The sequence below is a fragment of the Homo sapiens genome, chromosome 15 (assembly GCF_000001405.40).
Source record: "Homo sapiens chromosome 15, GRCh38.p14 Primary Assembly".
Taxonomy (NCBI): Eukaryota; Metazoa; Chordata; class Mammalia; order Primates; family Hominidae; genus Homo; species Homo sapiens.
Window position 1 is genome coordinate 79,641,049 of NC_000015.10, and position 72,089 is coordinate 79,713,137.

A 72,089-nucleotide genomic window follows, 5' to 3' on the forward strand; every position below is an offset into this window, starting at 1 on the left:
AAAAAGAAAAGCTAGCAAGAGCTTGAACTGTGAAGGAGGGAGCAAGGTTGATGGTCAAAGACAGTGCTCAACATCAAATGCAAAAAGCAAATTTGCAATATGAATGACCCAAAAAGCTTAATGTCAGAAACTGGGAGAATCCTAAGAAGTGAAGAGTAGCTTAAAGTAAGTCTCTTATATAGATCCCATGGCAAAGGCTCATTCTCTGATGAGACCAGCTGGAAGAAACCTGCTGATCTAGTCATACGTGGCTTTAAAAGCTCTTTCGTGAGGAACTGAAGGCTGAATGGCCTACCGACTGGGCAATACCATCTTTGGTTTGGAGCTTATTTTTGGTCTGTGCAATCCCTTCTTAGGTGGTTTAATCAAATCAGCAAAAGTGGAAGGCTGCCCTTCTCCCATGGGTCCTAGTGACTATTTTCTGAAACTCCTTTGGGTGTACCTGTATTGAGTTTAGTGGAACAAGGGGAAACATATTCAGACTTCACAGCTCATAGTAGGATGACCTATTTTCAGCTACAAAGTAAGGAAGAATGCCTCTCACCCTACACATGTGTACACACCCATTTGCAGAAGTTACCCAAACAACCACTGTAAAGTCAGTGGCAAGAGTAAGAACTGGTTTAGAACAAGACCAGTAAAAGAGCAGAGAGTAAATATTTTAAGCCTTGTGGGTCACTCAGTCCCTGTCACTCCTACTCAGTTCCTCCACTAGCAAAAATGCAGTCCTAAATAATACATAAATAAATGAGTGTGCTGTGTTCTAATATAATCTTATGTACAGACAATAAAATTTAAATTTCATGTAATTTTAATACATCATGAAGTATCATTATTCTTTTGCTTTTTTAAAAACAATTTCAAAATGTAAAATATATTTCCTAGCTCACAGGCCAACAAATCAGGCAAGCAGGCTAAATTTGCTCTGTGAGCTGGAGTTTAGCAACCTCTAGGTTAAGAGATCTCTGTATAAAACATAATCCTAGAATTAAAATTAATCCATTTTCCAGAATATTAGTCACCCTCATAGCTGTGGTTCTCAATCCTGTAGGCAAATCAGAATCATCTGTGGATTTAAAAAAAAAAAAAAAAAAAGTATTTAAAAAAACCTTTCCAAACCTACCCAGTTAGAGTCTCTGGGATTGGTAGGGTTATTCTATTGAACTGCTATACCATAAGTTATTAACATAAATTATTAAATCCCTTGTGATCTAATTGTGTTCTTCAGATAAGGTCTTAAATTTTTAATTGCTGAGCTACCAAGTCAAAGGGCAAAATATTTCTAAGTTTTCAGCTATGTTCATGATGGTGCTGAGTTTAGATTTTTAGAAAAAAAAAAACACATCCTCTTGCTCTAAATCAAAGCAGTAATTAATCTTAAACATAACCATACTTTTAAAAAAAGGTTAACAGGCCAATGCATGGGCATCTGCCCTGCCATCACTACCGCAGCACTCTTCACAATAACAAAGACATGGAATCAACCTAAATGCCCATCAGCAGTAGACTAGATACAGAAAATGTGGTACATATATACCATGGAATACTACACAGCCATAAAAAAGAATAAGATCATTTCTTTTGCAGGAATGTGGATAGAACTGGAGGCCATTATCCCAAGTGAACTAATGCAGGAACAGAAATCCAAATACTGCATGTTCTCACTTGTAAGTGAAAGCTAAACATTGAGTACACATGGACACAATGAAGGGAGCAATAGACACCAGGGCCTACTTGAGGGTGGAGGATGGGAGGAGAGTGAAGAGTGAAGAGTGAAATACTACATATCGGGTGCTATGCTCATTACCAGAGCATAATAATCTGTATACCAAATACAGAAATAATCTGTACACCAAACCCCCATGACATGCAATCTATCTATGTTAGAAACTTGCAAATGTACCCCTAAAATTAAAGTTAAAAATGAATTTTAAAATAAATGACAACATAGGGGACTGGCAATAAAAAACAAAGTAAACATCTCAATGAATCGGAAATAGGAGAGCAACACTTAGTCTTGGGCAGGGGTAAGACTGTGGACCTACTGGGACCCAGAGCCTTTAATAGACCTGCTATGGTTTCACTGTGTCCTCTCCAAAATTCAGGTGTTACCAATGTGATTGTATTAAGAGGAGATTAGGCCATGAAGGTGCCTCCTTCATGTTGGAATTAGGTACCTTTACAAAGGGGCTTGATGGGGGAAACTGATCCTAGCTTGCTCTTATGTTATGCTCTTCCACCTTCCACCATGTGGAGATATGACAAGAAGTTCCTCCCCAGATTCTAGTGCCTTGGTCTTGAATTCCCCAGCCTCTAGGACTGTGAGAATATAAGTTTCTGTTCTTTATAAAGTATCTAGTCTTAGGTGTTCTGTTACAGCAGCACAACATAGACTAAGACAAGATGGAAGCAGCCCATGTTCATCTTCTGCAAGACAACACAAACAAGCTCCTAACACCTGGCAGGGGATGTGTGTCAGGCCTTCCACATGAAACCAGGGACAGTGATAGGGCTGAGGTGGGGATCCCTGACTCACAAACAGCAGTTTAAAGAAGCTAGGGCCACCTCCTGGCTATTTACATTAAACTGTTGTCCAAGGTCACAGGAGGGATTACAGACACCTACACATCTAGTATGTTGGCCAGGCTACCCACTGGCTCAGTAATCTTATCTGAAATGTCCCTGTGGGATAGGAGCCTCAAGCCTCTAACCTAAGATCTAATTCTGAACTGAATGAGCCAGGGGGAGATGACTTAAAACTTCTAAACACAGAGAAATAAGAGTTGGAGAAGAAGAAGAAGAAGAAAAAAAAAAAAAAGCCAGGAATGGCTTCTCTGCACACTAGAATTACATGGCATTTGAGGACAGTGAATGCTGCAGGAGACAGACAATGAGCATAGCTTACAGAATAATTGAGTCCAGAAAGTTGTAAGACAAGAAAGTAATCATCTTCTTTAAAAAAAAAAAAAGGGACTCTAAGGAAAGGATGATCAATACTATCAAAATGCTGTAAAAGGTATAAATTTATATATTTTAAACACTGAGAAACAATCTATGTATTTGTCCAAATCACCAGGAAGAGACTTCCAACTAACATTAAACATGATAGATTGAACATACTGTTAACTTCAATTTCTTCAATCTCAAAAATAACAATGAAGTGACAAAAAGGCATAAATCAGTCTCTTAAGGCTTGAGCCTGGAAACCAGCCCAGCATCACGTTCACTGCATCCTGTTGGTGAATCAGCGACAGCACTCAGATTCAAATGGAGAACACAGACTCCACCTCTCAGTGGAAAATGTGTCACAGAATTTGGGGGTTATCTTTTAAAACTACCTCAGATATGAATGATAGAAAAAAAATGTCAACAACCATATAATAGGAGCCTGAAAAGAAAAAAAAAAAGGACAAATGAAAAGACAGAAACATTTGAAGATCTAATGACTAAAAATTTCCCCAAACTGTAAAACTATGTAAATTCTCAAATATAAATGGCTGTTAGAGTGTCAAACAGAACAGATGAGGGGCAAAAACAGACATATTGTGGTGGTGAAATTAAATAAAATACACACAAACAAAGAGGCTATCCTAGACATTTCCAGAGAGAAAAGGCATATCTCCTAAAGGAATAAGCCTCAGAATAACAAAAACCAATAATAGGTAATATTTTCATGTAAAAATAAAGAGTTTAAACCTAGAATTTTAAATGTAGAAAATAAAAAGCATCCTCAGATTTACAAAACCTCATAATGTTTATCATCCTACGACTGAAATCATCCTTAGAAAGATGTCTTAGCAGTAACAAAAATATCCGGACAATTCAACAATATCTACAAAATAAATGACTTAGTAAAATTTAATGTTGACTAAATAAACAAAAACAAAAAAAGGATACCCGTTACATTTCAGAACTAAAATTCTAGATGATACCAAAATACAGGGGTGGAGGGCAGGGAGGAAAGAAGTAAAGAAGGGGAAACCAGAGGAAGTCAATGGCACACTAAAGCATTTGTCTAGTCTGGAGCATGACATAATTATAGATAAGGGTAAGAAAGTGACAGAGAAAATGGACATAGCTGTGGGGATGAATAATCAAGGGTAATCTGGAAAAGACTGAAAAGAGAATATATAACTTTGAAGTCAGCAGAAGAAAATATTAAGTAGAAAATAGAATAAATAAATAAAAATAAATAGAACAAAATAAGATGGCAGAAAATGCCCCATCATTACATTAATTACAATAAATGCAAATGAAGTGAACTTACCCAAGGAAGCTCTTCTATTAAATTTAAGAGGGAATAAAAGAAAGAGGAGCAATAAAAATCTAACCACATTCAGCAATGCATTGCCTACAAGAAACTTTTTTTTAAATGATACCAATAAAGTGGGAAGAACATATACCAGACAAATATGAACCACACCAAAAAAGCAAGTTTAATATCAGACAAAAGATAATCTTTTGGGTAAAATATAAAAGACAAAGCTATATATTATACACCAATAAAAGGAAAAATAAAGATGATGTATATCTAATAAGATATCAAAAATGTATAAAGCAACATAACAGATATAAATACAAAGAGAAAGAGAAATAAGTTAACCATTCTAATAGGAGATACAACATTTCTTTCTTAGAAACTGATCATATGATTAAAAATATGCAGATATAAAATATTGCATAGCATAATTAATATGTTTGACATTTTAAAACATGTGGGGACTTTATATGTTCAATATAAATGTAGCATTCTTTTGAACATACATAGAACTTTGTAGGTGGTATTTATTAGGCTGCACAGAAAGCCTCAATTAATTCCAAAAAAATTGAGGTCACATTAAGAATGTTCTCTGGTAATGAAAGTAGGAATAAAAAATAAAAGCTATCTGTTAATTTTTAAAAGGCTGAATTGCTGAAAGTTTAGAAGCATACCATTAAAATAAAGGAAATCACAGGACAAATTGTGGAATACTTATTGCTGAATGACAAAACGTTACAAGTCAAAATATGTGAGATATAACTAAAGCAAAAGGATATTTTTAGTTCTAAGTATTGCATTCATAAGCAAACAAGAAATGTTGACATAATAGACAAACTATTTAATCCAAGAAGCAAGAAAAAAGAACAAATAAAAGAAGCAGGAAGTAAATATCAAAGATAAGTACAATTAGGGAACTAGAAAATAATAGTTCCCTATCAATCAAGCTACTGAAAATGAAAGACTTCTGGTGAGACTGACTATAGACAGAGGGAAAGAGAAAGGATGAAGTAAACAGGACAAGAATAAGAAGGGAGAAATAATTACATACACACAAGTATTTAAAATATGATGAGTAAAATAAACTTGAAAACCAAGATGAAATTAAAAATTTCTGAAAAAATACAAAAACACCAAAATTGACACAAGAAGAAATAGAATGCTAGTTAGACCAATACATACAAAAGGATTTTAAATGCAATTGAAGACCTCATCTGCTGGCAAAATGTGGCTTAAACATAGGGTCCTCCCAATCCTTTCACAAAAACAAAAAAGAAAAACCATACGCAATGTCTTAAATCAAACTAGCCAATAAAATATTCCCAAGAACCTCAGAACATGGACTGCAAACAACGGCAGCAAGAGTCTCACAACTGTATGGGCACAACCAGGGGGCATACAATTGGACTCCTGGACTCTAAGAGCTAAGAAATCTGGAAATCACCTGCAAGCACTCACCCCCTCAAAGGAATGGATCCCTCAGACCAGAGGACCCAACTGTCCAATATGATAACAACAGTCAAAAAGAAAGTGGGTTTTTCAAGTTCTAATTTGTAGGTAAGTTACCCAAAGATTATGATGGAAGGTTTGAAGGGGTGGGACTGGTCAGAAATCTCAGGGAAAGGACAGAGCCCTGTACTAAGGAGAAACTACTAGGAGTAGTTTTACTAGGAGTAAAACACAAATTGGTCAGGATGGAAATGCTTGGAGTGAAAGGAGAAAAAGGGTCAGATATTACCAGGGAAGACAGATCTCAGTTTGATATTAGAAAAGCCATTAATATAATTCATCACAGGGCTAATAATAAAAATCATATCATCTCCATAGATACTGAAAAGAAAAATCAAAACAGTCATAAAAAATTGAAGAATATTTCCCAAGCATGATAGAATACACATACTATAGCTCCAACCCGGCATCTTACTTAATGGGAAATCACTAGCAAATATTTTTTTTTAAGTTTTTTTTTTCCTTTATTATTATACTTTAAGTTTTAGGGTACATGTGCACATTGTGCAGGTTAGTTACATATGTATACATGTGCCATGCTGGTGCGCTGCACCCACTAACTCGTCATCTAGCATTAGGTATATCTCCCAATGCTATCCCTCCCCCCTGCCCCCACCCTACAACAGTCCCCAGAGTGTGATGTTCCCCTTCCTGTGTCCATGTGTTCTCATTGTTCAGTTCCCACCTATGAGTGAGAATATGCAGTGTTTGGTTTTTTGTTCTTGTGACAGTTTACTGAGAATGATGATTTCCAATTTCATCCATGTCCCACAAAGGACATGAACTCATCATTTTTTATGGCTGCATAGTATTCCATGGTGTATATGTGCCACATTTTCTTAATCCAGTCTATCATTGTTGGACATTTGGGTTGGTTCCAAGTCTTTGCTATTGTGAATAATGCCGCAATAAACATACGTGTGCATGTGTCTTTATAGCTGCATGATTTATAGTCCTTTGGGCATATACCCAGTAATGGGATGGCTGGGTCAAATGGTATTTCTAGTTCTAGATCCCTGAGGAATCGCCACACTGTCTTCCACAATGGTTGAACTAGTTTACAGTCCCACCAACAGTGTAAAAGTGTTCCTATTTCTCCACATCCTCTCCAGCACCTGTTGTTTCCTGCCTTTTTAATGATTGCCATTCTAACTGGTGTGAGATGGTATCTCCTTGTGGTTTTGATTTGCATTTCTCTGATGGCCAGTGATGGTGAGCCTTTTTTCATGTGTTTTTTGGCTGCATAAGTGTCTTCTTTTGAGAAGTGTCTGTTCATGTCCTTCACCCACTTTTTGATGGGGTTGTTTGTTTTTTTCTTGTAAATTTGTTTGAGTTCATTGTAGATTCTGGATATTAGCCCTTTGTCAGATGAGTAGGTTGCGAAAATTTTCTCCCATTTTGTAGGCTGCCTGTTCACTCTGATGGTAGTTTCTTTTGCTGTGCAGAAGCTCTTTAGTTTAATTAGATCCCATTTGTCAATTTTGTCTTTTGTTGCTATTGCTTTTGGTGTTTTAGACATGAAGTCCTTGCCCATGCCTATGTCCTGAATGGTAATGCCTAGGTTTTCTTCTAGGGTTTTTATGGTTTTAGGTCTAACGTTTAAGTCTTTAATCCATCTTGAATTGATTGGCTTCATCCCTGGGATGCAAGGCTGCTTCAATATACCCAAATCAATAAATGTAATCCAGCATATAAACAGAACCAAAGACAAAAACCACATCATTATCTCAATAGATGCAGAAAAGGCCTTTGACAAAATTCAACAACGCTTCATGCTAAAATCTCTCAATAAATTAGGTATTGATGGGACGTATTTCAAAATAATAAGAGCTATCTATGACAAACCCACAGCCAATATCATACTGAATGGGCAAAAACTGGAAGCATTCCCTTTGAAAACTGGCACAAGACAGGGATGCCCTCTCTCACCACTCCTATTCAACATAGTGTTGGAAGTTCTGGCCAGGGCAATTAGGCAGGAGAAGGAAATAAAGGGTGTTCAATTAGGAAAAGAGGAAGTCAAATTGTCCCTGTTTGCAGATGACATGATTGTATATCTAGAAAACCCCATTGTCTCAGCCCAAAATCTCCTTAAGCTGATAAGCAACTTCAGCAAAGTCTCAGGATACAAAATCAATGTGCAAAAATCACAAGCATTCTTATACACCAACAACAGACAAACAGAGAGCCAAATCATGAGTGAACTCCCATTCACAATTGCTTCAAAGAGAATAAAATACCTAGGAATCCAACTTACAAGGGATGTGAAGGACCTCTTCAAGGAGAACTACAAACCACTGCTCAAGGAAATAAAAGAGGATACAAACAAATGGAAGAACATTCCATGCTCATGGGTAGGAAGAATCAATATCATGAAAATGGCCATACTGCCCAAGGTAATTTACAGATTCAATGCCATCCCCATCAAGCTACCAATGACTTTCTTCACAGAATTGGAAAAACTACTTTAAAGTTCATAGGGAACCAAAAAAGAGCCCGCATTGCCAAGTCAATCCTAAGCCAAAAGAACAAAGCTGGAGGCATCACACTACCTGACTTCAAACTATACTACAAGGCTACAGTAACCAAAACAGCATGGTACTGGTACCAAAACAGAGATATAGATCAATGGAACAGAACAGAGCCCTCAGAAATAATGTCGCATATCTACAACTATCTGATCTTTGACAAACCTGAGAAAAACAAGCAATGGGGAAAGGATTCCCTATTTAATAAATGGTGCTGGGAAAACTGGCTAGCCATATGTAGAAAGCTGAAACTGGATCCCTTCCTTACACCTTATGCAAATATTCTTAATCATGTTTATTAATCTATATATTAAATAGGTAAAAAATACAACTTTGTTTTCACTAACCTTTTAGCTTTTCCTTCAATTATGAATAAACCACAGTGGTAGTAGAATTACCTACGGCTTTGCCACTAATAAAAGCCATAGACATTTTCATAACACATTATAGTTGTTTCAAGTACTTAAGAATATTGTTTAGGCCTCTCATTGCTTTGAAGTTCCTAGTATTTATTAGACCTGCCACTATACCTTGTTATTTAATGCAATAGTTTTATTCAATAACTATTTTGGTACTTGATTTCTTTCTTTTATAATTCTATATACTTTTATTTAAAATCTCAATTTATAAAAGGGGTCCATGAACTTCAACTGATTGTCAGAAGGGTCCAGGGCACACACACAAAAAAGGTTAAAACTCCTGCATTCATTACTTTCTCAATAAAATCAGGATAAACAAGAATGTCTGCTATCTCCACTGGTGAAAAGGATTCTCAGGCCAGAAGTCTAGCAAGTCCATAAGTAATAACTGAGCACATTGCTACCCTGCCACACCTGATTATCCTCCACTTTTCACACACACACACACACACACACACACACACACACACACACACACACACACTGAATTGTGGTTTCTTCCCAGGTGAGAGGCAAGGGAAAGAAAATAAAGAACAGGAAAGAAAAAAATTAATCTATAGCACAGTGCAATCCTTCTGTCCCCAACATTCTGCAAACCTCTAGGCCTCTCAACTAAAAGTACAGCTTCAACATTGCTGAGTTCCTACACTAATCCAGGCCAGGCCTAGCAAGAGGCAGCAGGTTGGCTCTAGGAGCAGGTGGGCCTTGGAAGAATGGTCCTGCCCTGGTCCAGTGCCCAGTGTGTCTTGAGGGCTAGCTGTGGGCCCACCAAAAAGACACTCACACTCACCTCTCATCTTGTGGCTCTTCCCACCTATTTGTGATCCTCGACTTCCTGAACACACTCTGGTTCCACTGCAGATATTACAGCCCTGCCAGAATCCCGACTCATTTATTTAGAGTCCTGAATCCTTATCTTCCTTTTAACAAACTTTCCTTCAAAGAATGGGAAGAGAAGGGGCTGAGTTACCTGCCCTGTGCTTGCAGCAGCTCACTGGAACTGAAGTGGCCATGACGTTGTATTCAACTTGACAACAAAGACCACTCTCGCTTAATGAAGTGTTGCAAACCCACATTATTCAGGAGGTCAAGCAGCTATATACACGTATTAGAGGGTTATTAGGACAGAAGCGGAGCTGGAACAAGCTCCTTTACCTGAAGACCTTCAAAGAATATATAAAAATATACACACCCCATAAAGTAAGCCAAACAAAGCAAATCTACAGCCTTTATTTGGCCCCAGGGCTACCAGTTTGCAACCTCCAACAGTTCCTCTAGAAATCACTCAGTCTTGTGGGGAGAAGATGTACCCTAAATTAAGCCTATATACATGACATTTCTTTGTACCCCACAATCTGGACTATTTGTTCCACTCAACTCCTGGGGAAACATGGAGGCTGCCCGTTGCCATCTGAGATTTTCTGTTTTTTTTTTTTTTTTCATACTTTAAGTTTTAGGGTACATGTGCACAACGTGCAGGTTTGTTACATATGTATACATGTGCCATGTTGGTGTGCTGCACCCATCAAGTCGTCATTTAACGTTAGGTATATCTCCTAATGCTATCCCTCCCCCCTTCCCCCACCCCACAACAGTCCCCAGAGTGTGATGTACCCCTTCCTGTGTCCATGTGTTCTCATTGTTCAATTCCCATCTATGAGTGAGACCATGCGGTGTTTGGTTTTTTGTCCTTGCGATAGTTTGCTGAGAATGATGGTTTCCAGCTTCATCCATGTCCCTACAAAGGACATGAACTCATCATTTTTTATGGCTGCATAGTATTCCATGGTGTATATGTGCCACATTTTCTTAATCCAGTCTATCATTGTTGGACATTTGGGTTGGTTCCAAGTCTTTGTTATTGTGAATAGTGCCACAATAAACATACGTGTGCATGTGTCTTTATAGCAGCATGATTTATAATCCTTTGGGTATATACCCAGTAATGGGATGGCTGAGTCAAATGGTATTTCTAGTTCTAGATCCCTGAGGAATCGCCACACTGTCTTCCACAATGGTTGAACTAGTTTACAGTCCCACCAACAGTGTAAAAGTGTTCCTATTTCTCCACATCCTCTCCAGCACCTGTTGTTTCCTGACTTGTTAATGATCGCCATTCTAACTGGTGTGAGATGGCATCTCATTGTGGTTTTGATTTGCATTACTCTGATGGCCAGTGATGATAAGCATTTTTTCATGTGTCTGTTAGCTACATAAATGTCTTTTTTTGAGAAGTGTCTGTTCATGTCCTTCGCCCACTTTTTGATGGGGTTGTTTTTTTCTTGTAAATTTGTTTGAGTTCATTGTAGATTCTGGATATTAGCCCTTTGTCAGATGAGTAGGTTGCGAAAATTTTCTCCCATTTTGTAGGTTGCCTGTTCACTCTGATGGTAATTTCTTTTGCTGTGCAGAAGCTCTTTAGTTTAATTAGATCCCATTGGTCAATTTTGTCTTTTGTTGCCATTGCTTTTGGTGTTTTAGACATGAAGTCCTTGCCCATGCCTATGTCCTGAATGGTAATGTCTAGGTTTTCTTCTAGGGTTTTTATGGTTTTAGGTCTAACATTTAAGTCTTTAATCCATCTTGAATTAATTTTTGTATAAGGTGTAAGGAAGGGATCCAGTTTCAGCTTTCTACATATGGCTAGCCAGTTTTCCCAGCACCATTTATTAAATAGGGAATCCTTTCCCCATTGCTTGTTTTTCTCAGGTTTGTCAAAGATCAGATAGTTGTAGATATGCGGCATTATTTCTGAGGGCTCTGTTCTGTTCCATTGGTCTGTATCTCTGTTTTGGTACCGGTACCACACTGTTTTGGTTACTGTAGCCTTGTAGTATAGTTTGAAGTCAGCTAGCATGATGCCTCCAGCTTTGTTCTTTTGGCTTAGGATTGACTTGGCAATGCAGGCTGTTTTTTGGTTCCCTATGAACTTTAAAGTAGTTTTTTTCAATTCTGTGAAGAAAGTCATTGGTAGCTTGATGGGGATGGCATTGAATCTGTAAATTACTTTGGGCAGTATGGCCATTTTCACAATATTGATTCTTCCTACCCATGAGCATGGAATGTTCTTCCATTTGTTTGTATCCTCTTTTATTTCATTGAGAAGTGGTTTGTAGTTCTCCTTGAAGAGGTCCTTCACGTCCCTTGTAAGTTGGATTCCTAGGTATTTTATTCTCTTTGAAGCAATTGTGAATGGGAGTTCACTCATGATTTGGCTGTTTGTCTGTTATTGGTGTATAAGAATGCTTGTGATTTTTGCACATTGATTTTGTATCATGAGACTTTGCTGAAGTTGCCTATCAGCTTAAGGAGACTTTGGGCTGAGATGATGGGGTGAGATTTTCTGTTTCTTATCCTCACCAGCTCAGCTACTGAGCAGCCAGCATGCCTAGTGTCTGAGTAATAACCCAGGTCAACATACCCTCCTGTGAAACCTCAGAGCCTCTCTTCCTAAATGCATGCACAAAATTACTGCTATAATGAAATGGAATATTTGACCCAAGAAAGTGGCATGGAGAATCTAAATATAGTTACTAGTCAGTTGCAATTTCTTCATTGAACAGAGAATATATAAACTGAAATTTTTCTAACTCTTGGAGTAAAATATATGATTGTGGGCTTCATTCATGAACCGATTCTTTTACATAATACATGCTTATTTTAAAATATCCTTGTCGTTTGACAGACTACAGGAAGGTAGGTTGACTAGAAAATTAGCATTAACTCTGCTTACAAATTGCAGGTTTTAATAGCTCTAGTCACAGTCACAGAAATAACCAAAGAGAATCAAATTAAGGAGCTGGAGCAATCCAAAAGGCTCAAAGGAAAGGAAGAAATGGTAATTTCTAACATTTATGCAGCAGTCTGCACTTTATAAAGGGCTTTCATATTTATTATCCACTGCAATCTCCGTAAGCCATGTGCAGGGGGGTTATTATCCCTGCTCCATAGGTGAAGAAACTAAAGTCCAGAGTGCCAGAGACAGGATTTGAAGCCAAATGTGCTGGCTCCAACTCCACATTCCTCTACTACATAAATAAGCAAACTTTGTCTGTAAAAGGTGATACAGATAGTAAATATTTTAGGTTTTACCAGGCATAGGGTCTTGGTTAGAACTATTCAACTGTGCCATTGTAGGAAGAAAGCAGCCACAGACAAGATGTAAAGAAAAAGGCATAGCTGTGTTTCAATAAAACTTTATTTACAAAAACAGACCGAGGGACAGATTTGGCCCACACACTATAGTTTGCTGGCTCCTGCTCCATCACCTTTTACTGCCACTCTGCCACTGTTGTCTTATGAACTACCTCATAATTGAGCTGGCATAGAAGAAGGAAGGATGCTGAAAGAACAGAAAGTAAAGAGGCTAAGGGAAGAGCCATGATAAGAGAGTCCCGAGAAAGGATATTATTGAAAAGGGGAGTTTGGTCAAAGAGCCCTGGGTCTTTGGACGATAGGGAAGAGGTAAGACAGACTCCTCCCTACCTTCCTCATGAGCTAAAGGGCACTACCAGCCACAAAAATTCTTGTGTTTCCCAAAAAATAAATGAGAAGGAATTTCAAGAGTACAAAGCTGATAATCAGTTGAGTAACAGGAATTTCATGATAAAATAAAATTAGAAACAAAATCCTGGACTACTTGGTCCATATCATTCCCCATTCACACCCATAGAAGACCTGTAGGCTCAGCCATGTCCTAGGTTGCATGATCCAGCCTGCTCTAAGATTAAAGGAGCCCTAGGTGTGCTCTCCAATTACTGAGCACCATGCCCCCTTGCTCCAGATCTGCCTAGGGGGCCCTGTTCAGGCAGCTGAGCTTCTGCTTTATTCCTTGGTCAACATGCTCATCTGGTGCACCATATGGAAGCTGGATCCCTCTCTTGGTTCTGTAGATGCCTCTTACTCCAGTCCCTGTATGACTTTCATTGGTCATGGTGTTGCCAGTCTCCCCACCTTTGTGATTGTGTTGAATGAAGGTCAGGCTGTGCCCTCTTCCAGGCTCACATGTCCAAATGCAGTAAACTCTTCCATGCCTGGACATTTCATATACATTTGCAACCCCTCCTCCTTGTGGCCATGCATTCCTCCTTCCCATAGGAAGACAAGCCACACACAGAATAAGCTTCGTCTTTCATGTAATATGGGCTACCTGCTTCTATTCAAGGACCCAAGAACCATTTACAGACATCATTAACTTTGTATAAGCAGATCTCCCTTTGGCAGACTTAGATTCCTTAATGGTCAGTGGCAGGCCCAAAAATAAAGGGTGCCCCTCATCATCCCCCATAAGAGAGAAACCTGAGGGTCAAGCCACAAGGAATTGGGGGCTGGGATAATATGGAGGAGCCGCCACACCCAAGAGACAAAGAAGCAGTCCTGAGAAGGTGTAAACCCTCGATCACATATAGATTGGGGAACTGGGAGGTCTTGGGTGTGACAGTCTGTGTGACAAAAGGGTTGCGTTCGGTCTCCATGGAAAGTTCAGCCAGAGGCTTTAAGCCCTAAGCTCAGGGTGTGGGATGGGGAGGAGACAGCCCTCAGGTACCTGCAATCCAGCTCTCCTCTCACTGCCATGATGGGGAGAGCAGCCCTCTTCCCAGCTTGCCATTAGGAGCCTGGAGAACACTCAGGCTGATGTGGGAAACAGTGCACAGGCACTCAGTCAATTCTGTCTATCCTAATGAGTGGGACCAAGGACAGATCTCAGATTCAGTGACAGCCATAGAACAGATCATTACAATGGAGTGTGATTAAGGTGGGCAGAAAGGAGATGCCTAACCCAGGCAGGGTCAGGGACTTTCCCCGGGGATGGTGACCAGGTTGTGAGCCAGTGGAGGGCAGGACTCCTGAATGACTTGCTTCTTCATGCCAGAGTCACAGACTGGCAGCATCTGACCCAGAGACCTTTTTTTTTTCCTGCTAACATTTTGAAGTCTGGAAATTTCACATAAAAAGCTGGACTCTTGATTTCTCTCTAAATAAAAAGTGCTACAAATGTAAGCCACATTTTTTACATGTTACCAATCAGATAGATCTGAATGGCTAATGGACGCTTTCAAAAGGGTGTGTACTCCCCAGTTTGCCCCAGTCTCCACTCTTCCCTACAGTCTTTGCAACCCTGAAGCTATGGGTCACATAAAGTTTAGGGTCTTATGTCCCGTCCACTCATTTATTTTACTGGCTGTCCCCGAGAAGTGTATTTATTTCTGACTTCTGTATTAACCCTTTCATTTCTTGTGTCCTCCTTCTCCCTCCCATCAAGGTGCCTGATCTATAATATACACTCAATAAGTGAATTGAATTGAAAATACCCTATTCTGCTATAGAAGCAGAGGAGCAGGAATGTGGAAGAAAAAGCACAGGCCTAAAAATGAGGAGAACTTCCCTCTTCTAATTTACTTTGTGCCAATACATGTCTAAAACTAAATCTCCTTTTTCTCTAAAAGCAGTGGTTGGATTTGATGAACTATCAGGTCCCTTCCAGCTAGAAAACGTGCCCTTTCACATTCCCCAATCAACAGTATTGAGAGATTACCCAACAATTACTACACTAAAGTTCAAATTCCAAGTTCTGGGACCTCATAGCCCAGTCACAGGCCACTTTCTAAACCTGCTTCCCATTGGTGCCACTCAGTCATCCATTTTTCTCTCCAGTTAAATTAGTCTCCCATGCTTTCTGCAGAAACCTCGTGTTCTCCCTCATGCAGGATCCCTGTTCTGCATACAACAGAAATCACTCTTAGTTACCTGCACAACAGGTATTTCTCCCTTTCCTGGCCCTCAAACCAAGAATCCCAATTTTGTTTGCAGTGGCAGTGTCCCAGCCCTGTGGATGGTGATTTGGCCCAATCCCATTATTTCACTCCTATCCTATTTTGCCCAACTCATGACTTCCCAGCATGCTTATCGTTTGGAGTTGCTATGTCTCCCAGCTCTAGGCAATGACACTTAAAGGGCAACTGCTAGAAGTACATGGGGAAGCTTTGGTTTTTCTGATTAACTGGGCAGATGCAGCTGGCACTATTCCTTTGTGTGTCTTCCCGCCTTGAACATAGCCATGATGCCTGGAGCTACAGGAGCCATCTGGTACCCATAAGCAGACGAGCCACCATCCTAAAGACAGCAGGGTAACCAGACAGCAAGAACAGAAAGGGAGATCAAGTCCTAGTAGATTACTGAGTACCTACACTATCCTTCAACAGCCTCTCTTTGAACTCCTTATAATGTGGAAGAATTAAAAATCTTTATGGCTTAATGTATAATTAGCGGTTTTTCTGGGTTTCTCCACTAAGATAATTCCACCTTCCTCCTACCTTTTCTCTGGCTTTCCAAGTCTTTCTTGTTATATAAAAGAGAATTCACATATTACACCCAGAGTAACATCTGGCCCATAGTAGGCTCTCTATAAGCCATTTCTATTGGTGCTTCTGCAGCTTAGTATCCTTAAGATTCAGACCAAAGCTCTCTTCCACCTCCACAATTCCAGCCACATAATCCAGACCAATGACTTAGTAACGGACCATATAAAGTTGCCTAAAATGCATATTGAAATATCACTTTTTTTTCTGGATGTCTTCTCTCCCTCACTATAGTATAAAATCTTCAGAAGTGGAAATGTAGTTATTTCCCTACAATATTGTATTTCATCAAATCTAAGATGCCATTAAACTTTAAGTGCACCATTATTTTTTGAACTACAAAGGAAAAAAAATTGTCAACTAAATGATGACCTGTGGAAGAAGATAAAATCATCAATTTGAGGTTAAATTGTTAAAATGTTGGAGGTGGGAAACATGCCTTTTAGAATTGAGAGACTGTATATACAAACAGACAATGGCCAGACTATTTACTAAAATAACTCTGATCTGCAACTTACAGCTACCAGACTGGGAAGCCAGACCTCCACCTCTGTAATGAGCAGCTCCAAATCATCAGGACTCATCAATAACTGACAGCTTCCCTATTTTTGCCCTCCATTTGCAACTTAGAGCCAATCAGGGAAGGCCAAATGTGCTCCCCTAACCCATAACATAAGATGCCCCACTTCTGGTTAGCCTGCTTGTAACAGCCTCCAATCAGGGCAGACCTGCAGTCTTCCTTTTGTCCTCTATAAAGTTTTCCACTTTGAGTCTCTGCCAATTGCAGGTGACGCTGGTTGACTCCTTTGCTTACTCAGAACAAATAGCCTTCACTTGTTCTCGTTTGGGTCATCTTTGTTTATTTTTGCAGAACCAATGATTTCACATGGTAGTCTTTCACACAGTAGCATTCAGCAGTTACCTTCTGGGTAGTAGAAATCATATATGATATCAGCTTGGGGGATATTTAAAGGGAGGGGCTTGGTAAGGAAATCACTGATTGCAATAGCCTAGCAGCAAGACCCCTTGGACATGCACTGAGGGGATAGCCGTGGAGAGCTAAAGGAAGGATGGATTTGGGCACAGTCTAAAAAAGAAATGGCAAATGTGAGGTTGAATCAAAAGCAGATGGAAAAGCCAATCAGGCTGAGGATAGAAAAGAACTCCCAGGGAGCCCAAAGTGTCAATCCTGTTTAGGTCAGGGACTCTGAGGAGACCAAACTATAACCATGAGAAGTCAGAACAAGAAGCAGGTTCTGGAGAGAAAGTCTGAGGCACAGATGCTAAAAGAACATCCTCCTTACCATGATGGGAGAGCTCAAGGTGAACAGAAGGGCACAGTCAGTGACACTCTGTGTCAATGTGTCACCTTTAAAGGGACAAAGGAGAGATACAGAGGGCCACTGATTGATACAGATGAATACAACCCTCCCTGGAAGGCTTCATCCACTTCTGGGCTGCATTTTGTTAACTATATCCCATGGGCATCACTAATGAGATATAACTGAATTAAGTTTAATTCAGAGGAGTTCGGAATATAACACCCCAAATATGCCATTCTAGAGTATTGACTATTTTGATTTAAAAGCACTTAGAAAACAGCAAGTACAAAAAGAACACTCTAACCCTCCTTCTTCTTTAAAGCAAGAGATGAAATTCCGATGTGAAAGATGTCCTCCCTATAACAGAAGGAAATCGTAAGGAGAGTTGAGGCTGAGGGATGTCTGTACAAACAAACCTTGTTGTCTTAGTCCTTTTGTGATGCTATAAAGGAGCACCTGAGGCTGGGTAATTTATAAAGAAAAGGGATTTATTTGGCTCACAGTTCTGCAAGCTGCATAAGAAGTATGGCATCAGTATCTGCTTCTGGTGAGGGCCTCAGGCTGCTTCCTCTCATGGAGGAAGGGTAAGGGGAACTGGTGTGTGCAGATCACATGGCAAAAGAGAAAGCAAGAGAGAGAGGAGGCGATGCCAGGCTCTTTTCAACAACCAGCTCTCATGGGAACTAAGAGAATAAGAACTCACTCATTAGCATGAAGACAGCACCAATAAATTCATAAGGGATCTGCCGCTATGACCCAAACACCTCCCATTAGGCTCTATTCCCAACATCGGAAATCAAATTTCAAGGTGAAATATGCAGGAGTCAAACAAACCAAACTATAGCACCTGTGAAACTAACCCTTATCTGTTTGGTCACTTGTCCACTCAGTTAACTACCCTAGCTAGCCCCTTTGCCTCACCACATTTTCACAACTTACTGATCTTTGTCCAATTCAATACACAAGTGTTCAACTCTAACTGCATCTTTGGGTCTTCATTTCCCTATGAAGCCTCCCTTGCTACATAAAACTTGCATTAAATAAATTTGTATGTTTTTATCTTGCTCGTTTGTTTTATGTCAATTTAATTCTCAGACCCAGCCAAAAAAAAATATAAGAGGGTATAGGTAAAATGCTGCTTCTCCTATAATACCAATCATATAATGACCTCATCCTATAGGCTGGGACCATGGAATAAAAAGTAGTCATTTGTCAGGCCTCTTTTCTTCCTAAACATCCCATTGTCCCTCCCTTTGGCATTATTGATGTGTTGGAAATAATTGGGTGTGCCCCTGGGTGAGAAGCTCTTGATAACAAGTGTGCAAAAGACTGGAGAATTTATTCATTCAGTCTTTCCCATTGAATTCACCCCTCAAAAATCCTCAGGGGGCCAAGTATAATTAAACAACATTAATTAAAATACTAAAGAACAGAAAAGGGCAACCGCAGGAGGGACAATGGAGCAGCATCAGAGAGATGGAAAATAACAAAAATAGCAGCAATCACTATGCATTAAAGCCCAGGAAGTTGACAGCTCAGCTGGAGTGCCTTTAGAGGAAAACTTCATGGACATCACCCTGAAGGGAAATGAGGAAACATGGCGGCAGGAAGGAAGAGTCCCAGTGGGTGCACAAAGAGTCTCCTTTCAGTCTCCACAGACATCCGAGAGGTTCATGGCCTTTGTAGATCATAATTGAACATTTTCATATGATTGCCTTCAGAAATTTCCATTAATGCGGAACAATACCTCTGCTCTTGTGATTAACGTGCTGCTGCATGGTCTCGGTGTTTTGGTTTTTAATTAAAAAGAAAGAATTCTAGCATCTTGCTAAATTACAGAAGGATTCTTTTACACTTATTTTTCTAGCTCAGCCTCCACTGGATTTAAAAATTAAGCACTTAAAGCCACCATTAGTGGTAATGTGGTTCCAGTTTAAGTGGCTGAGATACACTGGGGATGGATGACCCCAAGATAGGAGTGTAGGGTCCTGTCAGATCACCAGGGTGATGACCAAGGTAACCTGACTCAGTAACTCTCCCCAGAGATAACAAGTGTTGTCTACTTGTTATAGTGTATATCCTTCCAAAGATAATCTATGCACAGATTTGCAAATACATGCACAAATATTTTATATAAATAGGAATATATTATACATACCATCTGTACAACTTGGTTGCTTTTTTTCACTTAAAAATGTGTCTTGGAGACCTTTCCAGACCAATCACATTTTATTTCATAGATTCACTATAGTTTGTTTAGCCAATCCTCTAGTTAAGTTTCCACTCATTGTTATAATCAGTGCTGAACTGACCAACCTTGTATACCCTTTTACATGGGCCAGTTTCGTATGTGCAAATATATTTATAGGATAAATTCTTATAAATAGAATTGCTAGGTCAAAGAACATGGAAAATGGAGATAAAAATAGCGTCTATTTTCTTGAGTTGTTTTGAAGATTACATGAGTGTTTGCATCTAAAATCATACCAAAATCCTCAATAAAATGGCTGCTGCTTCTGAAGGCACTGTGTTGGGCCTTGGAGGGAGAGGGGCTGGGGGAGGGCAGAAATTCATAAATATAGGTCAACCCACAGTCCCTCCTTCAAACACTTAAAGTCCAGTAAGGGTAATTCTTGATCACAGGGCAAATTAGCAAATGCTCTCTTGAGCATATACACAAAGTTCTAACAAACACAAAGAATAAATCAATAAATTTCTAGTGGAAAAGTTTTCACAAAAATATGGAGTTTATGAGCTTGGTTTGAGCATGGAAAGGATCTAAATAAGCAGTGAGAGGGCAAAGGCAACATATCAAATGAAGGAAATCAAGGGAGCAAAGACCAGAGGCAGCCAGGACTGACCATCTAAAGCACATGGGGTCCTTGGAAATCAAGTGAGTCAGGAAGACCAATATCTATCTATTATAAACCTCAAGCATGTGCTTCATTGATAGGCATTTTGACATTTTGCTAAAAACAGATAAGGACTGAGAAGATGAGACTTAAGCATGGTAAATTTTGGTGCAGAGCCTTGGTTGATTTCTCATCTTGGAAGGATGCTCTGAAGACTTAGGGACTCCAGGAGCTGAGAAGTCCTTAAAGTTTCAACATGGAACACACACTCCCCCATGCCATGTTCCCTAAGAAATTACAGCAGAGCTGAATCACCGCAATCATTGGTTCCAGAATCAAAAGGAATAGTGATTACCAGCTGGCCTTTTAGAAGTCATCAATATTTCATCTAAATGTTGCAACCACCACATCTGTTTTTACTGATAACTGTTTCTTCCTGGGGAATAGAGACTGACAACTCACATTTCACAATTTGGCTTAAAAAACCTTATGAGTACCTAGTGGCTTAGCTGAATCTCAATGGTGTCACTAGAAAAGTTTGCCAAGGAAACCTGTACATTGCAAGTTTCTTTGAAATGTTCAGAAAGATTGTCATACCTGCCCTGATGTTCTGTGGATGTTTCCTAAAGCATCTTTCCTCATTGGGGCTGTGGAGTGGCACCTGGTACAAGACCATATTATCCAGCTAGGGCATGATCCCAGGCCTGGCATCACATCTGCATGTTAGAAATAGTAAGTCACCAAATGGTGAAACTTTTCATGAACAAGAACACATACAGATTTTATAAACCAGAAACTCATTCTCAATATGGTAACTTGGTTCATTTTATAAAATTCTTAGGTCAGCCCCAGTGACCTGCTATTCAAGTAAATCTGAGAGCCATCTTTTGATTCCTTCGTCTCCAATCTCCTCCCAGTTCCTGCCATATCAAATCAGTCATCAAACCCAATCATTTCTACTTTACAATCTTGCATCGGTATGCCTCCTATGTCTTTCTCTCTGGTCCTCATTCTCTCTTCCCTCCATCCTCACGACAGCCTCTGAACAAGTTTGCCTTGCATCTGGTCTCACCCTGGCCTTATCCCTCCTCCATGCAGTCACCAGAGTCATCTTTCAAAAATACAGATCAGAAACACAGCTCTTACATCTGTGTTTGGGATCTTATGTCTATGTGCTCTTACTTCTCTCTCTGGGGTGTGCTCCTGGCCTCCAGAATCAAACCTAAACTCTTTGGTTTGGCATTCAGGGCCCCTCCTAGCTTGGCCCCTCTACCTTTCCAGCTTCCTCTCCTTCTGCTTTCTCCCATTCCCCACATTGTCCAGCCACACAGAGATTGTGTGGCATTCCTGGGATAGACCATTAGCTTGCATAACTCATTCCTTCATCCCCAGTTACTTCTGGGATTCTCTTCCTTTCCTTCTCCTCTTCCCATTTTTCAATACCCAGCTCCTGCTGAAGCTTCCCAAGCGACCACCAAGCAGAGACAGTCACTTTCCTTTCCTTTCCGTTAACAAGTTTCCTTTCCTTTCCATTAACGTGTGTCCTTCAGATGATCTCTCTCCAAGGAGACTATGTTTGAGAGAAAGCCAAATCTGGTCCATCTCTGGGAGCAAAATTCTAAAAGGCAGATTTAAAATGTCTTTGGAAATACATGAGATTTGAATTCACAGAGTTCTAGGATACTTTTTTCTACTTCTTAATGTTATAGTCCTATGCACCGAATTGCCAAACTATCTCAGTTTGCTTAGCTGTGAAATATCAGTCTGAATGAATAAAAAGTAATTTCTGATTCTCCTACATCCTTTGAAATTAAGGCATAACTCAAGTTTTCTCTTAAGACATCAGCTTGTGTCAAACATAAACCTTGGTTTTTTTATATTTTAATTTTGCTATATTCTGTCATTAAAACCTTATTTGAGAGGTTTTTAAAAAGAATAATGGGAGTATATTTTATATGAAAGACATACACTAGCTATAAACATTCAACTGATACCTAAGAGTACAAAAAAGAAAACAAACAAAAATCTCCTCCAAATCCAACCCCCTCCCTACTGGGGGACTATCATTGCAGACATTGCTCTTTGCATTTATACAGCAACTGGGACTATGTTTCTCATGTTATTTAAATAAAAGATTTTTAATATTAATTGTATTTAACAGAAGAAAGAAGAATTGCCAAGAAACTGAAGAAATTGCTAAACTTCAGATAAATGTTTCTTCACCACAGAGATATTCATTTGTAAAAGTTCTGTCAAAACCAGGAAAACTTTAATTAAAAATGAAAGAGGTGGAAGTCATTTTTTTAACTTTATATTTGAATTTTGGACAAATGCTGGAATTCATTCATTCATTTGCTATCTACCACATGCATGACTCTGCAAAGGCACTGGCAATTTAATAGTGCAATCAATAAATATGAAAATTTCAGATGGGGACGTGTGCTAGGAAGAGAAATAAAGCAGAGAAAAGTGTTAGAAGGGCCGATTAAGATCAGGTAGGCATAGAGAGCTTCTCTGGGGATAAGAGAAGGAGCCTTAATGAGAAGGAGAACTAAGGCATGAATACATGTGGGGAAAGAGCATCCTAGACAGAGAGAATTGCAAATGCAGATGCCCTAAGGCTGGTGTCAGTCCATTTTTGTGTTGTTATAAAGGAATACTTGAGGCAGTGTTATTTACAAAGAAAAGAGGTTTGTTTGGTTCAGGGTTCTGCAACCTGTACAAGAAGTATGACGCCAGCATCTGCTTCTGGTGAGGGCCTCAGGAAGTTTCCACTCAAGGCAGAAGGCGAAGGGGAACTGGTGTGTGCAGATCACATGATGAGAGTGGAAGCAAGAGAGAGGAGGTGCCAGGTTCTTTTCAACAATCAGTTCTGGAGGAACTAACTGCATGAGAACTCACTTATTACCGTGGGGACTGCAACAAACCATTCATGAGGGATCCACCCCCATGACCCAAACACCTCCCACCAGGCCCCACCTCCAAGATTGAGGATCAAGTTTCAACATGAGATTTTAGGAGGACAAATATCTAAACCATATCAGCTGGACCAGCTCAGCATGTCACAGCAACAGCAAGAAGGTCAATGTGCTGAGACTTGAGTGAGCAAGGGATAGGAGATGAGAGGAGGCTGGAGGCCAGGATATGCAGAGACCGATAAGCCTGGGAAAGACATTTAAGGTTTATTCTGTTTGTAATGAGAAGCCATTCGAAGGTCTTGAGCAAGGAAATGGCATGACCTGGTTTACATTTTGAAAAGATTGCTTGAACTGAGCCATAGAAAATAGCTCTGGTGGGCCAGGGCAAGAGTAGAAGCAGGGAGATAAATTGACAGGTTATTGCTATCTTTCCAAAGCCAGAGCCAAGAATACTTGCTAGTGAGTGGAATATGGGACATACATTCACTTCCTAGGGCTTCTGTACCCAAGTAAAATAAGCTGAGTGGCTTAAGACAATGGAAATGTATTGTCTTACAGTTCTGGAGGTTAGACATCTGAAAACAAGGTGTCAGCACGGTCATGCTCCCTCTGAAACCTGCAGGGCAATAGTTCCTTGCCTCTTCCTAGCTTCTGGTGGTTTGCTGTCAGTCTTTGTCATTCCTTAGTGGGCAGCTGCTGTAAATTCAATCTTTGCCTTCACTGTCACACAGGGCATTTCCTGTACATCTCTGTCTTTACATGGCCATCTTCTTACAAGGACACCCATCATATTGGGCCAGGGGCCCTTGCTATTCCAGTATGGCCTCATCTTGACTAATCACACCATTTCCAAATAAGGTCACATTGTGAGGTACTGGTTGCTAGGATTTCAAAGTATCATGTTTTTGTTTTGTTTTGGTGTTTGTTGTGGGGGGTTAGGGGGCAATATTCAATCCATAACAGGGTGTGAAAGAAAGAGGGAAGTTGAGAAAGATGCCTTGGCTTTGGGCCTAAGCAAAGTGCCCTATATGGGAATGGGGGAGAATGAACAGGAGAGGTGTGATCAGATTTGTGGGAAGAAGTAAATAAAGAATTGCTTTGAACATGCTATGTTTGAGGTATCTATGAGAGAGTTGAGCTGGGAGAATAGAGAAGCCAGTTGTATTTCCAAATTTGGAGGTCAGAATTGGGAAATGGGCTGGGTAAATTTGGAAATCATAAGTGTATTAGGGATTTTGATGCCATGAAGCTAGATGAGATTGCCTAGGAAGCAAATGCAGGCAGAAGAAAATGATCTAAGAGTTGCACCTTGGGACACTCCAACATTTAGAGGTAGTGAATAAAAGAAGGATTGAACTAAGAATAAGAAGACAGTGACAGAGCTGGCAGTGGGATAGGAGGAAAGGCAGAAGAGTACAGAGTCTCAGAAACCAAATATGAAAGTATTTCAAGAAAGAGGGAGTAACCTAACGCATTAAATAAGCTGAAGGATCTACCAAGATGAGCATTTGGAATTGACCATTAGACTTAACATGGAAGTCATTGGTGACCTTGACAAAAGTTTCAGTTGAGTGGTGGTAATTAGATCTGTTTCAAGAACATGGGACATGAAGAAGTATATAAAGTATATAAAACACTTTAAAGATGGTTTTGCCTTTAGAGAAGATAAATAAGGTTATAATTGGAGGGGCATGTGGATTCCAGGGATAGTTATTTTTTATATGGGAGATATTGGGGTATGTTTAATTGGTGATGGAAATGATTCAGTTGAAGTGAAAATTGTTCTTGAAGGAGAGAAATGATCATTAACAAAGCAAAGTATGAGTAGGACAGAGGGATTGGAATCCAGGGCACAAGAATGAAACTTGGCCTTGGGCAGAAGCAGAGAGAGTTTATCCTTTATAAGAGAAGGGAAGACAAAGGACGTGAGTACTGTAGATATAGGTAGGTATGCAGCCCTAGTTATGGAAAATAAGGAGGTTATATTCTGATTACTTCTGTTTTCTTATTTAAAAAAAAAAAAGCTAGATCATTAGCTTAGACTGAAAAGGGGATGAGGGTGAGGTGGGAGGTTGGGAAGAAGGTTGAAGTGGTTATTCAGGAGAATGGACAAAGGAACTGACCAGAAAAATGGATAAGGCTTGCTGAGTTACATGGTCCTAAATTAAAGCAAGACTATTGAGTATGGTTATGGTTTTTTCTAGTCATATTTAAACAGGTGAAAAGTAAACAGAATACTGCCTTTAGCCAAATTAGGCAAGTATGACAGAGGGAGACAGGGGTGAGAGAGTTAAGTGGTTAAGCAAATGAGTGGTTATAATGATAAACCGTGGAATTCATAGATAAAAATGAAAGTAAAGAAATGTAGTGGACTTAATTGATGACTGGGAGGTCTTTATAGGTCAAATAATTGGTAGAATTTAAACTAGAAGAAGTGTGGCAGAAAGACCATAGAATGGGAAACTTGAGTCAAGGTTTTGGAGGTGGTGCCATTATTAATAATTGGTGGCTGAACTGTGACAGAGGAAAAGACAAAGAAAAAGGGGAATCAAGAAGCTGAGAGGTCAGACTTTTGGATGAGCAATCTACATGGATGTTGAAGTCTCCCATGATGATTATAGAGATAGGCAGTAAACCAATTGCTAACTTTCAATGAATAAATGATCAAAAGAGAATAGCCACAAAGATTCGGCATAAGTGCTACAAAAAGGGTAAATAGGTAGTGTAACTGATGACATTTGCTAAGGAAGCTGGAAGGTTTAGGGAAAAAGAAAAAGCGACGGTCAGCTAGCAGCAATGAAAAATCAAGGACACCTACCCCTTTGCTAGGTCCTATAACATTGGGGTATCATGTTAATGGGGAATTTCTTCTCTCCTTCCTAGCACTGTTCTTCTACCCTTCTCCCCTGCTCACTCATCTTCCCAGACGACCTGTTCACAGCTGAGCACAGGAGGAAAGGGAATTTAGGGAAAGATCTTACTTTGCTGGTACCTTTGAGACATCTGGAGACTCTTTTAGGGGTTTTTTGCAGTTTGGGAAACTGGGAAACTCCAATGGAAATTTTTATGATGTGGGTGATGCCTTTCCTCTGGCCTGGCCATATATGACTCCAACTCCTGAAACCTTGCATCCAGAGACAGGTCTTGTATACATTCCTGTTAGAGCCCCTACTGCCCTCCCAATGGCCCTCGTGGACAAAGTCCCTTGGGCGAAGTCTACATTCCATGCTGGTTTTCCCAATGCCCATATCTGCTGTATGGGAAACATTCCTGAAAGCTTGCCCCTGCCAGTGGTGGAAGTGGCACCTACCCCCAAAGCAATTATCTTCCTCTTTGTTCTGCTTCCTGGGGTCGAAAGCTTGCTGCAACTTCCTGCCTTTAGATCTCATATTCCTGAGTCTACTAGTAGTCCATTTTGTCCCTTCAACCCTCAGAACACATATCAAGTTCTAAAGGTGAAGACCTTCACACCAAGCCTGAAGTAATCTCAAAGCATCATCCCTCTCATTCTCCAGAGATATTTTTTTCTTTCTCCTTGAGTGTTCACTCTTTCAAACACTCCAGGAGAGTGATGGACTAAGGGATCAAAATATAATCCCTTAATATTCTTATACTCGTTGTTCTTTTTGTCTTTGTTTTTCTTTGCTTTTCTTTGCAGAGACAAGTGAACATTTATTTTTGGTCCTTTCTTCCTATGTGTATTTCAAATCTTTTTCAAAACAAGGCCCCAGGAATCTCCAGATTCAATTATGTCCCTGGGCTTGGTCAACCACTGCAGGAGTCTTAGGGAGCCTTGTACAAATGCTAGAGTTACTCATTTACCAACATTAAACCCTAGGGTAGAAGATGCACCAAAGCAGGACTCCTTCTTCCATGGAATGTGCTGATTTCAGACGAGATGGCAGCCAATGTAGAAAATGCTGGAATTTTTCCTTGGAACTGGATTGTGATGAGAGGTGCTTGCCATGAACATAAACTACTATCTTTTCTTTGACCCTTCCTTTCCAGTTTTTGAAGATAAAGCAGGAAATAATCTTCTCTGAAGATACTCAATAAAAATTCCAAAAAAAAACAGAAACACGTGCTTCCACTTCACTGATAAAAATTTACTGCAGTTTGGCACCTGGGTCTAGTTAAGCAGGCAGATGAGCTGATTGATGCATTCACCCCAATAGCCAGGTGTGCCCATCTCCTTGAGGAAGCCCACTCTATTTTTGGTACCATGACGGGCCACTGAGAGAGCACAAGAACCATGAGATCTCCTAGAAATGCTTCCCTGGGAAGGCAATTTCATGAATGAGATCTTCCAAGCAAATGACACCAAACTTCCCCAGATGCTCCTCAATAACTGTGTTGGCTGTCAGAGGGAGGGTCTTATTCTTGACCTTGGCTTGTCCATGTTTCAAAATGAGTTCCAGGACAGACATCAGATTTGGAAATCCCCAGGTCACATAAGGTTCCACCATACGCAGCATTTTTAGGTTCTGGGGAGTGACTTTTACAAAGACACCACTAAAAATTTTCTTTAGGCAAAGTCTTGCAATGGTTCTCTGCACCAGTAAACTCACACCATCAATCCTTTCCATGCGTACAACAAAGCCAAGGAATGTTTATCGGGCAATTCCAAGGCATGAGATTTCACTTCTAGTCATCTGAGACACACCTTGTCATGTTTCTGCTGCCAGAAATCATGTAGGAATGATTCCAGTCGCTTAAACCTGAATCCTTTTCCTTTCCTCTGCTCCTTCTTTGCCAAAAGTGCCTCCTTTGCCTGGGTGGCTTTGAGAGCTTGATAAACCTTCCCCTTTTTCAGGAGATTTTCTGGAACCAAAGAGATTTTTCTTTGCTCTTGCTCCGCCATCTTTCTAGTGCTGCAGCTACTGCTTTTTGAGATGGAGTCTCGCTCTGCTGCCCAGGCTGGAGTGCACTGGCACAATCTCAGCTCACTGCAACTTCTGCCTCCTGGGTTCAAGCAATTCTCTTGTCTCAGCCTCCCGAGTAGCTGGGACTACAGGTACGAGCCACCATGCCCAGCTAATTTTTGTATTTTTAGTAGAGATGGGGTTTCACCATATTGGTCAGGCTGGTCTTGAATTCCTGACCTCAGGTGTTCCACCTGCCGCCTCCCAAAGTGCTGGGACTACAGATGTGAGCCACCATGGCCAGCCTCTTATATTCTTACTATGAGAATATTTTTGGCCATTCCCTCCAAGAGTTCTGCAAATGGAGTCCAGCACCAAACTTTGAAACACGGGGAAAGGTGGCACCTAGTGTTTTATCCTTAGCCTTAGGAACCTCTCCAGATACACAGAGAGGAAGAGTTCGGTATTAATACGCTGCTACATTAGTAACTAATATTCTCATCCTTCTTCACTCCTAACAAAATTTAGATCTTGTTAATAATTTAGGCCGGGCGCGGGGGCTCACGCCTGTAATCCCAGCACTTTGGGAGGCCGAGGCGGGCGGATCACGAGGTCAGGAGATCGAGACCATCCCGGCTAAAACGGTGAAACCCGTCTCTACTAAAAATACAAAAAATTAGCCGGGCGTAGTGGCGGGCGCCTGTAGTCCCAGCTACTTGGGAGGCTGAGGCAGGAGAATGGCGTGAACCCGGGAGGCGGAGCTTGCAGTGAGCGGAGATCCCGCCACTGCACTCCAGCCTGGGCGGCAGAGCGAGACTCCGTCTCAAAAAAAAAAAATAATAATAATTTTTACTTCCCAAGGTTTATAAATCTTGGATTTGGTTCTATAACTCCCACAATAAAAGGACTACCAGTGCTTTTTCTTTTTTAAGCTTTTTAATTCCTCAGGAGGGAGGGGTGTTTAATTTCTTGGTTGGCTGGATTTCATTGTCAGTTAGGTTGTTTTGTTCACATATGCTTTACTCACATTATGTCTGAGAAAGACCTTTGCTCAGATACTCAAAAGATATCTTGACTACATGCACTACTCACATGTCATATTTTCTTCTGCTCAACACCTTACAGATATTGCTCCATTGGCTTCCAACTCTAAATGATCCTCTAGTCCTTATATAGTGGACTCTCCTTTTATGAATTGGAGAAATCAATGACCGCCTTGATTTTACAGCTGAACAGTAGGTATTCATGTTCTTGTTTTCTCCCAAGTAAAGCTCATATGTGCTATAATTCTCATTGGAGTATTTCCCACATATGGTCTTCATATGCAAGAGATGATTATATTGGTAGAAAATCATTGGGTCAAACCCTCTTTTCCCTTGAACTTTAGACATTGTTCCATTGTATTCTGGCATTGAATATTGCTATGAAAAAGTATTAGGTCAGCAAGATTTTGTTCATTTGTAGGTATCCTGATTTTTCTGCCTAGGTACTTGAAGAGATCTTTCTTCTTTTCAAAAAGGTTTATAAGACATACATGCCACCAAAAATCATATGAAAAAAAGCTCAACATCACTGATCATTAGAGAAATGCAAATCAAAACCGCAATAAGATTCCACCTTACACCAGTCAGAATGGCTACTATTAAAAAGTCAAAAAATAACAGATGCTGGCGAGGTTAGGGAGAAAAAGGAATGCTCACACACTGTTGGTGGGAGTGTAAATTAGTTCAGCCATCGTGAAGGACAGTGTAGTGATTCCTCAAAGACCTAAAGACAGAAATACCATTCAACCCAGCAATCCCATTGCTGGGTATATACACAAAGGAATATAAATTGTTCTATTATAAAGACACATGGATGCCAATGTTCACTGCAACACTATTCACAATAGCAAAGACATGGAATCAACCTAAATGCCTATCAACGATAGACTGGATAAGAAAATGTAGTACATATACACCATGGAATACTATGCAGCCATAAAAAGAATGGGATCATGCCCTTTGCAAAGACATGGATGGGGCTGGAGGCCATTATCCTTAGCAAACTAACACAGGAACCATAAACCAAATGCTGAATGTTCTCACTTACAAGTGGCAGCTAAATGATGAGAACACATGGACACATACAGGGGAACAACACACACTGGGGCCTATTGAAGAGTGGAGGGTAGGAGGAGGGAGAAGATCAGGAAAAACAACTAATGGGTACTAGGCTTAATATCTGGATGATGAAATAATCTGTACAACAAACCCCCATGACACAAGTTTACCTGTGTAACAAACCTGCACATGTACCCCTGAACTTAAAATAAAAGGTAAAAAATAATTATTTAACAACGTATGTTCAGTAAATTCTAATGTTCTGCATCCGCATTCTATATCATTTTGTCAATATTTCCTGAAACATGGTGGGTTCTTTCAATATGCATATTAGATTTTTACTTATTTCAAGGAAAATTTTATTCTATCACAACTTTGGCTATATTTTTTGGTGTCACTTGTTTCTATGTCATTTATTCTATAGTTTCTTGGACATAATTTATTTTGTTGGATGATGTTGGATCATCTTTATTAATCACTTATATCTATTAGTCCTTCTTGAACTGCTATTCTCTCTTGATTATTCTCTGCATTCAATCGAGCCTTTCTTCTATGTTAGCAATTCAATTTTCAGCTATGGCCATTCTAATCCTTGAAAATTCTAATTTAGTTATAAATTATGTAATGCAGTTGGGTGTTTTTGTTTCTCTGCATTCCTCTTTTTTATCTTATACTGTTTTTCTTTTTAAATCTGTTGTCAAACACTTATTTAATAAAATTCATAGTTTTATTAAGCTCTTCAGAGTAAAATACTCTCGGGTAATCTTTCCCATAAGTTGTCCTCTTTTGCAGACTGTTTATCAGTCTTTAGTGTGCTAGATTGATTTTACCTTTTCCTGTACTATTTTAATAAAACCATTATTTTTATTGTTAATAGTTACTGAATGGTTCTCTGTGTGCCAGACCCTGTTCTCTGCAATTTCCATATATTAATCCTCTAATTATTATAACACAACCCTGTCAGGCAGATACAATTATTTGCTCCATTTTAAAGGTGATGAAACTGTACGTTTGAATAATTACTATGATGTTTCTTTTCATTTTGCTCAGGCTTATGTGGGCACTTTCATCCACACCTTTTCCTTGCTATAGTTTAGTACAGATGAGTTTTCTTTGGTACCATGTTCACCTTAATATTATACCTGCTTATCTTCCCTTTCCAACTATAGTCTGGGGACTCAGAGTAATGTGTCCTATTATTTCTATAACCATAGAATTTGGAAAGAGGGGGAGAAAGACAGAACTCCCCCTTCAAAGGTTATATAAAATGTCCTGGGTTTGTTACCCTTAACTAAAAATGCTCTATTAGGTCTCTAAGTTCAGGAAAAAGCCTTGAAAAAATGAATATTCCTACATTTTTTCTCTGCATTAGATGCCATCCTAGGATGCTGCAGTGACTGGAACTGAAGCTTTTTCTCTTGAGGATTTTCCTTTATGTTTCCTCCAAGTAGCTCACTTACCTCCTTAGTGTATTTCTTCTGAAATTTGGGATTTAAGGGGAAATTCTCAAGACGTGTTAACAAGTCCATCTTCCTTCCCCCATGCAGCTTTGAGGTGGGGTAGAGGCTATGTTAAGACCCACAAGGAATCTTTCCAGTAAGGTTGATTTCTTTCTTAGGACCCCATTTTTAAAGTTAGGACACTAAATGGTATCCCTTCCTGCTTTCCTTTTTTATTATTTTCTATTTTTAATTTATGTGATCAGGTAATAGGGAGTTTCTATGACCTGGATTCATCCTGCTATCTTTACCGAAAACTTGACTGGTACTTTATGACATTAAATAAATATATCTGGTAACCAATGTTTGCTTTTCCCCAGAATAGAATATTTCCATTTTATCATAAAACACTTGTACATGTATGGCATTAAAGTACTGAGATTCAACTACAAGACAAGTCTTATGTTTTGTTTCATTTTTTATGTCTATTCTATGGACTAAGTATCACCTGAAAAAACACAGTCTTCAGAAGCTTTTAGCAGTTTTCAGACTAGGGGACTTCTAGAATTTTCCTCCTTTTTGTATGGTTACATTGGTAAAGATGTTTTAGTCATAGAATAGTTTCTGGACATAGTCTTCCTACAATCTAAGAATAGAAGTTGATCCTTTAAAATCAGACTTAGAAAAATAAACAAAAATTTACAAAAATAAAATCACACACAGGAACTTTAACTTTTACATTTTTGTGTAAAATGAATACGCAAAAAGTCTCAAAAGAAAAATGTTCCCATTACATATGTTTTAAGTGGATTTCTCCCCTTGGAAGCCACCTCTGAGGAGATATTTTTAAAATATTTTAAAATATAGCTTCTACAGTGTTTTTCCCAACTGCTAAGTTGAGACCTGATTCATACTTCTGATTTTTCTCTTTGGGACGGGAGAAGGGGGGATAGAAATGATGATTAATTACAAAAGAACCACTTCCGCAAAGCCACAGCAGGGGGAGGGCAAAAGCAGATGCCTTCTGATTCACTTTGAAAAGGAGATTTGCTCATCTTCCTTCTTTGGCTTGTGTTTTTGGCTTGTGTCTGTCATTCGGCCCCCAACTGGGATGTGTTTTTACATTCATTTTGTCTTTAGAAAAGATATATCCAATCAAAAAGTTTAAGCTGCTCTTGACATTAATAAAGCTGATGAAGATAAAAAAGGAAAACCTACTGTCTTAGTCTGTTTCCTGCGGCAATAACAGCACAGGGCTCACTGTATTACCAGGGTCAGGGCTCAGTGTGTGACCAGGATTGGGGTTCAGTATGGACCAGGGTCAGGGCTCAGTGTGTGACAAGGGTTGGAGCTCAGCCTGTGATTATGACCAGAGTTCCATCTGGAGCTGCTCTCATAAGCTAATGTTTTCAGGGCCTTGGCTTCCCCTTAGAGCAAGATCACAAGGGCTCAGGGACTGCCTGCTGAGAGCAAGGTAAGGTAATCCTTAAGAGAATGGGCTGTGGAATAAGACAGGCTGGTTCAAATCCTGACTCACTACTTGCCAGCTCTCACCTTGGGCGATGTCCTGAGCCTCTAAACCTTGCATTGCTCACCTGTAAATGAAAATAAGAGGATGCACATGTGTTAGTTCATTTGTGCTGCCATAGCAGAATACCTGAGACTGAGTAACTCACAAAGAACAGGAATTTATTCTCTCAGAGTTCTGGAGGGCTGGGAAGTTCAAGATCAAGGTGCTGGCATCTGGTGTAGGCTTTCTTACTGCATCCTCACGTGGCAGAAAGCAGAAGGGCAAGAGAGAGCTAACTCCCTTCCTCAAGGGCATCTAGTAAACTCATTTATGGGGGAGAAACACTCATGGGCTAATCACCTCCTAAAGCCTCTCATCATTTAATACTGTCACATTAGTAACACCTGAATGTGAGAGGGAATGTAGTCAAACCACAGCATCTAGGTATGTCGACTTATCCATTCCTAAGGCTTCAATGCCAGGGACTTGTTGCGTCTTTAAGCTACATCTCTCTCCTGAGCTCCAATGCCTATTCAACTTCTCCATGCAAAGGGGTCTCAAACTCAGCATGTCACAAACCAACCTCAGCTTTGGCCACACTCACACTCATCAAACTGCCCCAGATCTCTCCTTTTCTCAGTGGATAGCGTCACTTATGCCAATCACGAACTCAAGAATCAATCTTCACCCTTCCATCCCCTTCCGCAAGTCCAGTCAGGAAGCAGGTTATGTAATTCTACTTCTAAAACATCTCCCATGGGCATCCCTTTCTATCACTGTTGCTACTGCCATGCGTCAGGTCTCTTTATCTCTTGTCTAAGAGATCACAATATTCCAGTTAGTCCTGCGGTAGATGGTGTTTACCAAGGTAGCTGTGCCAATGTCTCCATCCCCCATGTCTTATGCAGTATGACCTTGCCTCCCCCACATCAAGAGGTGGAGTCTATTTCCCTTCTTCTTAAGTCTGAGCTGGCCCTGTGACCTATTTGACCTATTTCAACCCATAAAAGCAGCACGGTTGTAATGTGGAAGTAACTTCCAAGGTTGACCTTAAGAGATCTGCCTTTGCCACTTGGAATGCTCCCTCCTGGAAGTCAGGCCCTGTATAAGAAGTTCAACTGCCCCTAAACCACCATTCCATGAAGAATCCTAAGCAACTCTCTTCCCACTAGAGAGAGAGAGAGGCCATGCAGAGGAGCACTGGGGTGCCAGGCAGAAGGATGGAGCTTCCTCAGACCTTCCAGTCCAGCCCAGCCCAACCACCAGCTGAGCCACAGCCAAACCATGAAGAGCAGAACTTCCCAGTCCTGCTCTGCCTGGATCCCTGACCCAAAGCAAGTGAGGAGCAAATAAAATGTTATTGTATAAAGCCACTACATTTTGGAGTAATTTATTATACAGCAATTGATAACTAAGACAGTTCCTCTGCCTCTAGTCCTGCTACTCTAGATCCTTGCCATCTTGCCACCAGCACTGTGTTCCTGAACTCTGCTGGGATCATGCCACTGTCTTCCCTATAGAATCCATGCCAAGCTTCTTAACTCTTTGCTAAATATCCTTCTTAGTCAGCCCCCTTCTCTCCTGCCCAACTTCAGCTTTTGTGACTCCTTTTTTCACGCTTGCCTTTCCCAGTTCCCTCAAGGCCCCAGACATTCATCACCCCATGAGTTGTACCATGTGATCCTATATCCCTGAAATAGTCTTCCTTCATCCAAACTATACCTGGTATAAACCTAATGCCTCTGAAGTCTTAGAGGACCAATAGCTCTCAACTATGCAGCCCCTCTGCTAGCACCACTTGTCTACCGTCCCCTTCCTAGACCTGACCATATGCTGGAATCACTAGGATACACTGTTAACAACATACATTTCTCAACTTCTTCTCAACCTACTGAATCATCGCCTGTGGCTGAGGCCTACAAATATGGATTTTTGAGGCACTTCAAGAGTTACAGACACAGCACAGCAGAAACTGGTATTAGGGCTGATTTTGTATTGTAATTATTTGCCGAGTTGCCTCTTCTCACCACTAGGCTGCCGTTCCCATAGGGCAGTAACCACCCACTCATCTCTGTGTCCGTGGGTTTAGCCTCCTCCCCTATTGAGTACAGGAATGAAGGAGCGGCTTTCAGGAGGTCTGAAATGCAAGTCAGAAAGGCCAGGAAGTCAATGTCCTTCTTGAAGGAAGAAAGAAACCAAAGAAGCCAGGAACTGGACCTCAGTTCTTGTGCTCATCACCTGCAGCTCAGCACAGTACTTCCCACACTTGTCCCCTTAGTAAGCCCCCAGAGTACAGAGACCGCATCTGATTCATCTCTCTATCCCAGAGCCTGGTCTAGTGCTTGGAATATAATAACTGCCATAAAAATTGATGGAATGAATGTTTCTTGTAAGCCAAGAGGAAACAGACCAGTTCTGATGGAGGCTTCTCCTATGGTTGGTTTCAGGCCATGTCCCTCAGGCTTGGTCTTGGTAACACTGATCCTAGCTGTTCATAGACATTCCCTCCCACACTTCATCCAGTTCTGAAAGGGCTGGATGCCAGTTAAGTGTCTGCCCTGCATAAAAGATCTGCCTACAGCTACCTATGAACTCTTGTTTAATTTTCACTCACAAAATGCTTCCGTACATCTCTGTGTCTGAGGGTGCTGCGTCATTATATCAAATCCCATGACTATATCCAGAAAGGTTAATGTTTATTTCTTCTGTGGGGTTCCACCCTGAGTAGGCAACCTCTAGCTAAGTGTTCAAGAGAACAGTTACTGATTTATTAAGGATGGAATGAGACAAATAGAGGCATTAATGACACAAAATCTGCTGAAAGGGAAATCAAGTGATGTAGTGTTTTCCTGAACAAGACATACTCTCTTTGGCACTAAATATTCAAAAGGCAGTTAAGGAGCTATCAATTCACCGTAACTATTTATTTATTGAAATCAGATTTTGTATATTCTTACCCATCTTTACAGATTTTCTGTTAAAAAAATGTTTTTCTCAGAGATGTGTTTCTGGAGAACAATGAGAAAGATAGAGGTTTTGATTATGCAAAATCATTTTCATACTTTAACAAAGAGATCCAGAATTTAAATCGGAGTCAGCCCTACAGGGAGCTACATCAATAAACAAATAGTCCCTGATGCCTTTGAGGGCCCTGAAAATGTTTCATGCACTAGCTGGCAAGCAAACATGACCAGCCCTTTTCCTTTAATTTAAAGCCGTTTATCCGCTGGTGGGTTTGATATTTGTGTTGAGAGTGAACCGAAAGGCTGCCAGCCAGTGATGCTCATTAATTCAGAGCTTTCCTGCAGAGCTTCATTCCTGCTTTTCTGTAGCATGGGCTCCCAGGATTTCCTGCCAAATGGGACATGGCCTTGTCCCTGCACCCGCAGGCTTCTCAAAGAAGCTTGTTTTTCCCAGTGACGTCTCACACCTCAATCAGCCCATGGGACATGGCCTTGTCCCTGCACCCGCAGGCTTCTCAAAGAAGCTTGTTTTTCCCAGTGACGTCTCACACCTCAATCAGCCCAACTGTAGCATAACTGACTTTAATCGTGTAAAGTTTTTACTTTTCTTGAATCAGAGGTTCAACTCTCAGATTTAGTCCTTGAATTGAATAGCTGTGCAAGAAAGAAGCTGATGTGAATATCATGCACTTAGTTTCTATCTAATTGCATTTATTTAAAATATGTGTTTGTGAACCTGTCATATGCCAGGCACAGTTCTAAATGGTGAGGATACAGAAAGTAAGCAAAACAGACCATGTGCCTGCCTTCATAAAGTTTACATCATTTGTGAAGACAGACTATAAGTAGACAAAGAAATAAGATCACTTCATATGGTGAACTGTGCTATGAAGAAGATAAAACAGAGTAATGAGATAAAGAGAAGGAAGCGTCTCTGAAGATGTGATATTTGAGCTGGGATCTGAGTGTTGAAGAGAAGCCAGCTGTGCAGGAGTCTGGGGGAAGAACACTCCATGCAGAGGGAATGGAAAATGCAAAGGTGCTGTGGCTAGAACAAACTTGGAAGATTTGAGTGTTTGTGAAATAGAAAATAATAATAATTAATTATTATTATGTAAATATATTATGTGAGTATATTATTTATATTATTTAAATGATATATATTACATAATGTATAATTAATGTCATAATATAATAAATATGTTATTGTAATATAAACATAGTATTACATATATGTAATGTGTGAGCAGCATCATGCAATGCAGAGGGCATGGGGGGTATTCCCCCTGGAGCAGGTAAAATTATGAGGTTAAGTAACCATACATTGATAAGCTATATACAATGTCTTTATCTCTCCACTCAATTTAGAATCTCCAGTACATGTGTATTACTTGGAATGCCAGGTATAAGACAACAGCTATTTATTCATTTCACATTTATTCAATACTTACTTTGTGCCAGATGGAAGGCTAGAATAGGGATAAACAAACTTTTTCTGTAAAGATTGTGAGAGTGAATATTTTAGGCATTGTAGGCCACATAGGCTGTCTCTCACATACTGTTTTGTTCTTACCATGCTCTAAAAATGTAGAAACTGCTCTTAGCGTTAGGGCTGTACACAAAGAGCCTGCCGGTTAAGTTTCACCTGTGGGCTATAATTTGCCAACTCCTGGACTTAAGGTGAACAAGACATGTCCCTACCTTAAAAATGCTCTAAATCTAGTAGGGAAGAAGATAAGAAATTATAATACAGAGTGACAGAGAAGACTTCACAGCAGAATGAGAGGAAGGGAACTTCCTGCATTGTTATAAGGAAGGGCACTTAACTCTATATTGGAAAACCAAAGCATGCTTCCTACAGGAAGTGCCATCTAAGGTAATGAGTAGAAGCTGACCAGGTGAAGAGGGGAAGGTGAATATTCCAGGTTGAAAGCCAGCATTGGCAAAGGCCTGGAAATGAAAGAGACCACAGGACAAATTCTGGGAACTGCAGATCTCTTCATTATCTTTAAAATCAAGGGCTATAAACTCAAATTTCTATAGAGGCCAGGTGGGTACAAATCACAGAGTACATAAAGCAGGCTATGGAAGGAGCCACAGCTCAGCAAGAACACTGCTAATCTTGGTGCCAGTGGCAAGGACACAGTAGGAGGTGATGGAGACGGTGCCCTGTCTAAGGGGCAGCTGGTGCTTAGCTTCTGCCTACTGGGGATGTGGCCCAATGTTAGCAAATCTGATTTTTCAGAAGACAAAAGAAGATGTTGATAGCTTTGATAGTTTCGAAGTTTAAATATCTTTGAAATATTCCATATTGGCACTTGCCTGTAGTCCCAGATAGTTGGGAGAATTAAGTGGGAGGATTACTTGAGCCCAGGAGTTTGAGCAGTGAGCTGTGATCATGCCACTGCACTCCAGTCTGGGTGACAGAATGAGACCGTCTCAAAAAATGTATATATACATATATTAAATATATACAATTTTTTCAAAGATTGGTGATGCATTTTTATTCATTTTAACCACTGTGAAGAAACATGTCTGCACGCCAACTTTGTCCCGCTGGCCTCTGGTTTGCAGGCTCTGGGCTTCATCAAAAAGGACCAGAGATGAGACTAAAAGGGTCAGTCAGGGTCATGTATACTGGCTGATAAACAAAAAAAAGAAGAAGAAGCGGAAGAGGAAAAAGAAGGAGGAGGAAGAGGAGGAAGACCAGAGGAGGAGGAGAGAAGAAAAAGGAAAGGCTGGCCACTTCTCAGAGCTCAGGTGTAATTTGATGCTATGGTGCGTTGCATATTTTTTAAGGGAGAGGTCATGTGGATCAGCTAAGCTGTGAAAGTTGAACTTGTTTTTTTCACCAAATGAGTCTGTTCATTTATTCCTTCATTAGCAAATGTCTACTGCACACCAACCATGTGCCAGCTCCCTTCTAGGCATTTAGTGTACATCAGTGAACAAAGCAGACTGATCCTTGCCCTCAAAGAATTTCTGTTCCAGGGAGTGAGAGGTGGTAGAGGAAGACAAAAACATTAAACGTAAATACATAAATCAATGTTTTAGGAGATGATAGGTTTCATAGAGGAAATAAGGGAAGGCATGAGGGATAGAGAGGAGGTGGAGAGGAACATGTAGTTGCAACTTGAAATAGACGAGTCAGGGCAGGCCTCCTGGAGAACAGAATTACAGATGAGGGAGTTGGCCATGCAGATATCTGGATCAGCATTACAGCAGAGGGAACAGCCAGTGCAAAGGCCCTGAGGACCGAGTGTGCCTGGTGTGTTGGAAGACCTACTAGGAGACCATGTAGCTAGAGGATAAACAGGGGGAGAGCAGTAATAGCAGCAGTAACAGTGGAAGGTAGAAAAAATAGTATTGGCTAACTCCTGCAGCTGTGTGCATATCTGTCAGAAGAAGAAAACCTCCATCACCCACAAAAGCCTCTCTATAAAGATACCGTCTCCAGCAACTGTTCCAAGGAGGCTATCAGCTTCCAGGCAGGCCCCAGGGCACTCTAGCCTAAGCCTGACACCTCGGAATCCTAGATTCCTAGACCAGTCAGTGGTCCTCAAACTAGGGAAGGCACATCTCTAGGGGTTGTTGGAGACTTTCTAAGGGATACCTGGACATGGACGGGCTAAAAGGAATCATCGCCCAAGCACTCAGCCTCTGTGTAATCTGTACTAAAGCTGATCTGCCAAAGAATGACCCCCTTGCTCACCAACCCTTTGTCCACTTGACAAAAGAAAAGTAAAAGCACGCCCATCCTCAGTCTCACTACGAGGCATTGTCGAAGGTTTAAAAGCCTCCAGAGCACCCAGCAGGGGAAAGCCCCTCAGTGAGTCACTGCAGCATCAGATCCTTGGGGCTTCCGGCTTTCCTGCTTACTTATTTTCCTGTTGGGGTGCAGGAGTGTTAGGCATGCAGCCTCCTTGGGATGTTTTGAATTAGGTAAGAGTAGAGAGCAGTAGTGGGAGTAATAACAATTTTTGTTTAAAGACTTTGCCTCTCCTGTCCCCAGGCTATTGTCAAAGAACACATTGCTCTTAAGGGAGAATCTTGTTAGAGCAAAACAGACAATGCCGGCAGAGAGAGGGAATTTTACAATCTGCCTCTTTCACATATTTAAACATAGGCAATCGCCTGGCAAGGTGGCTACAACTCCACCTGCCAGCCGCCATGCTTTCCATGAACTCCACCGTGTTACTTGGTCCAGATTAAGGAATAAGCTTTTGTGGAGAGGAGAATATTCACAAGGCCTGAGCCAATAAGGGAAGAGGGGCCAGGCTCCCAGGCTCCTGTGGGCCAAGGCCTGGGGATTCACTGGTCAGACAGCCCATGTCTACCTTCCAGGGGAGGAGTTGTGTCTGGGACTGGGTCATTTTATAGAGCATCCGTAAGAAAGCAGCCTTGCCCATGGGGGACAGGTTGTTTGGGGCTTGGCATTTGGCTCTGATGTGCCAGCTGTTTACTGGGGTTGTCTGGCCTGCAAGCCGGCCAGCACCTGGGGCCTTGTAAAGTCCAGCTCTGTCTATCCGGGAAGGAAGCCACCAATCCCTATACCTCCCCAGGAACTAAATAGCAGGGACAGGGAACCCCCGTTCTCTTTCTTTGCTCATTTCAGATTTCTCCTTCCCAATAAAGCTCCTAAACCCATACCACGGGACACTGTGGAATTTGTTTAGAGCCCTGAACATTGGAAGTGGTGACCCCTAAGGGACCCAACAGCCCCTTGCAGATGAACACTGCAGAGAGAAACCCTGCATGCTGAGGTTATGGCCTTTTGGAAAGAGCAGAAAAGATGAAGTAGGTTATTCCAGGGATGGGACATGTGCCCCATGGAGTAAAAGATGTCACTGGGATAGCAATCAGGCTTAGTTGGACCACTTCAAATGGAGCATGACATTGGAAGAATAAATGATCAGGTGGCTTTCGTGTCTAAAAGTCAACACAGCCCTGGAGGGGAAGTCATCCAGCACTGGGGGATGGTGGCTGGGGGCTGCGTGGTCTGCCAAAGGCACCAATATCCTCCCACCTCACTATGGGTCATGGGTGTCTAGGAATCCCCTCCGAGATTGCTAGCAGGGTTGCAGCAGCCTAACACCTTAGAAATCACCCAGGAGTTTGGAGAGGTCTGGTATAGATAGGGATGTAACAACACTTAAAAAAATTAGGGTTCCCTGTCCTTCAGTCAAACCACCACCACAGGAGCAATGGCTGGATGCAGATATGAGTTTGCATCCAAAGAGTCAAGTAAATCTGCAGGCAGGCAGGCAATAGGGAGGGGTGACCCAGGGCCCTGCTGCAGAGCACATGGCTGGACTGATCCCAGGAGGGGTGGGGGACACTCGTGCCTTCTGGAAATAGGTGTCTGGGAGCAAAGAGTTCTCCAAAATGCTGAGTCCTCTGGGACACAGCCTGCCAAGTAGGATGAATCTCTGTCTGGAATGGAGGGGTGGGAGGAAGAATGGGTTCTGGGCTTTGGGCCAAGTTCGTGGGGAGCTGGCCAGCCACTGAGTCCCAAACGGGACTCAGAAAGTTCAGACTGAAGTGAACAGAGTTAGATGAGATAGGAAAATTAAAGCAATTGTTAAGGAAAGAAAACATTCAGAATTTTAAATATTCAAGGAGCAGGAGGAAATCATGTAATGAATTGGGTGAGGAGCTTCTGGAGGGGAGGACCCAGCTCTCCCTAGAGGTCAGGGTCCATCCTCCACAACCCCCTTACTCAGAGCTGCTCACAGATATTGTTGACAGCATCTGGCGCCACCCCCATCAGGTACCAAGGGTCCCTCTCCCCTGCTGAGTCTGTTCAGACATGGGGCACTGGGGCTTCCGAGTCCCTCTCCCCTGCTCTGAGTCCGTTCAGACATGGGGCACTGGGGCTTCCCCGCCACCTTCATCCAAGTGAGGCATTACACCAAAAATCAGAGGAACCTCAGATATTCAAATGTTCAGCATTTTTCACCTCCTATTAGCCAAAGAGAAAATTATAGCATAACTTCCAGACTGATTCATTTTTTAGCAATTGGATATTGTTCTCTTTCACTTACCATATAAGGAAAGTTTGATCATGCTGTTTCATAACATTGATGGAGTTATTACTCATCTTTATATTTGACTCTTAATTATTCTCCAAAGCAGAAGAACAATGTTTGATACATGCACGCATCCATATTTAGCAGATCTAGTTTACAGAAGTCCTTTGACATACATATAACAGTGACCTATACAAATTCAGAACAGAGGAGCTACATATGGATTTATGATCTTGTTCTTATTAATATTGTGAAATGGATAAATCACATTAGTGCTGCATCATTTTAACCTTGACTTGACTGATTTTATTATCTATCCTACAAGATGGGTTCCATAATTTTTTGCCAGTAGTATTTATAATAGTCCTTGAAATGCTTATTAACGTGTTTGGTTGAATTGAAAAAACAATGTCAGATTTTTATCTTAAGGGAAAATAAGAATTATTTGTCTGATTGGTTTTACAGTAAGGATTGACTTTGCCAAGTAGATTATATGGAAGTTACTTTTCACATATTTAATAAACCAAACCTATAGTTCCAGGATTTTGATGAGAATACATTCAAAGCACATGATAACAGAAAAGCACTATATAAAAGTAGAAGGAAATTAATAACATTGATCTTTTCCAACAATTTAAAAAATACGTCTGATTAAACAAGGTGCCTCTAAGAAAAAGAATAGCTGGGATTATTAACAGTTAATTGACAGTATTGTAAAAGCCTTTTCTGTATACCTCCCAGGAATTGAAATAGGGAATCAGGCTCTAATGAATGAACAACAAGTCAGGCGGTTCCCAACTCTTTGTTCTTAACAAAATTAAAAATAATCTTGATTATAAATCTGTGTATAATTTTTGACAAATAACTCAAAAGGTAGTCAAACAATCAAGTGATGGTGATATAGCAAATTTCCATTTCTGTGTACTTTTTTATGTGAACATATTTTCTCAGTGCTAACATCTATTAAAAAAAGAGTAGTGATAATACAGATGTTGAAATCTGCTTCATTGCATAAATGTCATATTCATACAGAGACATATGAAATAATTAGGATAATGCCTCATCATCTCATTAACAAATGTATTTCCAATAAAAATTACTTATGTTTAATACAGTCATGTATCACTTAACGCCAAGGATATGTTCTGAGAAAGGCATCGTTGGTTGATTTTGTTGTATGAACATCACAGAGTGTAGTTACACAAACCTAGATGTATAGCCTACTTCACACCTAGGCTATATGGTAAAGCCTATTACTCCTAGGCTACAAACCTGTACTGCATGTTAGTGTACTGAATACTACTGCAGGTGATTGTAACATAATGGTAAATTTTTGTATATCTAAACATTGAAAAGGTACAGTAAAAATACAGTATAAAAGGTTTTTAAATAGTACACTTGTCTAGAGCACTTCCCATGAGCGGAGTTTGCAGGACTAGCAGTTGCTCTGGGTCAATCAATGAGTCGTTAGTGAATGTGAAGGTCTAGGACATTTCTGTACACTGTTGCAGAATTTATAAACATAGTACATTTAGGCTTTATTTTAAAATATGTTTTTTCTTCAATAATAAGTTAACCTAAGCACACTATAACATTTTTACTTTATGAACTTTTAAATTTTTTCAACTTTTTGACTCTTTTGTGATAACACTTAGCTTAAAACACACATTGTACAGCTGTACAAAACATTTTCTTTTTTTTTTTTTTTTAGACAGTCTCACTCTGTCACCCAGGCTGGAGAGTACAGTGTCATGATCTCATCTCACTACAACCTCTGCCTCCTGGGTTCAAGCGATTCTCCTGCCTCAGCCTCCTGAGTAGCTGGGATTACAGGTGCCCGCCACCACGCCCAGCTAAGTTTTGCATTTTTAGTAGAGATGGGGTTTTGCCAAGTTGGCCAGGCTGGTCTCGAACTCCTGACCTCAAGTGATCCACCCACCTCGGCCTCCCAAAGTGCTGGGATTACAGGCGGGAGCCACCGACCCAGCCAAAACATTTTCTTTCTTCACATTCTTATTCTATAAGCTTTTTTTAATTTTTAAAAATATTTTTAAGTTTTTTTACTTTTTAAACTTTTTCTTATTAGAAACTGAGACACAAACACATGTTAGTTTAGGCCTACACTGGGCCAGGATCATCAATATCACTGTCTCCCACCTCTATATTTTGTCCCACTGGAAGGTCTTCAGGGGCAATAACATGCATGGTGCTGTGTCATCTCCTGTGATAACAATGATTTCTTCTGGAATCCCTCCTGAAGGATCTGCCTAAGGCTGTTTTACATTTAACTTTTTTTTAATTCTACTTATTACTCATTCTACTTAAAAGTGCACTCCAAAATAGCAATAAAAAGTATAGTATAATACATACATAAACCAGTAACATAGTTGTTTATTACCATTATCAAGTATTATGTACTGTACATAACTGTATGCGCTTTACTTTTCTTTTTTGGAGACAGAGTCTTGCTCTATTGCCCAGCCTGGAGTGCAGTGGCATAATCTCAGCTCATTGCAACCTCCACCTCCCGGGTTCAAGCAATTCTCCTGCCTCACTCTCCTGAGTAGCTGGGACTACAGGTGCACGCTGCCATACCCGAATAATTTTTTTGTATTTTTAGTAGAGATGGGATTTCACCATGTTGTCCAGGCTGGTCTCAAACTCCTGAGCTCAGGCAATCCGTCCGCCTCGGCCTCCCAAAGTGCTAGGATTACAGGTGTGAGCCACTGCGCCCGGCCTGTGCTTTAGTTTTATACATCTGGCAGTGCAGTGGATTTGTCAAAACCAGCATCATCACAAACATGTGAGTAATGCATTAGGCTACAACATCAAGATGGCTGTGTCCCTAGGTGACAGGAACTTTCTGGCTCCATTCTAATTCTATGAGACCACAGTTGTATATGCAGTCTGTCAATGACTAAAATGTCATTATACAATGCATGATTCTAAAAATTCAATATATGTTTTTATTTTTGATCAACTATGTGCCAATAATAATTATAATTACAACCTATTACAGAAGACTATTTTTAGCCCTTAAAGCCTTATGGTCACAGAAAAGAAAACAAATTTTAAAATTTGAATTTATAAGCCATAATCTTATTATGATAAGTATGATAGAGTGATCAATAAAAAGTTTTCAAGCATAAAACATATGTGCATTAATATAAAATCCTGTGGGAAAGTGGAATATAATATCATGGATAAAGGGAAATATAAAATTTTAAAATGTTGAATAAAAAGAGTTTGTAGAGTTCTTAAGTGGATGAAGGGGGTCTCATATGAGTATGGCATTTAAATTCCAATGGATACTTTTTTAAATTTTAAATTCTCTCTTTAAAACTACCATTTTTTATGACATATACCATATATATATATACCATATATACCATAATTTTTATGAAATATTAGAAATCATATCCTTTGCAACTATTTAAATAGAAGATTCAAACTTTTAGATATCAACTTTAAAATGTGCATTGAATCATAGTTTTTCAAAAAGTTGTTTAGAGGTACATGAGCAAAAAATGTTCGAAGAACACTATCCTACTTAGACCATTAGAACTTGAAAGACCGTAAGAATCAAGTAATCCAGCTCCAGCACATTTTCCCCAGCACCATTTTACAAATGAGAAAACTGAGCCCAGGGAGAAACAGAGTGAGTCTCTCACTACCACAACTCCAAGGCAGGCAGCTGGTCAAATCCAGTGTCAGCTGAAAATTCCGGCTTTGACCTCCCCTCCAGTGATCATTCCTACACTATGCTGAAGAGCAACAAATACTCTCACAAGTGGTCAGTACCTATGGCAAATGCCACCCTTGCCACACTTGACTGCCCCCACTCTCTTTTCCATTCCCTCAGCATTTCATGCGGCTCCCTATCCAACTATCACAGATGGGCGACAGCTTTCGGCTCTTGCTGACATTATCAAAATCACTGGGGCTGCTATGACAGAAAGGACAGCCAGGAGCCTGGAAAGACAATAGGAACAGACAGAGAGGAAGATAGGCGTCCGTGAGAGCGGCACCAAATGAAGATACAACCGAGACGAGACAGAGAGGAGGACATTGACTACACCTGCTCCATGCCCAGCCTCACACAGAGCTGATTACAGCTTAGCCAAGTGTGGGGCTGGAGGCAGCTAGAGTTTCCTTAGTCATTCAGTCTCTGTCCCATTCAATAACAGTTCTTTGGGTTCAGGAACAGGCATGGAAGCATTTACTGGGGCATGACACTTGGGACCACAAAGACGGTAGGGCAGGAGAAAATGTCCAAGCCTGAATAACTAGAGATCAGTGCCTTTAAACTTGCAAAGGGGTATAAATTACATGCACTGATAGCCAAGTCATGATGTTTCAGTCCTTATTAAACTTGATTTTAGAATCTCAGTTGATTGGTCACCATAAAAAGTATGTTGCCCTTGGGCATTAATAGCGTGCTACAGTTGTATCCTGAATTTTAAGGCTTAAGTCTTAAATTGTAAAGGAGATTAATACACTTGGTATTTTTAAGTCAAAAACAACGTAAATATAAAATAAAACTTTTTCATAAACTATTTAATAAGTCAAACCAAGCATGATATTTTAGAATAATATATTGCTGCTATTTTATTTAAAACATTTATATTCATCAAAGATAAATTCAAAGACCGAAACAAAAAATGACAGCATCCAAATAACTTTCGCTGACATTTTAAAAGTAACCGTAATATAAATAAGAGATGGAAAAGATAAAGTATAGACTGGGAGAAAAGACTTGCAAATCATACATCTGACAAAAGACTTCTATCCAGAATACACAAATAATCCTCAAAACGCAACACTAAGAAATCTAGAGTAAGTCGGGAGTTTAGTGAATCACAATGAACTGATGTTGATTTCTTAAGTTTTAACAGATATGCCAAGGCAATGAAATATGTTACCAATAGTAGAAACTGGGTGAGAGTTACGTGGCAACCCTCTGGAGTATTTCTGCAACTTTTCTATAAATGTAAAATTGTTCCAAAATAAAATGTATTTAAAAACTCAACAAAAATAAAATAAACAACCAAATTTTAAAAATAGACAAAAAACTTGAATGGACACTTCACCAAAGAAGAGCTGTGGATGACAGGCACGTCAAACAATGTTCAGGATATCAGTGAAAATAGAGTAAGGACCTCTGAAAATTATTTTCTCCCTAAAAGCCACAAGACCACAGGCAAAATTTGTCTACATCAAAATTTTAGGACTTGGGTTATTAACTAGAGGCTTGCAACAATCTGAAGAGTATTTATTTTATTTAAAAAAAAAGAGATGGATCTCATTAAAAACAGTGAACTTTATGGTATTTAACTTGCCTTCTATCGAACCACCACCACACTATCCCAGTTCCATAGTTCCCTTGAAAACCATCAGCCTGAAACCACAGCTTTGAGGATTAAACAACACACTTTTAAATAAAGCATGGGTCAAAGAAGTCTCAAAATAAATTTTAAAATATGTTTCGTTAAATGAAGATGAAAATAGAACTTACCGAAATGTGTGTGATGCAGTGAAAGCAGTGCTTCGGATAACATTCATAGCATTGAATGCACATACTGGAAAGGAAGAAAAATCTAAAATCAGTAATCTGAGCTTCCACTTTAAAACTAGAGAAAGAAGAGCAATGTGATCCTAAAGCAAGCAGAAGAAAGTAAATGATAGAAATTAGAGCAGGAATCAATGAAATTAGAAACCGTGATCACAGATCATGCAGAAAATGCCAATAGAAAAATTAATAAAACCAAGTCTGATTCTTCAAAAGATCAATAAAATTGACAAACCTCTAGCTAGGCTAACCAACATAAAATGAGAGAACACATAAATTGTTAATATCAAAAATGAAAGAGAACTCATTGCTTCTTATCCCAGGGATATTAAAAGGATAATAAAAGAATATTATGAGCAACCCTATACCCACACATTTAATAGCAAAGATGAAATGCAACAATTCCTTGAAATAGGCAAACATACAAAAAGAAATATATGATCTTAATGGGCTTATATCTATTTTTAAAACACAATCAATAATTAACCTTCCAAGCTAGAAAGCACCAGGCCAATATCGTTTCACTGCTGAGTCATACTAAATATTTAGGGAGGAAATAGTACTATTTATCTACAATCACTTCCAGAAGCAGAGGGAAACTTTCTAATACCCTAATAGCAAACCAGACAAAAACATTACAAGAAGAAATCATGCAATTGGTTATCTCTCATGAACACAGATGCAAAAACCCTCAACAAAATATAGCAAATTGAAACAACAATGTATAAAAGTAGTTATATGCCATGACCAAGGAGATTTATTTGAAGTATGCAAGGCTAGTTCAACATTCAAAAATTTATTACTGTAACCCATCACATCAATGGATGGGGAGAAGAAAAATCTAAGGAAGAAAAATCACATGATCAAATCAATACATGCAGGAAAAGAAATTGACAAAATCCAACACCCTTTTATGATTTAAAACTCTCAGCAAACTCGGAATAAAGGGGAACTTTCTCAACTTCATTAAAAAATCTACAGAAAACTTATAGCTAACATATTCAATGATGAGAAACTAGATGTTTTTCCCCTAAGTGCGGAAATAGAACAAGCAGTCCTCCCTTACTCCTATTCAAGATCATACTGGAAGTCCTAGCTAATAAAATAAGGCAAGAAAAGACAAGAAAGTATATGAACATTGGAAAGGAAAAAACAAAACTGTATATCACTTATGACATGATCATGTAGAAATTGCCAAAGAATTGATGGAAAAAAAACCCTCCTAAAACTAATAAGCAATAATAACAGGTTTACAGGCTATAAGGTAAGCATAATAGCGTCCATCACTTTCCCATATATCAGTAAAAAACAACTGGGATTTGAAATTAAAAACACAATACTATTTATATTAACATCAAAAAAAGTGTGCACACACAAAATCTTAGGTATAAAAGGCATCCTCAAAAAAACCCGCAGTTAATATCATACATACTTAATGGTAACAGACTGGATGCTTTCCCTCCTAAGATCAGGAAAAAGGTAAGGATGTCCACCCCACATCACTTCTATTCAACACTGTACTAGGGGTTCCACCCAGAACAAATAAGCAAGAAAAAGAAATAAAAGGCATTCAGACTGAAAAAGAAGAAGTAAAACTATTGTTATTTGCATATGACAAATTATATATTAAAAATTCTAGAGAATTCATACAAAAAAACTAACAAATAAGTTCAGTGAAGTTGTAGGATACAAGATCAATATACAAAAATTAGTTGTTTTTTCATATACTTGCAATGAACAATGCAAATGAAGTGATTTTGCAATGAAAAAATGCAAAAATTAAGAAAGCAACTCTGTTTACAATAGCATCAAAAAGAAGAAAATACTTAGGCATAAATTTAACAAAAGTGAAAAACTTACATTCTAAAACTATAATACATTATTGAAAAACATCAAAGAAAACATAAAGAAATGAAGAGGCATTCAGTATAACACTATCAAATTGATCTCCAGATTCAAGGCAATTCCTATCAGAATCCCAGCTGACTTCGTAATAGAAATTGGCAAGCTCGTTCTAAATGTCTTATGGAACTGTGAATAACCTGGAATATCCAGAACAATTTTGAGAAAGAATAACACTGTAGGAGGACTGACAATTTCCAATTTCAAAACTTACTAAAAAGCAATAATAATCAAGAGAATGTGGTACACAAATAGACATATGGCTCAATGAAGTAGAATTTAGAGTCCAGAAATAAATATCTTCATCGATAGTCAATGGATATTTGACAAGGGTTCCAGGAGTGTTCATTGGGGAAAGAATGGTCTTTCTTTCTTACCATGGTAAGTCGGACCTGAGCTAAAACTCCATTAATTACTTGGCCTCCATAAGCCCCTACTTTAACTGGAGGACCACAATGACATTTTGTGTTCCCTGAAATCAGCATCAGCTCAGAGCCAGTGTCCAGTAGTCCCTGGAATGTCTGATCACTTCCCTTTCCCCAGTGCACAGTTACCCTGGTAAAAGGTCGGAGGTCTCCTTGGGGAAGGATGGGTGGAAGATTCACTGCACAAATTGTTGGTAATGTAGTGGGGTCCTTCCTCAAGGGGACCCAGCCTCCCCTTCATTCAAGGGGTTATGGGTCTGTAAACTGGCTCAAGTCTGGAAATTGATTGAGGGGCCGTCATTCTCTGTTTTTGTTTTTGTTTTTGTTTTTTTGAGATGGAGTCTCACTCTGTCGCCCAGGCTGGAGTGCAGTGGCGTGATCTCGGCTCACTGTAAGTTCCGCCTCCCAGGTTCACGCCATTCTCCTGCCTCAGCCTTCCAAGTAGCTGGGACATCAGGCACCCGCCACCACGCCTGGCTAATTTTTTTGTATTTTTAGTAGAGACAGGGTTTCACCGTGTTATCCAGGATGGTCTCAATCTCCTGACCTAGTGATCTGCCCACCTCGGCCTCCCAAAGTGCTGGAATTACAAGCGTGAGCCACCGCGCCTGGCCGATTCTGTTTTTATAATTCAAATTCGTCTTGTCCATTCAAACTAGAAGTTTTCTTCTTATATAAATTAAGTAGGAATGCAGTAGGCTTCCTATCAGTTTCACTTCTAGGAACACCGTGATTAATTAGCCAATGCCAGAGCTCTACACAAATCAGACTATCCTGATCGTCGCTTTGTTTCTACTGTCCATTGGGATAGCTACGCCCACCTTCCCTTTGATGGTTGAGTGCCACCACTTGGCCCCTGCCACCTCAGTATCCAATTATTCCCATTGTATTTAAATTTTGTAGTTGAGTGACTGTGGTTCCCACTGTTAGATCTGACATACAGAGAAAAGCAATTACAGGGCTCTTCAAAGATGCAGGTGCTGCCCTCACAAATCTTTTTTGCAAGGCATTGGTAAAGGGTATATTTTCTAGACCCTCTCAGATGGGATGAGTAGGTCTAAAGTGACTAATCCATTCCACCATACCAATCTCACTAAGTCTTTGGATCCCTTCCTCTACATTAAACCAAGGGAGATCAGGCATTTCCAGCTCACTCACGGCAGGCCATCTTTTAATCCGCATTTCAGCTAACCAAGCAAATAAACTATTATAACCTTTTTTAACTCCCTGAGCTGCAATATTAAATGCAGAGTCCCTACTTAGTGGGTCCAAATCAATAAATTCAGCCTGATCCAACTCTATGTTCCTTCCACCATTATCTCATGCCCTTAATATCCATTCCCATGCCTGTTCTCCAGATTTCTGTTTATAGAAATTAGAGAATTCAAGCAGTTATTTTCAAGTATAGGGCACCTTCTCATGGGTCACATTCTCAACCTCACCTCTAGGGGCCTACCAGGACTTAGTCTAGTTATAGGTCTAGAAGCAAACAGAGGTGTTGGGGGTGGCTTCTGAGGAGAATCAACATTATTTCACCCGGCAACTGCCTCAGGGGAGGCCATCACTGTTGCCTCAGGTAGTGCAGGGTTTATCTCCTGAGACAGAGATGGAAAGGCTGATGGCAGCATGGGTCGGGGAGGAGATGTTGTCACTACTGGGGATGGGAAAGCCGTTCCTTCTGGCAAAAAATGGTTCATCAGAGTTTACAAACTCAGGGTCCCCAGCCTCACCAGGGTCCTCCCACACATCCTCATTCCAAGTTGCAGGGTCCCATTCTTTTCCAATCCATGCCCTCACTTTAACAGTAGACACCTAGCGAGGCTGTGCATGCATCTTTCATTGCAGGTCAGCCTCTCACATGATAAGAGCTTGTGTCTGTTTTTCCACAATTTCAGTTCTTTCTCCACAAGGGATAAGACTCTCAGGGCAATCTCAGCAGATCTGGGACTCAGTATCTGCTTCTGAAGCTGGGAGACAGAATCCCTGAGTTCATCATTTTCTTTCATCACTTCGTCCACTGAATTTTGGAGCAACCAACCAACTAACTTCATTATGTTTCTTGGTTCTCCACATATGGTCAAAGGTATTATGTAGAGAGTCACTCAACTCCTTGCCTCTCACAAACAGGGAATCAGGAATGCCAAATGCATTTATTTTGCATAACTCTCTAAACAGTTCACTCCAATGACGATCGGTGTTCTCCATACTATTAGAAGTAGAGTCCTTAGCATTTTGGGGTCTAATCATATTAAGAAGCCAACTCCAAAAACCCCAAAACCAATGAAAGAACTCCATCTTTAATATTCTGTTCCTCTGGAACCACTCCTGGTACCAAAATCTGTATTAGGGTTCTCTTAGAGGGACAGAACAAATAGGATATATATATGCCTATTAAGTATTAACTTACGTGATCACAAGGTCCCAAAATAGCCTGTCTGCTAGCTGAGGAGCAAGAAGAGCCAGTCTGAGTCCCAAAAAACTAAGAACTTGGAGTCCAATGTTCAAGGGCAGGAAGCATCCAGCATGGGAGAAAGATGTAGGCTGGGAAGCTACCCCCATCTCTTCTTTTCACATTTTTCTGCCTGATTTATATTCACTGGTGGCTGATTAAATTGTGCCCACCAGATTAAGGATGGATCTGCCTTCCCCAGCCCACTGACTCAAATGTTAATCTCTTTTGGCAACACCCTCACAGACACACCCAGGATCAATACTTTGTATCCTTCTATCCAATCAAGTTGACAGTATTAATTAACCATCACATACTGTCATGTTCTTCAGTAATTTTTATTTATCTATTAAGTGCTTTAAACATATTTTATAATCTCTTTCAGATAGCTTATTACATTTCCATTTATTAGATGTTTATTCTACTATTAGTTTTGTCTGCTGATACTCTCGTGTTAATTCATTTTCTTATGCAGGCCTGTGATATTTTAATTGTGAGCTTAACTCCTATGGGAATACTGTGAAAAATTTTCTTATAAGGCAGTTTCATATTTGCTTCTGCCACGGCCCTAGGAGTTTCAATATCTCCATGTCAGTTTGTATAATTTCTCCCCTTACGTTTTCTGCACCATATGTGTTATACATATATTTAGATATTTAGATTCAATACCCACACAAGCTATTGGCTTGGATTTCAACTTCTTATGAGTGAATTGTCCTCCCCACTCCACCCCATGCCCAGCCCTGAGCATAACATTTCATCTTTCATATGTCCCTGTCATAGTACAGTGCCTGAAACTGAAGAGACTATTTCTAATAGAGTTAGCCAATGAAGAAAAAGACTAAATAATCACCTCCCAAACTGATACCATACCCCCATTAGTTAAGCCTAATATACAACCTAATAAAAAGCAAGTGGTTTCTCGCTGCAATTATTCCAGAGAGTAATCATTTTTTAATAAAAATTATGCAGCAAATCTTGTAATTTTGGAAACTAGAAAGGACCAAAAGTTATCAGATAATCTCTGCTGTTTACAGCTAAAGAATTAAGCAATTTGCTGAAAGACACACAACTATTGCAATCGGAAAGAATAGTCTAGTCAGGTTTCCTACCTCACAATCCTGGGTCCCTTCCATTTAATGAGTTTCCTCTCTAAATTGTGTCTCTTCCATGGAGATATAAAGAGAAATGCTGAAAACACACACACACAAGCACGCATGCGCGTGTGCACACACACACACACACACACACACACACTCACACACACACACACACACCTCTCAGTGTTCTCCTTTAACTAGCCTGGAAATTTATGAGAAAATTCCTCTTCTTGTTTAAAGCATGTACAAATATGGAAAGAAGATTTAAGAAAAGCACTAATGGTCTCATTGAGAAAAGAGAATTGATTCTTGATTCAAAACAAAACTCAATATTCCATTTAAGTTAATGCCTGGATTTTGTGTCAGCTGCCTAGACTTGATTTTTCCATTCATCATAAAGATTATTTGGACCATATGTTTTGGACTACCCGTTTCTATTTCTTTCCTTCTTCCCTCCAGATGCTGTGCCCCATGATGTATTTCTAAGACTAGGTATGGTATGTCAGAAAGGGAGGGGGCAGTACCCCTGCCACAGTGGGTGTTTGTGTTTTCATGCTATGAATCTTATCCTATATGGACAGCAGAGCATGTTAAAAACATTTTCCTTCTCTCTCTCCCTTCTCCCTTCTTCCTTTGCTTTTGTCCTTCCTTCCTTCCTTGCTTCCTTCCTTCCTTTCCTTCCTTCCTTCCCTTTCCTTTTCTTCCTTCCTTTCTTCCTTCTTCCTTTTGTTCTTAACACAGTGTGTAACTTCATTCTCTTTATAAAAGACTGAAGTAATAGAAAATTACTGTATCTAGTGTGAAATGTGATATTCCCTTCTAAACACTCCTACTGTCTTCCAGAAATAGCAACCATTCACAGTTTGGTGGGTTTCTTGTTCTATAGTCTTCTTTTCTATTCATTTTCATGCATGCATATGTAAATACAAATAAATTTTTATAAAATGGAATCAGACTCTAAACATTGTCCTGAAATCTGTTTTCTTAATAGTATGTCTGAAATTGTACTGAATCATTTCACATTAGCCTACCTCTTTTTCAAGTGCTATTTTGTTACAATAGCTAATACTTTTGTGGAAGTAACTATGTTAAGGATCTATTCTAAGTGATTTACATTATTAAATCACTTAATTCTCCAATAACCCTAGGAGGTTAATAAAACTATTATGCTTATTTTATTGAGGAAGAAATTAAGGAAATTTGGTAATATTGTTAATTTTCTCAAAAACACAGCAAATTACTGGTGGAGATGAGATCCAATCCCAGATAGTCTGACATCAGAATGCATGCTTTTAACTACTAGGCTTCATTACTCCTTTGTGATGTAAATGTTCAATAATGTATCTAAATAGTTCCCTATTAAAGAAACTTTAGATTGCTTCTCATTTTTCACCATTATGAACAATGCTGTAATTAGCATCCTCATACATGGCATCAAGTCTATCAATCTTTTCGTTTACAGCTTCTGAGTTTGTGTCTTGTGTGGGAAGGCCTCTCGAGTCCTAGGTTATAAATAATCCTTCTTCATTTTGTTTCTGTAACTTTTATGGTTTGACTTTATTCATTTCGCACTTGAGTCCCTCTGGAATTTATTTTGATATATGGCATTAGTTAGATGTCTAATTTGATTGTCTTCCATATGGATAGCCAATTGTCCCAACATCATTTCTGATATCTTTTTTTTTTTTTTTGGTTGAGAAAACATTTCCCGAGAAAATCTTTTAAGATTTTAAAACAGCTTACGTTGGCACATTAAAATCTACCCATACTTAATCAACTGTAGAGAAATATAAATACAAAATGGCTCATTAAACATACAGGAAAAATCTAGTTTACAGGATGGGGAAAACAAGGAGAGAAACCAGGGAACCAGGGATTTTTCCCCATGACAAATGCATTGAATAAATAATTCATAATGGAAACATTTTGGACTCAGTTCAGATCCTGGCTCTGCCCCTCAACAATAGTTGGTCTTGAATAAATTCTCTAACTTCTGTCTCTCTTTCCTCACCTGTAAAGGTGATGGTGGTAATACCCATCTTAGAAAGCTGCTGTGATGATTGCAGCACCTGATGCTCAGTAGATGCATCATTATAAAAGGTCTAATTTTCCATCTGCTGCTAAAGAACTCAAGTGTCCCCAAAAGACTGCCCTATTCTTATACCCAAACCTCCATAGATGGTACAATTATTATTATTTGAGAAAATTTACTTTCATGCGACACTGTACAATGTTATCAGTTGGTTCCTGGCTTCCAGGGAAAGATTTCCAGAAGTAGCTGGAAAGGTAATTTTTTTTTCTTGAAAGCATGAAGAGAACCCAATTTATTTATTTTTATGGGCCCAAAAACGCTCAGAAAAAAGAGAAATTGTTGAAAGGCAAATTATGTCTCTCTTTTTGTCCTATATTCCTCCTCCATAGTTGTTTACTTCAGGTCTTATCCTTTTTCAGTCTTTCTGTTCCACTGCCACCATTGACAACGAACCTAACCTCACCTCCAACATTGGGGAAAATAAAACTCGGCTTTCCTCGGCTTCCTGCTACCAACTAGCGCCTGCACCTACACTCGGTCCATTCTCCTTCCCACCTATCCCTCCCACACTTGCCTGTACTCTGTACCCCTCTCCTGACTGCATTCCTGTATCCATAATCTCCTCCCTCTCTATCTCTTCAGCCTCTTCCTCTCTATGTTGGCTTCCTTTATTTGAAAAACGATCCAAAGCAGCCCTCATGTTCACTACCACCACCAGAACCACCACCAAATCCTCCCTGCACTCCACATGTCCCTCCAGCTTTTGCCCTCTTTCCTTCCCTTTACGGCCAACCTTCTTAATAAAGGAGATGCACCCTTGCTATATCCACTTCCTCTCCTCCCTGGAAATCTCAGCCTACTGTGATCTGGCTACTGCCCCCTCTCCCAATCTGCTTCACAAGATTAACAAGAACCTCCCTGTGCTGAAACCAGTGGGAACTCCTCAGTCCTTATCTGGCTTGATCTCTTGGAAGTCTGGACACTTCTGACTGCTTCTTCCTTCTTGAAATACCCTCTTTTCCTGGATTTCATGACAATATAACTTTTCATTTTTCCTCCAACCACTCTGTTTACTTCTTCCTAGTCTTCTTCCTGAGCCTGTCTTCTACCCATACCTTACATATCCCCAGAGTCCTGGGCTACGTCCTCTTCCCTTTTTCTTTACATACATTCCTTGGGTGCTCCAGTTAACATTCATATGCTGTTGACTTCCAAAACACAAATCCATTGTTACCCAACAGACCCATATGCCCAACTTCCAAATAGTTCCTTTTGACCACCCACCTTAAGCCCCTTAAACACAATGTAACCCAATTAAACTTCATTGTCATCTTAACCTCTGCCTTCATCATCTTTGAAAATGACTCAATACCCAAGTCATCTTTCTCTCCACTTTTTCCCTCATGCCAAGGATGTCCATGTGATGAATGTCTTTGAATCAGTCCACTTCTCTCCAACTCCACAGGCACCACTGGCTAAACAATCATCACATCTCAACTGGATTTCTGCAGCCACCTTCTAAGTGGTCTCCTCACCACCATGCTTTCCTCTTTCCTGTCTAGTCTGATGCCGCAATCAGGAAAACCTTTCAAATCTCAAATCTGATCTTTTTATGTCTTTGTGGACACCAACCAATGCTTCCTTGTTCCTGTTATAATCAACTTCAGAGTTTTTAATATGGCTTGTGACCTTGCATGACCTTGCTTCAGTATTTCTCTGCAGCATTATCTCCCGCCACCACCATTCCCTCCTCCTCAGACACACATGCACACACACAAACACACACACATACACCATGTCCTATACTGAACATGTTTTATTTCTCCAAATGCTCTTTTGACCGGCTCTTTTGCTGCTCTCTCTGCCTGGAATGTTCTCTATCCAGCCCCACCAGAAACCCTAACACCTTCTGCCCAACTCATACTTCAGATTTCAGTGTATAACTCACCTCCCCTGGGAAGCCCTTCCTAGATCCTCTCTTATGAGCCCCTGTAGCAACCTAGACCATCCTTTATCAGGACTTACTCTACCATAGTAAGTTACAAGTACTGGTTATCTGTATGTCCCCTTAACCAGTTTGTGAGCGCGGGGACTGGGGCTTTTTGCTACTATTTTCCATCACTTAGCACAATGCTGGATCAGGGTGGACACTAACAAATTATTTTTGAATGAGTGGATGAGACCTGTTTTTATGATACTCACTACTGTATCAGAAAATAATACTACATCCATGGTATCTGTATTAGGGTTTCCTAGAGGAACAGAATAGGATGGATGGATGGATAGATAGATAGATAGATAGATAGATAGATAGATAGATACATAGATACATAGATACATAGATACATAGACAGATAGATAGATACATAGATATATTTAGATAGATAGATAGATAGATAGATACATAGATACATAGATACATAGATAGATAGGAGTTTACTAAGTTTACACTTATATGATGACAGGGTCCCACAATAGGCTGTCCGCAAGCTTAAGGAGCAAGGACAGCCAGTCCGAGTCCCAAGGGAGTCCAATATTTGAGGGCAGGAAGCGTCCAGCAGGGGAGAAAGATGTAGGCTGGGAGGCTAGGCCAGTCCCCACTTTTCACGTTTTTCTGCCTGCTTTATGTTGGCTGGCAGCTGATTAAATTATGCCCACCAGATGAAGGGTGGGTCTGCCCTCCCCAGCCCACTGACTCAACACCCTCACAGACACACCAAGGATCAATACTCTGCATCCTTCAATCCAATCAAATTGACACTCAGTATTAACCATCACAGTATCCCAACTAGACAGTTTTGTCAGGGTTAAGAGAAATGTATAATTAATATGGTTTCGTTTAAAAAAAATCACTATGAGCATTTACTAAAATAAATTATATGTAAAAATTATAATAGATGAGATGCCAGTTATAGCAACATTTGTCTTTTAAAAGAACATCACTGAGCACTTGGAGGTGCATTTCACCTCCCACTACTTCATAGATGAACAGTTCCAACCTAACTCCATCCACGACTCTTGTTCCTCCTCATTGTCCTCACTCACAGAGCCCAGGAGCCTCTCCATGTTTTTAGGAGACCTGGGCCATCTTGCTGCAACCACTGGGCCAGAGGCATCAGGGATGAGTAAAAAAGTGGCTCCTTCAGGATTCAATCCCTCTGTTTTTTTGTTTTTGTTTTTTTTTAGCTGCAACACACAGCACCACACTTCTTTATATCCCAGTTGTTTTCTTTGACATACTAACCAGCAAAATCATACTTTCCTAATGTGATTTACTTGAACTGAGGCTAATGCTTAAATAAAGAGCGTCCACATGACCACCTCTTTTTATGTCCAAAAAGGAAAATCCACCATTCACCACAGTACCTCTCGATGCTTTTCGCCTAACTAGGAGCAGTCAGAAAAGTTACTTTAAAATCAATGGGTGATTACTAATTTATCTTTCCACTACCTCATCAAAATCTCTGGATATTCACAGTTTCCCTCTTCAACTTGTCTGTATTAAGCACTGAAAATAGAAACATTGTGCAGACAACATGGAATTATAATCGTATAAACCTGAGTTTGAGCTTTAAAATTTACTCAACCTCTCTGAGATTCAGTTTACTTTGCTGGAAAAAAAATATCAACTTCATGAAGTTGATACAGAGGATTATCACATATATAAAGCACCTAGCACTCAATAAATATTGGTACCATACTTCTTCCCCCACATACACTGGGGATTCAGTAAGGTCAGTCCCAAAGAAAGGCACCCAAACTCAAGTGCAAATAAACAGGAGACACCTCCTGATTCTAAAGGCTCAAAGCCATGCTTAAAATCTTTATAAAAGACCATGAGAAAATCCCTTTTCATGAAAATTAGATGGTTGAGCAGAGGAACCAGAGTGAGCGGACAGTCTGTGTGTCCATAACATCAAATGGTGGAAGGGCCTCAGATGAGCTCAGAATTTCAGGTGGACATAAACCAACAGCTGAAGTTCAGAAGACAGAGTCATGACAGTCCCATTTCAATCTACAGGACGCAAACCAGCTTATGTTGATCCACAAATAGGGTAACCAATTCACCCTAGTTCACTGGAACTCTCCTGGTTTTTGTACTAAAAATCCCATGTCCCAGAAAACTCCTTAGTCCTGGGAAAACTAGGATGATTGGTGACCCCACGCAAGACAGTGAAGCACCTGGTTGGTGAACATCTATGGGCAGTTTCTGTCTGATGAGAAACCAATGGTGAGGATATGGAGAAAAACAGAACCTTTGAACACTGCTGGTGGGAATGTAAATTAGTGCAACCATTAGGGAAAACTGTATGAAGTTTCTCCAAAAAATTAAAAATAACACTACCATATAATCCAGCAATCCCATTTCTGGGCATATACCCAAAGGATATAGTATGTCAAAGAGATGTCTGCAGTCCCCTGTTTATTGAAGCACTATCACAGTAGCCAAGATAGAATCAACCTAAGAGGTCACCACCAGAGGAATGGATAAAGAAATGTGGTATATACACAAGATAAAATACTTTTCAGCCTTTAGGAAGAAGAAAATCCGGTCATTTGTGATAACATGGATGAACCTGGAGGACCTTATGTTAAGTGAAATAAGCCAGACACAGAAAGACAGATACTACATAATCTCACTCATATGTGGAATCTAAAAACGCTGATCTCATAGAGGCAGAGATTAGAATGGTGGTTACCACAGGCTGGCAGTTGGGGAGATATGGAGAAACAGGAGATGATGGTCAAAGGGTACAAAGTTTCAGTTAGACAGGGGGAATAAATTCAAGAGCTCCATTTACAATATGCTGACCCGATTCTGTTAATCACAAGGTATTGTATTCTTGAAAATCGCCAAGGGAGTAAATTTAAGTGTTCTCACCACAAATAAATGACAAGCATGTGAAGTGATGTATATGTTAATAGCTTGATTTAGCCATTCCACAATGTACACTTATTTCAAAACATCATATTGCACACAATAAATATATATAATTTTTAATCTGTCAACTTTTTAAATTAATCAAAATTTTTTAAAAAGAAGAAAACAATGGCTACTGGTTGATCATCCCCTCTAATACCTAGAAGAGCTAATACCCTTCTAACTGAGTCTTATAATTCAATGGTTTACATCCATGGCTGTACATTGGAATCCCCTAGGAAACTATCTCCAGAGATTCTGACTTAATTTTTCTCAGGTGGGACCTGGGTAGTTATTTTTAAAACATCTCTAGGTGATTTTAATGTGTAGCCAGGGTTGAGAACCACTGTGCACATTTTTCTCAATAGTATTGTCTCCATATTCACCCTTCAGAAACTTTTAAATGACTTTTGAATATTAAAAGGGAGATTTAAGAATATAAAACACCCTCTTTTCACATGTGTAAGCAAAAATAGAATGCTTAGGAATGGAAAATGCTAACATTCATAATAAAACTGCCCAACAAGTAAATTAAGAATGAATATACAAAAATGAGTTTTTGAGGAAAGCTGTCATAAACAAAGATCCTAGGAGTTATAAATTTGAATTATTATGTCCTTTAAAAGTTGTTATTTCATGAAGATAAGCTGTAAACCTATTTTAATGATGCTGTCATTGTAAAAAATTAAATTTATTAGAGAGAAATTGCCCCTTGTATCTGAGACAGATTCATTAAAATGTATCGAGTGTTCGAAAAGTTTTATCTTTGGTTGAGGATTTAACCTCCAGAATCAATAACATACCACTTTAAAGCATGTCAGGTGAGTTGGTAGTTAACCAAGTGGGTGCTCTCATTGTGGGATTAGGCCCAGTGTCTCCAAGGGGGTCCTGCTAAATACCATAGCCCCTCAGGAAGCGGCATTCTGCCTGGCATGAGGCACAAACTAGTGCTTGAATTTAAATCAAGTATTAACATCATAGCAGATTACCGTACACGGTCTTGAAGGTCATCACCAAAGAAGAGATGAGGAACGGTTGGAGCAATGACGGCCTCACTGGAGTAACGGCACACCTTCCTAGACGGGCAGTGTTTGTGCAATATGTTTGTTACAAAGGTCATTTCAGTTTTTTTCTAAAGATGTTTGAATCAAAAGGGAGTGACTTATAGCAAAGGTATGATGGCACTACAAGAAGATGATGGTGAAGTCTTTGGAGTCTTCACGGGGAAGCATCCATTACAGTGAACTGCCAAAATGTAGGTCTGACTTGTGGCTATGCAGGCTCAAAACCACAATTGCCAGCATGCTGAGAATGGGTCTGAGTCTCAAGGCTGGACTCCCATTAGCCAAGATTATGAGAATGATATACAACACTGGAATGCCAAGTAGTTACATTACAAAGAGAAGCATAACCATGGTAGGGCCCAGAGGCCTCTGGTAGTTAGGACCAGCACACTTTCTCCCAGAAAGCAAACCTAGGTGGGAAATTGAATCACCATCAGAAGACAGCTTGCTAAGCAGGAACTCAAGATCAGGTGGATGAGTTAAGGCCTCAGTGGCACTCAGTTGGGATAGCCTAAAGACTTCTCACCATAGAGAGAGCCCTTCAGTGGGAATGCAACAAAGTCCAAAAGCCAGGATTCTCCCTTCTCCCCTGTTTTGGGGTGGAAATGGCCTCTCTGCCTGTCTTTTAATTTGTATTTCCATGACTGACCAGCCTTTTTTCTAACTGACATATTCTTTCTTTATCTATGTTAATACATTCGATCATATTATACAGAGTCTTTAAAGCCTTAAATCCAGTCGTTCTTTTTCAAATGATTTTGCACTGCTTTGTTCTGGACCATTATGAATTGACCTTATTGTTTAAGTTTTACTTCCCTGTTTTTCAAGTTTATGAAGTTCTGGAGATGTACCTAGCCCATTATGTTCTGACAACACTTTAGTATTCCATGTAATAAAAAATTCTGAAGGAAAATTTATTCATTCATTTATTCAACAAATATTAATTGTGCCAGGTACTTTTCTTAATGCTCTCAATTTCAGTGGTAAACAAAACACATAAGGTCCCAAACTTCATGTGGTTTGCATTCTAGCTGAAAGACAGAAAACAAATGAGGGAATAAATAGTTACATAAAATAATTTCGTATAGTAATAAAGAGAAAAGAAAATGAGTAAAATTAGGAAAACTCCTATTAAAATGTTCATTTGTAAATAAGAGAAGATCGTCACCTCTGGGAGACTTTAAAGTATATCTTACATGGCCCCAAAATGACTCAAAATATCATTGTCAAAATAGAAAAATGAAAGGGAAGGTCCCCCTCAAAAGAATACAGAGTAATATGAGATCAGGGTCTTTGGAAATTCATGTACTCATGATGATGAGAAAAAGACCTGTGTGGTTCTGCAGTCCCAAAAATCTATGCCAGTGAATTTCTGCCAGTGCTGCTTGTATTTCTGACAGTTTCCTCAGGATCTATGGCCTTAAATGTTGCATGGAGAAGGAGGAAAATGGAATTACTTCTTTCTGCCATACCTGCATTTAATATCTAGCAGCAATGTCCCAGATTTTTACTTTGGGTTTTGCAAAAGTAATATCTCACTGTAAGGGGTGAACAAGAATGAAGGCAAGAACTACCTGAGTGCCTGAAAATAGACCTACCATATTTAGCCTAAAACATTGGAAAGTAGCAGCCAGAAGTAATTATAATCATTATAGCATGTATCATTTATTGAATATCCACTATATCTTACATACTGAAGAGGCATTTTGCATATTTTACCCAAATAAATTCTAAGGTTCAGTAGGACCTGATCTCCAGACAAAGTCACATTCAAAGAAATAAAATCCAGTAGTCAAAAGAAATTAAAAAATAGTTCTTTACTTTCATTTTGAAATAAGCCTCTTTAAAATTCTCTTTTTTCACCTCTTTATTCTCATATATCTTCTGCAGATCTAGAGCCTCTCACCCATGCTTCGCCCTCCGTTTCTACCCAGAATGCACTGAAAACCTACCACCACCACTGGGATAGACTGTTTTCTTACCCCCTTCTTCCTTTTTTTTTCTGGTCCTCTCTAATCATTCTCCTAATTCTAAATCACAAACATCCATAGAGTCAGATGAGCAAATCCAGCAGTCATCTTATAAGACGGGGAATGGGTGAAATTGGAAAGACAAAGACAATATTATCTTTACTTGGTTGGGATGAGAGAAAGTAGCAGGAAGGAGAAAGGCTGAGAACATCCACATGTTAACGGACATGATAGATGACTACAGTAATAGCCCAAATAAACGCCTTCCCTGTTTCCAGCCTCATTGCAATAGGACATGCCTGTCTTTGCATCTGGGCTGGGCTTGTGATTTCTCTGGATCACAGAAATAATATTGTGGCAGAAATAATGTGCAAATTCTGAAACCTTGCCCCAAGCAGCTTCTGTTTTTGCTTCTTGGGAAACTGGGACCATCGTGTTGTGAAGATATATAATCTAGTCTGTTGGCGGATGAGAGACCATGTGGAGGAGAACGAAGGCATCCCAACCATCAGCCAGCACCTGTGACCCAATATGAGGGTGGGGTCATCTTGGACTCTCCAGCCTCTGTTGAGCCATCAGAAGATGCAGTCACATGAAGGATGCCAGGCAAGACCTGAAGAAAAAATTGACTAGATTGCCAAACCCCAAAATTGAAATTATTGTTTTGGGTGGTTTATAATGAAGCAAATATCTTTCATATATAAATCATCAGCTCATATAATTCTTACAACACAAAGTAGGTTATCCTTACTTTATAAATGAGAAACTAAAGTTCTAGAAAATTAAGTATTTTGTTCAAGGCCAAAGAATTTCCAAGTAGTAAAACCAGCACTGCTGTCCTGGTCTGATTTAAAATCTCATTTTTACTTGGTCCTTTGGCTCCATCTCTGTGAAATTCATGAGTAATATCTATGGAGAATCATTTTTTCTGTTAACCTCATAGGAACTGTTCATTCAAAACAGTATCTTCCCCTACATCTTGCACTTCCCAGTGTCTTTTTAAATTTACTATTATTTATTATTACTTTATTTATATTTTTTCTTTTTTATTGATACATAATAGTTGTACATATTTATAGGGTACATGTGATTATTTTGATACATGCAGACAACGTGTAATGATGTAATCAGGGTAATTAGGATTTCTGTCATTCAAACATTGATTATTTCTTTATCTTGGGAACATTTCAAATCTTCTCTTCTAGCTACTTTAAAATAAACAATAAATCATTGTTAACTACAGTCACCCTACTGTGCTATCAAATACTAGAACTTATTTCTTCTATTCAACTGTATATTTGTACCTATTAACCAACATCTCTTCATCTCCCTGCTTCCCAGCCTCTGATAACTATCATTCTACTCCCTGCCTCCATGAGATCAACTTTTTTAGCTCCCACATACGAGCAAGAACATGTGGTATTTGTCCTTCTGTGCCTGGCTTGTTTCACTTAACATAAGGACCCCCAGTTCTACCCATGTTCCTGCAAGTGACAGAATTTCATTCCTTTTATTGAATGAATAATATTCCATTGTGAATATATACCACATTTTCTTTGTCTATTATATATTGATAGACACTTGATTTTATATCTTGCCTATTGTGAATAGTGCTACAATAAATATGGGGGTGCCAAATATTCCTTCAATATACTAATTTCCTTTCCTTTTGATAAATACCCAGTAGTGGGGCTGCTGGATCATATGGTAGTTCTATTTGCAGTTTTCTGAGAAACCCCTTTACTAGTATTCACAGTGGCTGTACTAATTTACATTCCCATCAACGGTGTATAAGAGTTTCCTTTTCTCTGCATCCTTGCCATCTTTTGTTATTTTTTTATCTTTGGATAGTAGCCATTGTAACTGAGGTGAGATGATATCTCATTGCGGTTTCAATTTGCATTTCCCTAGTGATTTGTGATGTCAAGCATTTGTTCATATACTTGTTGGCCATTTGTATATCTTCTTTTGAGAAATGTGTATTCAGATCCTTTGCTCACTTTTTAATGAAATTATTTGTTGGGTTTTTATTTATTTATTCACTTTTTGCTGTTGAGTTGTTTGAATTCCTTATGTAGTCTGGACATTAGTACTGTGTTGAATGAATAGTTTGCAAATTTTTTTTCCATCTTACAGGTTGTCTCTTCACTTTTTAATTGTTTTCTTTGCTGTGCAGAAGCTTTTCAGCTTGATGTAATCTCATTTGTCTATTTTTGCTTTGGTTGCCTATGCTTTTGCAGTCCTACAGAAAAAAATCTCGACCCAGACCAATGTCCTGGAGTATTTACCCAATGTTTTCTTTAGTATTTTTATTATCAGATCTTAAATTTCAGCTTTCAATCCATTTTGATTTGATTTTTGGTGTGGTCTAGTTTTATTCTTCTGCAGGTGGGTATCAAGTTTTCCCAGCACCATTTATGGAAGAGCATGTCCTTTCCCCAGTGTATGTTCTAGGTGCCTTTGTCAAATGTCAGTTTTCTATAAATACATGGATTTATTTCTGAGTTCTCTATTCAGTGTATGTTGTAGGCACCCTTGTCAAATATCAGTTTCCTGTAAATACATGGATTTATTTCTGAGTTCTCTATTCTGTTCTATTGGTCTATGCATCTTTTTATACTGTTTTGGTTACTATAGCTTTGTAATATATTTTGAAGTCAAATAACGTGATGCTCCTAACTTTGTTCTTTTTGCTCAGTATTGCTTTGGCTATTCAGGGACTTTTGTGGTTCCAGACAAATTTCAGGACAGTTTTTTTCTGTTTCTTTGAAGAATGTCTTTGCTATTTTGATAGAGATTGCACTGAATTTGTAGATTGCTTTGGGGAATATGGTCATTTGAACAATTTTAATTCTTCTGATCCATAAGCATCTAGTCTTTCCATTTGTTTGTATCCTCTTCCATTTCTTCAATCAGTGTTCTGTAGTTTTCCTTGTAGAGGTCTTTCACCTCCTTGCTTATATTTATTTCTAGGTATTTTACTTTCGCAGTTATTATAAATTGGACTTTTTTCTTGATTTCTTTTTCAGCTGGTTCATTATTGGTATACGGAAATCCTATTGCTTTTTGAATGTTGATTTTGTATACTGTAACTTTGCTAAATTTGTTTACCATTTCTAAGAGTTTTGGTGGAGTCTTTAGGTTTTCTATATTTAAGATAGTGTCATCTGCAAAGAGAGACAATTTGACTTTCTCTTTTCTAATTTGGATGCCTTATATTTCTTTCTCTTGTCTGATTGCTCTGGTTAGGACTTCCGGTACTATGTTGAGCAGGAGTAGTAAAAGTGGGCATTCTCATCTTAAAAAAAAAAAAAAAAGACAAGCTCTTAGACAAAGCTCTTAGAAAAAAAGACTTTCAGCTTTGCCTCATTCAGTATGATTCTAGCTGTGGATTTTTCATACATGGTTTTCATAATGTTGAGGCATGCTCCTTCTATGCCTAATTTGTTGAGATTTTTTTAATCACAAAAAGATGTTGAATTTTATCATATGATTTTTCTGCATCTATTGAGATGATCATATGGTTTTTGTCCCTCATTCTGTTGATGTGATGTATCACATTTATGGATTTGCATATGTTGAACCATCCTTGCATCCCTGGGATGAATTCCACTTGATCATAGTGTAATTATCTTTTTGATGGGTGTTGGATTCAGTTTGCTAGCATTTTGTTGAGGATTTTTGCATCAGGGATATTGGCCTGTAGTTTTCTTTTTTGTTGTCTTTTTGTCTGGTTTTAGTATTACAGTAGTACTGGCCTTGTAGAATGAGTGAGGAAGAACTCCCACCTCTTCAATTTTTTGGAATAGTTTGAGAAGAATTGATATTAGTTCTTTGTAAGTTTGATAGAATTCAGCAGTAAAGCCATCTAGTCATGAGATTGGGAGATTTTATTACTAATTCAATCTTGTTACTGGTTCTTGGTCTGTTCAGGTTTTCTATTTCTTCCTGGCTCACTCTTTGGAGGTTGTATATGTTCAGCAATTTATCTATTTCCTCTAAGTTTTTCAATTTGTTACCATATAGTTGCTCATAATAGTCTCTAAAGACCCTTTGAGTTTCTGTGCTATCAGTTGTAATGTCACCTTTTTCATTTCTGACTTTATTTATTTGAGCCTTCTCTCTTTTTTTCTTGGTTAGTCTAGCTGGTGGTTTAAATTTTTTTCCCAAAAAGCCAACTTTTCATTTCAGTGATTTTTTTTTTACCGCTTTTTATCTCTATGTCTTTTATTTCTTCTCTAATCTTTATTATTTGTTTCCTCCTACCAGTTTTGGGTTTGATATACATTTTTAGGTGGTTTATTTGAAATCTTTCTACAGTTTTGATGTAGGCATTATTGCTACAAACTTCCCTCTTAGAACTGTGTTTTCTGTATCCCATAGGTTTTGGTTTGTTGTGTTTTCATTTTTGCTTCAATAAATATTTTTTTTCTTAATTTCTTTATTGACCCAGTGGTCATTCAGGAGCCTGTTATTTAATTTCCAAGTATTTGTTCAGTTTCCAAAGTTTCTCTTATTAGTGATTTCAAGTTTTATTCCATGTGGTCTGAGAAGATACTTGATATAATTTTTATTTTTGAAAGTTTGTTGAAATTTGTTTTGTGGCCTAACATGTAGTCAATCCTGGAGAAAGTTTCACATACTGATGAGAAGAATGTGTTTTCTGCAGCTGTTGGATAAAATGTTCTATAATTGTCTGTTAGGTCCATTTGGTCTAAAGTTCAATTTAAATCCACTTTTTGTTGATTTGTTGGTAAACAGCTTCAGCACAATCCAGAAAATTGAACTCACATTCAGATGTTCCAGGGATGTTTCTGCTTTCTTGTGATGCCCTATTTATTGGCCATTGTTATGGCAGACCATGTTCCAGGAAGCACCATTCACATCACCTCATCCAGAGCTAGAAGGAATCCCAAAAGGCCTCTACTCCAACTTCCTTCTCTAAATAAGCCTCTCTCTCCTGACGGCCCATGGAGGGTGACCCGGATAGAGTGCTGGCATCATGGCTCTGGTGTTGCAAAGCAGCTCAAATTAAGAATGGATTTCTACCTGGGTCAGCTCAGGGCAGGGCCCCCCAGGGGAGGGCAAGCCAAATCGGGAAGGAGAACAAGTATGGCCCAAAGGCCAAAAGCATGGGTTCCAGCATCAAGTACGCTGGGTGTGATTCCCAGCCCTACCCAGCACAAGTCATACCACCTTGGATAATCTTCATAATCTTCCTGTGCCTCACTTTCCTCATCTACGTTTCCTCATCTAGGTAATCTTTCCATGCCAGTTTTCTCATCTAAATATAATGTGTCCTCGAAGAGTTGTAAGAAACACATATGTTAATGTAGATAAAACTCTTAGCACAGTGCCCAGCACATTAAAATGTTCAACGAAGAGAAGCTTTGGCTTAGCTTAGCATAATTACCTACTACTCTCTAGGAAATGCCAAAGTTCAGATACCAAGAAGATGAAATATAAATGCTGAATCTGGATGACAAGGGGAGAATGGATGTCAGGATAGTGAAATCTCCAAGAGGGGATTTTCAGCAAAAAACCCGATCTCAGTTTTGTGTTTTAAATAAAACACTCAGCAAGCTATAAGAGTAGATTAGATGAGAGAAAAGGAGACCGAGTGCATCCAATTGAGTGACAGGGAAGGCTTGAAGCAGAAATAGAGATGAAAGGAGAGTTTAGAGAGTGGAGTAAGGGATGGATTGGCCTGGTGATGATGACAGGCAGGTTAGGGAAAAGGAGGAATTTCCATTTCTGGTGTGGGCAGCTAGACAGTGAGGCTGTGGGAGGCACAGGAAAGTTGAAGGTGGGTATGATGAGGAAAGTTCAGGACATGGTAGGAGAGGATGCATGGTAGGTGGTTGGGGAGGTGAGTCTGGAGCGCTGGAGGCAGAATCAGGAGTCACCATGCCCCCAAATTTTTGGGCACCAGGGACTGGATTCATGGAAAACATGCCCTTGTGCTACCTGGCACATCCAGGGGCACATCCCTCTGACAACCAGCCATCATGCTTCCTCCTTCAGAAGCGAAAGCTTTCACCAGCCAATCTCAATCACAATAGAGCGCTGAGTTCTGAAAAACTGGCAAAAGGTAAAAGAGGTTTTTTGCAGTAAATGAGGAGGTGACAAACAGCAGCTGCTGGAAAGATAATAGCTTTCTGTGGCACTGAATGGAATCTCATAGAAATTAAAAGTAGGCAAGTATTTCAGAACCACAGCAGGGCCTCTCAAGATAGCAGTAAATATGATAGACAGTCAAAAAAATTACAAAAGCAAGACTCCATTTTAGGATGAACTTTTTTTCCTGTAAAATAAATTAGTTTCCATTATTGTGTATATGAGAAGATTTATTAAATGACCAAAAAATGAGAAGACAGAGAGAACTGTAAAACACAGTTTCATACAAACACTAAAATTATTAACATTTTAGGTTTTTCTATGCCAAATTGTAAAGACCATCGATGCTAGGAAGAAACTGCATAAACTAATGAGCAAAATAACAAGCTAACATCATAATGACAGGATCAAATTCACACATAACAATATTAACCATAAAGTAAATGGGCTAAATGCTCCAATTAAAAGACACAGACTGGCAAAATGGATAAAGAGTCAAGACCCATCAGTGTGCTGTATTCAGGAGACCCATCTCACATGCAGAGACACACATAGGCTCAAAATAAAGGGATGGAGGAAGATCTACCAAGCAAATGGAAAACAAAAAAAGGCAGGGGTTGCAATCCTAGTCTCTGATAAAACAGACTTTAAACCAACAAAGATCAAAAGAGACAAAGAAGGCCATTACATAATGGTAAAGGGATCAATTCAACAAGAAGAGCTAACTATCCTAAATGTATATACACCCAATACAGGAGCACCCAGATTCATAAAGCAAGTCCTTAGAGACCTACAAAGAGACTTAGACTCCCACACATTAATAATGGGAGACTTTAACACCCCACTGTCAACATTAAACAGATCAACGAGAGAGAAAGTTAACAAGGATATCCAGGAATTGAACTCAGCTCTGCACCAAGCAGACCTAATAGACATCCACAGAACTCTCCACCCCAAATCAACAGAATATACATTCTTCTCAGCACCACATCACACTTATTCCAAAATTGACCACATAGTTGGAAGTAAAGCACTCTTCAACAAATGTAAAAGAACAGAAATTATAACAAACTGTCTCTCAGACCACAGTGCAATCAAACTAGAACTCAGGATTAAGAAACTCACTCAAAACCGCTCAACTACCTGGAAACTGAACAACCTGCTCCTGAATGACTACTGGGTACATAACGAAATGAAGGCAGAAATAAAGATGTTCTTTGAAACCAATGAGAACAAAGACACAACATACCAGAATCTCTGGGACACATTTAAAGCAGTGTGCAGAGGGAAATTTATAGCACTAAATGCCCACAAGACAAAGCAGGAAAGATCTAAAATTGACACCCTAACATCACAACTAAAAGAACTAGAGAAGCAAGAGCAAACACATTCAAAAGCTAGCAGAAGGCAAGAAATAACTAAGATCAGAGCAGAACTGAAGGAGACAGAGATACAAAAAACCCTTCAAAAAAATCAATGAATCCAGGAGGTGGTTTTTTGAAAAGATCAACAAAATTGATGGACTGCTAGCAAGACTAATAAAGAAGAAAAGAGAGAAGAATCAAATAGACACAATAAAAAATGATAAAGGGGATATCACCACTGATCCCACAGAAATACAAACTACCATCAGAGAATACTATAAACACCTCTACGCAAATAAACTAGAAAATCTAGAAGAAATGGATAAATTCCTTGACACACACACCCTCCCAAGACTAAACCAGGAAGAAGTTGAATCTCTGAATAGACCAATAACAGGCTCTGAAATTGAGGCAATAATTAATAGCTTACCAACCAAAAAAAGTCCAGGACCAGACGGACTCACAGCTGAATTCTACTGGAGGTACAAGGAGAAGCTGGTACCATTCCTTCTGAAACTATTCCAATCAACAGAAAAAGAGGGAATCATCCCTAACTCATTTTATGAGGCCAGCATCATCCTGATACCAAAGCCAGGCAGAGACACAACCAAAAAAGAGAATTTTAGACTAATATCCTTGATGAACATCGATGCAAAAATCCTCAATAAAATACTGGCAAACCAAATCCAACACATCAAAAAGCTTATCCACCATGATCAAGTGGGCTTCATCCCTGGGATGCAAGGCTGGTTCAACATATGCAAATCAATAAACGCAATCCAGCATAAAAACAGAACCAAAGACAAAAACCACATGATTATCTCAATAGATGCAGAAAATGCCTTTGACAAAATTCAACAGCCCTTCATGCTAAAAACTCTCAATAAATTAGGTATTGATGGGACATATCTCAAAATAGTAAGAGCTATTTATGACAAACCCACAGCCAACATCATACTGAATGGGCAAAAACTGGAAGCATTCCCTTTGAAAACTGGCACAAGACAGGGATGCCCTCTCTCACCACTCCTATTCAACATAGTGTTGGAAGTTCTGGCCAGGGCAATCAGGCAGGAGAAAGAAATAAAGGGTATTCAATTAGGAAAA

At 39.5% G+C, this 72,089-nt stretch overlaps 1 pseudogene, besides 1 other annotated feature; it reads right to left on the minus strand.

The window, feature by feature from the left end:
• Positions 27,141-28,047, minus strand: RPL7L1P15 (RPL7L1 pseudogene 15; annotated as a pseudogene).
• Positions 32,563-32,842: an enhancer, noted in NCBI's record as "active region_9933". NCBI's record gives its function as "activates an Ori minimal core promoter by ATAC-STARR-seq in GM12878 lymphoblastoid cells {active_cell/tissue: GM12878}" and the evidence as "EXISTENCE:reporter gene assay evidence [ECO:0000049][PMID:35858748]".